Here is a 70,816-nt window from a genome sequence, read left to right as displayed (position 1 = left end):
CAATAACTTAAGCTATTAAATAAAATTTAAAATTATAATTTATATTGTTCTATAACACACTAAAAATAATTTAATTAAAAAATAACAACAATATAAATAAAACATGCTGTGATAAAATCTTATGCAACCCAAGAAAATCTTGAGGGTATGGATTGACACGGTATTAATCGTTTTCTTTCTTTCTTTTTCTCATTTGGTTTATGCTTGGGGAAAAAAAAAGTATCGATAGATATCTCTAGAACCAGCAGCAGTATATATATATTTCGTCTGATTTAAATAAAAATAATCAATGAGAGATTTTTAATTACTCGGAGATTTTTTTTTATTTAATTTATCTCTTTTTCCATGTTAATGCAACTTTCTGAATGTAATACGTTGACGAGAAAAACGTTGGACATCCATACAGTAGCGGACACTAGGGACCAGGGGTGGCCATGACTTTTTTAAAGTTTCATAGATACCCCTGTCTTGGTCCCTCCAGACTTTAAAAATTTTCACATGTACCCTTGTTTTTTTGACTCCCAGGCTCTGTTGACCACCCCCAGAAGTTCTTATTATGGTCCATCATTGCATCCATACGCATGGCTCAGATCACCGGAGAAGGAGCACAAGTGGCGAGAACTATTGAAAAAAGAATACTGTTCGAGTCAAATGATAGAAATTGTTAGAGAGACCAACCTGATCACAGATTAGGCAAAAATTAACATAACACGACGATTAATCCATTTATTATAGTATAACGTCCATTCGTTTTGTATTATACTCATGGAATACCACAATTAGATTAGCCTAGTCTAATTGTCTAGATGAATTTGCCAGCTAAATCTACCCACCAATTTCTCGTCCAGAGAAGAATGCTAACTCAAAAATTCATCCCGTTAGGTTTCATATGGAGGCATTTAGCATCAGGCAGAGACATCTGGCCGCGTCTATCCTGTACTAATTTCTATGCGCGTGTTTTGTGCATATATTAGTATTTTTATTTTTATTTTTAGAATTATCTATAAATGAATAAATTTGAATATTTATCAAATTAATTTTTGTTTTATCAAATAATAATTAATTTATTTAATTTTTGAAACACATAATATATATAATTTATAATTGTTTTTATTAGAAATCAAGGATAAAATTAAATTATATGTCACATGATTATAAATTAATAAGTGAATTACTTTTTAATTCATGGAAAGAATTGAAGCAGGCACTATTATCATGTTCTAAACAACAACTAAGAAAGGCTTTGATATTATCAATTTTTGTTTGAAATAGTAAAAACAACATAAGACAATACCAAAAAAATAATCTATAAAAAAATTAATAAAGAGTTCAAGTTATTCTTATGGGTTTTGAAGTAAAATAATTATTTTAAATTTTAATGTTTATTTTTTTTATTGATTTTTAAAAGTATTTTAGAGTTTTGATAATCAAAATAAAATATAATGACAATACTATATAGTTTAACTATCAAGTAGCTTATTTATATTATTTAGAGTTTTACATGTGCATAAATTAAAAATAAAAGCAATTTGTATTTTAAGCTGCATTTTAAAAAATAGTCAATTTATAAGAATTAATAATTTTCTTTTCAAAAATTTTACGAATTTTAGTTTTTTTTAATCAGATAATGGGTTGAATTTACTTACTTTATATATAAGAAATTTTTTTTTCTTAACCTGGCTCCATGATTAGCCGAGGTTTAATCTGATCGGCCGAGTTAAAAAGTAAACGGTTGAATTTGTCAAAATAATAAAACAAAAAAAGCAAATTGTCAAGAAAAAAACATTTCTCAGTCTAGTTCATTGATTAGTATGTTGGAATTATTATGATGTGATTTAGTCAACTTAAATAATTTAAATATAAGTTGAATGAATAGTAAAAAAATAATAAGTGATGAAATTTTAAAAAAAAATTGAAAGAGAGAAATTAAAAAAAATCACCAAAGCTACGTAATGTTTTTCAATTTTCTTAATATACAAGCAATCTACTTGATGGTTCTACTGAACACCGTCAACATTTTTTTGGTTTTTTATTGTTGTTTTCTTTTCAATACGCGTGGTTTGAGGCAGTCCTCGTCGCGTAATAATTTTAAGAAAAATAGATTAAATTAGCTCCGTGCTGGCGCTTTCTTACGGGACTTTTTTTTTTCTTTTCAAAACATAATATTCATGTGCGGTAAAAACCTTTTTAATTTTTTTATATATAATCTGAGTCATAAATATAATTAAAAGACAATAAAAAACAGACAATAACATTAAATGAACTATTTTTTTAAGTAGTCATGATATCTCAAGAAAAAAATATGTTTTTTCAAAATAAAACAAATAATATAACTTAATTTCTAGCTTATTATATACAGAAACAGTAAAAATAGGGTAAACAAATAACTTGAAAAAATTAGCCTTGGTTAACATAAGTTAGTATGACAAATAAGTAGCTTTTAAAATTAGGGATAGAACAACTCAGGTTATCCCGTCAAATATACGGTTTAGATCATAAAATCAAAATAACCTGATATAAAAAAATATTAACTTGCGTTAAGTATTTAAACTTATAACTTGAATCATCAAACTTAAAACATTTTATTTGAAGAAAACTTAAAGTTTAGTTCACAGTCAACTAAACATTGAAAAATAAAATTGAAAAAAAAAGAGTTTCAATGATAAAAAAAAGATTTAGAATAAAAAATAGTAATTAAAAGAATGAATATCAAAATTATAATAAAAAATAAATCTTATATTTTTATTGAAAAGCAAAATTAAAAAGAATAATAAATTTAGCAAAAAAAAAACTCAAAAAAAATCAAAAAATAAAGAATCAAATTGGTAAAAATAATATACTATTGATTTAAATAAAAAAATTAAATTGAAAACAAACAAAACAAAATAATCAAGATAATTAGAATCAAATTGTAAAAAATAATATATCACGATGGATATTTGGCTAACCCACATGTATCCTTTTTGAATTTTGAAACTGCATTCTGTTCCATGGAAAAGCTTCAAGCTTACTTTTCCATTATATTACTTTGATGATCTTGATGTACCAATCGCATCATTGTTTTAATTGATTTACACGATCTCCGTGTCCCCCCAGAACCTGTTGTTTTACACGCAAGTTGCAGATGGAAGAGTGATGCTTTCAAAAGCAAAGTAAAATATGTTGTTGAAAATAAAGTGCAGAAAAATATACTTTAACACCTCGCAGTAACGTGAAATTACTATATATATTTTGACACGTCACAATCTAATTGAGGGGGGCTGGTGGAGAATTTTATCATCCAAAGGCCCATTTTTCTCAAAGCCATGTACAGATTAACGAAAGGTTTTTCCACAATATTTTAAACATGCTATTTTGATATAAAAAAATATTTGTTTTTGTGCTATAAAAATATTTTTAAAAAAATATTTTATTTTTATTTTTTAAAAAAATTATTTTATTTTGATGTTTTTAAATTGTTTTGATACGTTGATGTTAAAAATAAATTTTAAAAAATAAAAAATATATTATTTTAATATATTTCTAAACAAAAAATAATTTAAAAAATAATTAACATCACGATACTAACTACCAAACAAAATCTAATTTTTTCTATAAAAAAAAACCTAATTATAATTAATAATATACAAGTACTATTAAAAGTATGCAATTTTATTCAGAAATAAACGAATTTTGTTTCCCTTCATAACAAGGGATGATTAAAAATAAGTATATTTTTTTTCAACCACCACTATAATTTCTTCTCGAATCAAAACTCTTTTTTTACACGTGGTTTCTGAAAATAAAAAAATCCACTGCCTGTACAGACTACAGAGAGACAGGAACAGAGACACGTGGGATGGGTACTGAGAGTATCAACACGTCACCTGCGAAACGGTATCTTTGACGTGGCACGTAACAATTGGCTGAAGATCGGGCAGACAACACGTGGGTACAGTTCTAAGCTAAGCAATAGTTTATGTGACACGTTTTAGATCTGTCCCCGTGCCTCGTCACAGCCCGTTGCTTTTACGAAATGACGGCACGGTACATAAGGCGAGAAATTGAAAAAAGCCAGAACGTTTCTTCTTTTTTTCTTAATAAAAAAAGGTAAAATTCTTTTTCAAATAAATTTACGAAGGGAAGTGTTTTCGAATAAAGGTAATTGCACTCCTTTTCTTTTTCACCTTTCCCTTTCTCACTTGTTTTCCCCTTTTATTTTCCCACAGGGATAAAATGATTCTTTACTAATTTAGGGTAAGCTTGTTTTTGTGTTTAGAAATATTTTTGTTTTTTTTTTGTTTTAAATTAATTTTTTATGATTTTTTATTATTTTAATGTGTCAATATCAAAATAAATTTAAAGATAAAAAATTATTTTAATATATTTCCAAATAAAAAATACCATGTCATAATCTTAAATATTATCTTGATGTAAATTATGCTAGTATGATTTTTACCTTTTATATTTCAAATATCCGATAAGATCATGTGAAAGAATAAGTAATTAGCATCTTAACTATTTTTTTACCGGTAAAAAAATACCCAACATTACATTTTTTGAACGAGTTTTTCGTGCATCTTTTTTCATTAGAGCTTTATTGTGGTTCCTATATGATTTTGTTTTCTTTTAATATTAATTATCCTTCCACTTCCACCCCATGTTGTGTGATTAAAGTCTAGATGTTGTAGCACTACCAAACCTATCCCCTTCAACAAAACCAAGACTTAAAAGTTTAAACTTTAAACACCAAAGATAATCATATAGAAAACAAAGAAAAAGGAAAAGGAAGAGAATACTCCACTCCGTTCTGAAAAGAAGGAAAAGGCAACCTAATTCAAGACTATATATCTTGATTTAGAAAAGAAATGGCGAAAAATAAAAAAGGAAAACGAGGAGGAGAGTGAAGGAAAATTAGTTTGAACCAATAAAAATAGAGTAAGAAGAGAGATGTAACAAGGAAATTAAAGTCTGAAAGGCGGGTGGGTGACAGTCCAATGATTGCTAGAGAGCATGATTTGGAAGCGTGTGTTTCTCCCTCTATTGCCAGGTATCACCCCCAATATTTTGCTATCACAATCGATGTTTAAGGCGAGATGCATTTAGTGAAATGCTAGTGTACAGGTATATGCTGTGCTGTGCATCAAATTATACATTTTTTTAATATAATAAAAATATTTAAGTTATAAAAAACTATTTCATATTTTTAAAAAAATCAGCTTAACTGATCAAATTTAAAATCTCTTCATCTAATTTTTTATTTAATCTGAATGCAAAATTAAATAATGTGAAAATTATATTAACATTACACATTTACAAGTTCAAAAATAAACTGCCCTGCCAATAAAAAATAATTTAAGGATTAAATTGTGGGGAAAAAATTATATTAACATCACACATTTAACTTAGAAAGTTCAAAAATAACCTGCCCTGCCAGTAAAAAATAATTTAAGTATTAAATTGTGGGGAAAAAATAATACAAAGGCATAAAGAGAGGACTGGATTAAAAAAGAAAAAGAAAAGGAGAGCTTTATCAAGATTATCAGTTGTCTAAGTACTGAAGTAAATTTTGCCAGTCTGGCTTAACAAAAATAGAAGCATGATTGCCCACCATAGTTTCTTATAATTAATGGATTAAAGTTTAAAAGATTCAACGAATCCAATTTCCTTAGCTGTGACGTAATGGAAAGAGTTGCTTTGCACTGTATTATTCAAAGAACTGCAGGAATTGAATCCGAAACTACTACCTCAGCAAAGCTCAAGTTTGTATCCGTAACCACTCCACTAAATCCGTATTTTGAATGATTTTCCTAGTTACTCTTTTTTTTTCCTTCTAAAGTATGAGTTAGTTCCGTATTAAAATGGGTATAAAATCTGATTACAAACAAGTAATGATTAAAAAAAATAGTTTAGTCATGAAGAAAAACAATACAGAAATCATGTTACAGCCAAATTAAAAAGTATATGAATGGGTTTCTCTTTTCAAGTTTCAGGTTTGAACCATGTGGTTACTAATATAATGATTACTGGAGGCTTACATGGTCGTTAACTTCAGAACTTGTGGGATTAATCGAGATGCGCGTAAGCTGACCCGGATATCCATGTTAATAATAATAAAAAAAAAGGCATTGAACTTAATGCTAGGTTTTTCAAGACAAGGGGATTAACTAATTAATTTATTTTTAAATACAAGGATGAAATAAAAATTTTCCCATACTCAAATTAAGTATATGTATTAATTGTCTTTGTCATGATCTGGATGGGTTTTTAATTTGTTATCTTTTTTATTATTATTATAGTGAGTGTTTGATTTTGTTTTGATGACCTGTTTTTTTAATGTTCTAATTTTAGACTGTATTTTATTTAAAAAATATTATTTTAATATATTTCTAATTAAGAAAAAACTTTTAAGCAGTTCTCTTTGTGTTATAATGAGTATCAAACAATTAAACCTCTCTTCAAATGCTCTCTTATCATCTCTTCAACTTTCTTCCGTTTTTTTTATAATGCCCGTTAGATAATTAAATATAATTTCTTAGACAACTCTTTGATTTTCAATTTTTTTCTTCTATTTACACGCGACTTAAAAAATAAAATCATGTTTATGAAAGCATGATGTAAACAAAATTTCGTTGTGTATAAATATTAAAAAACCAATAAGATATCCAGAAAAATACCTGTGCCTCTTTAACATCAAGGCATATTTAACCTCGCGCACAGATACAAAAATGGCTTATTGAAATCGAGGACTCTGTGAAGGAAGACATTAACATCTAGACACATTTAATGGTGAAAAAATTCCTTCTTTTAACTCTATCCTTTTCTCAGAAAATGAGTGTATCCTCCCCCTGGCTTAATTTTTCAATCTATCAGGCTTCGCAAGTCTAAAATATTACAAGAGTTTGTATATTGATAACTACAGTATATCACTAATGAGACTAAAAGGAATATCATTAGCTTTGCTAGAGAAAATACAAGTAAGGTAGTGTTTTAATTAATTGTAAAAGAATATTAGGATTAATTTTAATTGTTTTTATATGTTTTAATTTTCATTTATATGTGATGGATCAAAAACAAATGGACCAAAAACCCTCCCAAAATAGATTCAAAAAATTCCCCAAAAACAATCCCACCAAAAACACCCTTTAAGCTCGTGATCGATTTTGTAAGTTCAAAGTATAATAGGGAGCCCAAAAAAAATGAGCTCACGCATGGTTGCCCGAGCTCGTCACCTAAGGAGCCTGGGCTTCGGCTAATGCCCAATCCCAGCTTCCTAGAAGTCATGGGCTCGGCCAAGAAGCGCCCATGCAAGGTGAACACCCACCATGGGTGTGACATGCCCAGCATCCTTGTGGGCTCGGGAAGTCATGCCCGAGCTCGGCGTATTTAGGTCTAGGCAGCATGTCCGGATCCACTTTTCACCTTTAATGGGCTCGAGCACATTGCTCAGCCCTGATACTCGCTAGAGAGTTTTCCTAGGACACCATACATGTCCCTCGATATTTTATACTAGTCCAATATGTATTATTTTGAGTAGAATATAACTCAAAATACCGCAAGGGTAAAATTACACTTCAGACCCTCTTCTTTTTAAAAGAATAAGACTCATGATTTATAAATACTTTATGAGACCTTCGGAATAAAGGTTCACAGTCTTCGTTTTCTATTGTGTGTGTATATATATATATTCAAAGTATTTCTCTCTATAATATTATTGTATTTTATCTCTTTAAAAAAATATTTATTTAAGCATTAAATAATCCTCACCTCTATCAAATGAGATTTTTTTACAAGTACTAGCTACAAGCTACATTGACCTACCAAACACTAAGTATAAGCTATCAACTGCCTTAGTTAGGGAGAATGGATGATATTGTTGTGATCAATTGATTAATTGATCATCCAACCCGAAAACGTTATTCTTAGGCCACTTGGATTTTTTTGGACTTTATCAACATGTAAATTTAAAATTAATCATCTTTTATTCATCAAAATGGAATATATATAACTAAAAAGGGAAATTACTTGACAAATATGTATGATTAAAGGAATAATTTAGCCACAGAAAAAGTGGCGTTTAACTACCATTCAAACAAAATTTCTCATTTTGACATGTCATCCAATTTTTTCCATTTCATTGTTTTAGAACCCTTAAAATACATAAAAATGTCATCTTATTTGTCACTAAATATGTTTAAAATATATTGATTATTATTAATATTGTTGCTATTACTAATTTAATGTAAGTCAACTCCAATTATTCTGAATACTTGTTTGAGTGCCTGAATTTTTATTTTTTAAAAAATATAATGAAACTGAATAGAAGTGTGACTAGTGGATGGCTCGGGGCTTCGTCAAAGGTCAGATCAATTTTTTTTAAATATATAAAAAAAGATATCAAGAGTATGAAGAATTTTTTGATAGTGTTATTAAATCTGACTAAACGAGTCAGTTTTGAAACCTTCCAACTTAACTTTTTGTCTAACTCAAGTTTCCAATTAAACTCTATGGGAAATAACCCGACTTAAATTGATGGATTTCATAGTCCAGATGCAACCTTAATGATTGGTAAAAACAATGTTTGACTTTTAAAAAAATTAAAGATGTTATTTTTTTAATATTGATATAATAACAAATTGGATCGATCTTGGTTCCTCCGTGACCTTGGTTATGAACTCTATTAGATTTAATAACTTTTTTTAAAACTATATAATAAAAATAGATGCTAACAAATTAAGCACTAGACTAAAAATATTAAAGGACAACATTGAAAAAAAAGTGAAAACAATTAAAGGACCAAAAACAAAAATAAAAAACATATTCTGTTGGTGGGTAGACTCGTAAGACTTGTGAATGGGGTAACTTTGTCTAGCACACAAAACCTGAACCGGGTTATGGACTTCACCAAGATTATAATTTTTATTTTTTTAAAATTACTTTTTATTTAACTACATAATAAAAAAAATGATCGCTAAATCAAACAACAACCCAGTATTCAAATATTTTTTTTAGGTCAGGATAGTCTCATAAAAAGCAAAACAAAATCTATTATGAAAATATCTAAGGATGAAATTGAAAACAAAAATTGATTAAAAAAAGTTAAACTTACAAGGCTCGCGAACCAGGTCAATCAACCAAACTTATGAACACATCCATAAACTTTATAAAGTTTAATAACTTGAATTTTCTCTTAAAGTAGTTTTCTTTTTTAACTATATGATAAAAAAATAGACAATAAAAAAAGTCAAGTAAAAAAAAAAAACACTCACCGGGCCTCTAAATTGAATCACCCTCATTTACTCTAAAAAAAACCCGCAAACCATATAACCCTGCAAAAAGACAAAATAAAAAAAAATTATGAAGCCAAATTCTAAACCATTACAATATTAAATGATAAAATCAACATTTTTTTTTAAAAATCATAATAAAAATTCAATTATGAAAGGAAAAAAAGAAGAAGATAAACATTGTAATTCATAATGTAATGGGTATGAGTGAACAATGGTTTCTCTACACCTTTTAGTTTCTGTTATTTTATAAAGTTTTAATAACATAATTTTTCTCTAAAACTATTTTTTCTCAACTTTCAGAGAAAAAAAGATAAACTAGAAAAAGATTCAAGTTCAATTATAAAAGAAAAGGAAAAAAAAGACACCGTATCAAACCCGTAAACCGGGACAGGTCACAAACTACACTAATCCTACAAAAAGGTAAAATAAAAAAAATTACAAAGCTAAATCTTCAACCATTTTAATATTAAAAGATAAAATTAATAAAATTAATTTTTTTTTAAAAAATCATAATAAAAAATCAATAATAGTCAAAAAACACTATGAATAACTTAGTGGAATGAATATGGGAAACAATGGTTCACTTTCCCAAACCCTTTAGTTTTTGTAAATTAATATATAGTTATTTGTTAGGCGAATTTGACAAACAAATGCATATCTATTTTTAACTAAAAACAAAAAGGTAGCGGAGCGACGCAAAAACTAGTTTACAGGAAAATAAAAGCTTGAGATGAATTCCATTTCACTCTTTACTAATTTCTCGTGAGAATTTTGTTATCTCAGTTGCACAAGTCACAGATATGAGATAAGACGGCAATTAAAAAAAATATCAGCTCATTAACCCGCAAAGAGAAAATCATCACGTGACAAATACACGTGTCAGACTCTCAGTCGAAGAAAGCGTTACCACCGACAAGTGGGCCCCTAGCAATGGCAATGGGTGACTTAAAAGAGTTTCGCACGTGGTAGGATACCGGACAAACCAGTAACCATACTGGATAAACCGGTAACTCTCACTCCTTGTTTTCTGATAACTCTTAAGAAATTAACGGTCCAGATCTTATAAAACCTTAAAAAATTCTCTCCCCCTTTACTATAAGCTTTTGTGTGGTTTTCTCTCTCTCCTTCCTCTCCCCATAACGTTTGGTTTTTTGTAGAGGCAAGGAATTGATTGATTAATCTTGTATGGTCTTTGGGTTTGTTTTTCGAGGTGGGTTTGAGCTGAATTCTCTTTGTAGTAGCTTGTTCCTTTGAAAATGGAAAGAGATTTTTTGGGTTTGAGTTCAAAGAAACCGTCGGCTGTGGTGAAGGAGGACATTAGCTCTGATGGGTGTAAAGATATAGGTATCTTCTTCTTCTTGTCATAAAAAAGTTATTTTTTTTTGTTTCTTTTGTGATTCTTGCATTAATATTAACTTGTGTATGTTGTTTTTGTTTGATGTATTTTGAGTTAGTTTTGAAATGAAATTGTGGCTTTGCTTTTCTTTTTCATTTGGAAAATTCCCCTTTTCTTGTACCTTGCTAATTATGAGTGCATGGCTGGTGCAGCTGTGACTGTGATGTTTGAATTGAATAAAAGGAAAGAAAGAGTAGTTGGTTCATACTATTAACAAATTATGGAGTTTTTTTGCTTAAAAACTCGATAAGAATTCTTGTTTGATATCATTAAGAAATCTCTTGCTTCTTTGCTAAATTTATTTTTTCGATACTGTAGTATTTACCCGTTTAACCAATATATATGCATATATGTAAGTGTGTAGTCATTTATTTGTTGTTGATGGGATTATATCTGTGAGATAAAGATTCAATCTGGTATCAGTGACTGTTTATATTGATCTTTAATAATTGGTATATGCTTAGCTGTTTATTGCAACAAGAAAATTTGGAGTATACACAAAGCTTAAGCTTGATTTTTCCAATTTAACTCTAAATAGTGTCCATCTGGAGTCTGATTCAGACAGTTTGAATTTTCTTTCCTAATTTATTGATTTCTAATTTGATAACTGACCAAAGTTGAGTCTTAGAGAAAAGGTTCCTGGATTTGTTTTGAATTAAAAGGTTGCGTGGGTTTCTAATCTTTTTGTTGATATTCATAGGATTTACTAAGGGTTCAGGGATGCAATGGCCCTTCTCCAACAAGGTCTCTACCCTTCATAACTTGATGTCTTTCAAGGTTGCTCAAGAAGATAAGACCAAAACTATTGAATCTGATGCCTTGGTGTCCTCTGGATTCATGTCTGTCTTAAGTGCAGACGCATGTGATCCTGGTCAAAAACGTTCTGCTGCTGAAATCCAGGTATGGTATAGTTTTCCTTTGTGTTTCGTATTATTTTTACGTGGTTAGGCAGTTAATGAAGTTCCCTGGCACAAAGAACTTATCAGATGAGTCTGAATTAGGAATACTGAAGGAACAAACTTTATCCCTTTCATTTACTATTTAAAATGAGCTGGATGATTATTTCCCTGGGTGCTCGGAGTAAAGAGACTGGTTTATCACCAAGTGTGAACTACTGTCATTATTTCTCCATGGATTTTCACCATTTAGAAATTATTCAATCTCAATACACAAGGTAAGACTCATTTTTCACCAACTGCTTTTCCTGCGCAACATGATGTGCACTCTGTGCACCATCCTCATGATATGAAGATGTTTCCGGTTGCCAATCATGCAATTTCAATCTCTACGGGCAACCCTTTCTTCAACAATCATTATCCAGCCACTGGTCAGAATATGCTTGGGACTACCATGAAGCCACAGTTGCTTGGAGGATTTCCTGTCACAGCTCCACATTCAATTCTTCCCATGGTTGGTCCTGTTGCTGGGGTAGCAGACTCAAGGTAAGTATCACTTTATGCTTGAAATGAACACATACAAACTTTTCTAACAACAAACATTAATTGAATATGTTTATTGGAACAGTGTCAAAGCATATGGGTCTCCTGCTCAATTGACCATCTTTTATGCTGGCTCAGTCAACGTCTATGATGATATATCCCCTGAGAAGGTTTTCTCTTTCTGCCTCTCTCTTCTCCACATAAATGTGTGCAGTAGTTAATTTATTGTCTAATTGGAGATGGCAATCCTAAATCTGGTTTCTTTACGGAATCCTATCCAGGCTCAGGCAATCATGTTCTTGGCTGGAAATGGGTCTTCCATTTCATCCAAATCGGCACAGCCAAAAGTCCAAGTCCAGGCATTTAGCTCAAAGCCAGCAGCAGCTGATGTTAGTCCCGTGAACCAACCTATCATGTCTACTCCACCATGCTCTAGTCTCTCAAGCCCATCACATACAGGTGCCCAGTCAGGGAGTGGGTCAACTAGTACCGAGGAAATCATGGCAACCAAAACCACTGGACCTGTGACCATTCCTGTTATTAAACCAGATCATCCAAAGACAGGATATGTAGTGGGATCTGTTGCTACAACCACCATGATACCATCTGGTATGATCTCTCTTCTCTCTTGAAAGTGGTGTTCTAATATATATTGCCTCCATGAAGATGTTCCGACAAAAAGATTTCTAAATTATGTTGCCCATTCACTGAGAGTTTATTGCATGGTCTCCAAATTAGGTTTTTTTTTTTTTAATCTTTATCTGCAATGTATAATCAATGCCCAATCTCTGTCACTGCAGTCCCTCAGGCTCGAAAAGCATCCCTGGCTCGGTTTTTAGAGAAACGCAAGGAAAGGTGAGTTCTAACTCAAATAAGAATGAAAGATACTTGTTTTAACTTTCACTTTGACCTTAATGCTCAAATCTATTTGAGAATTATTAACAAATACACTTTAGATGGTAAGCCAAAGCAAGGACCTGCGGGGATGTAAGACGCATGTAATTTAGCTAGGCTAGGTATTTTTGTCTTTGTGATAATTATACCTTCAGGCCGTTTCGAAAAACTGAAAATGGTTTTAAAGATGTTGTTTGGGCCTGGAGTTGGAGATGCATTTGTTTGGAGTTTGCTTCAGAATTTTCAAAGCCTGCTTTTCGTTTGCTTTGGGTTTGGGGGGCGTATTTATCAACAATAAAGAAACAATTTTTCAAAAAAAAAAAAGGAGGGGAAAGTAGAAACTATGCTACAACCTTTACTATATTGGAAAAATATACCTTTACTATATTGGAAAAATTGAATTTCAATGAAGTGATATTATTGATGCAATGATTAGCTCAACTAAATCATCCGGCTCCTGAATTGAGGCAGTTTTTTGTGCATGCAGAGCGACGAATGCAGAGCCATACAACCTCAGCAAGAAATCTCCAGATTTTGCCAACCCCGGACCCTACTAATTAATTCCTTCGCAACCTCCGCAGCTGGAACTAGTTCTCTCTTGGCAAGAAGGAGAGTAACAACATACAATGAAGCCAAAGCAGAAGGGAATTGTTGAGATTTTGTGCAGCAAGTTAAAGGTGTCAGTACGTGTTTTTGTTTCATAGAATAACTGTAATCATGACTCTGTTTGATTGCCAAAATCAACTCTCTCTCGTATATAGTAAGTGTAGGGTTTTCCGCCCATTTCTTGTCATTTCGCTTTCTTTTAATGCTCTCGGATTCTTTGCTTCTAAGATTAGGTGATATTAAGCACATTTATAGCATAATTAAAATTCTATTAGCATAATTTTTATACAACTTTCCAGTTTGTAATAATTGCATAGCCTTTCTTTATAGCTAAGCAACCTCCTTTCATATTTGAAACAACATAAGACCATATCTCTCTCTCTCTGTCTTAATTCACACACACAGAGTAGCTATGTGACCTTAGCTTTGTCACAGGTCGGATAAAAAGAACAGAAAAAAACAATGTTAAGCTGACAGTAGCCTTTTTTTTATTTTCAAAACAATGATAAATGATAAAAATAAAAAAAATAAGCAAAAAAAAAAAGATCTCAGCTTCCGTTAACCAATTAAGCTCATGACTCGATTAATTTCATTAAAAACAACTAAATTAAAAAAAATTTAAAGTCTAATTCTTAATGAACCATACATTGAAAGATAAAATTAAAAAAAAAAAACTTAATATCTAAAAGGATAAAAAAATAATACTTGCAAGCCAAAATAAAAAAAACTTGAACCTGCTCAAATCAACTTGTGCCAAACATGCAGATGAAGTTATGAGATCGAAAAGGAAAATGAAGAAAATCATGAAATTTAATTTTTTTAAAAATCAATGTTAAAATATAAAAAAGAGAAAAATAAGTCCAAAAAAAATTAAGCTAACACTTGATTGAAAGCATAAAATATATATAAAAAAATAGTATATTTAACGAGTTAGGAGTGAGGAATAAAAGGAAGGAAAGAAAACGTCACCGATAATAAATTAATATATAGATACTACAAGCTACTCTAAATAGAAGAGGAGATGGCAAGAAATAATATAAGAGAGAGTATTATTTTATTGATCATAAAAAATACTCTAAAACAAATCTATAATGCCTAAGAGATAGTATAAAAAAATACCCCTCATTTAATGACAGACAAAACTTCACGTGAAAGAAAAAAAATCACTACACTACAATGGTGAATAAAAAAATATAAATGGGGCTGCAGTATATTTGTTATTATTATGAATTAGGAAGAATTCATTTCAACTTCCAAGGTTTCGTGGTTGCCCGGACCATTTTTTCTGGTCCTGTGCAAGGTACGTGGTGGGCCATATGGATTAGATTTGTCTACTGAGTATTCTTTCTTAAGTAAACTTAGGCTCGGCTTGACAAGAGTGTTGGCTTTCACGGCCTTTCGAAATTGCTTTCGGCTAGTTTTGGGGAAAAGGGCTTTCGGTAGGTTTTTTCATTTTTTTTTTTTGAAGTTATTCAGAATTCAAAAGTTAAGTTAGAAGCTATATAAGTCATAATGAGATAGAGTTACAACGACCATGGTACAAGGTTAAGAGTCTTTTTATTTATTTTGATTATAAAAAAATGAAATAATTTTTATTGAAGTTACGGTAACTTCAAGCAAAGTAAGAAAAACCCTCTAAATTCATCTCTTATAATTTAAAAATAGAAAATTTATAATTTATTAAGCCTACTGGTGGCTTTTACAGTTAAAAGTTAAATATATCAGTGTATATGGGTTGATTTTGCACGGTTCTAATTTTTTATTTTTTATTTTAAAAAATATTATTTATATAAATTATCTTAGTGATATGAATACAAGATATCTATATCATGGTTGATAATACAAAATATTAATTGTAACATTTCAAATATTATATTTAATGATATTTTTTTTATTAATATGGATGTTAAGGTCAACTTACACATACTTTTTAATAGTATTTTTTTAGATATTAACAATAAGGATGTCATTGTATCAACTTTTCTTCGCATAATCTAAATATGATATATATAGAAATATATAGCTAATGAAACAAACATGAGGTTTTAAAAAGAAAACGTGATTTGTCAAAAAGGAAAAAAGTTAAATTTCTTAGATAGAAAAAAAGAAAAGAATTCAAATTGCATACTAAGAAATATACAGGCTACTGATAATGGCAAGGGCCGGTTCTAGATTCTTTCTTAAGAAAAAAAAAAAAAAAAAGAGAGGAAAAAGAAGAGAGAAGTAAAAGCAATGTGGCAGACATGTGGAATAACTAGTTGTGGCGTCCACAAAATTCACTTGCTCAAACAAAGGGATGATACCAAATTATGAGATGGCTGTCCTTTCTGAAACTTGAATGGTTCTCATTAATTTTGTGTTTTGATTTTAATTTTCTTTTTGGCATATTATTTTGTTGTGGGTTATATATATATATATATTTATAACACTTAAAGAAAATCAAATTGTTACTATATTTGAACAGCTCCCGTATATTTTAAAAAGAAAGTACTTTATTTTTGAATAACATAAGATCCACATGCTTTTAACAAGAAACAGAGCAGTTCATTATGATGTAAATGATCAAAAACACAAGAGTCAATTACCAAGCATTTTACATCTTAGTTTTGCCGTGCTTTTACTGGTGCTGTATAAAATTTTATTAGTAGTGATTGGCCATGGTGCTTTTATAAAATCTTATTCTTTCTTATGAAAGCAATAAACTCCACAATAAATTATTTTACGCTTGATACACGAGACCCTGAGTATCGATAGTGTAATTTCTTAGTTTTACTAGACAGAGAAGGGGGTTAACTGAAAATGTATCAAAACCTCAGGGGGGGTTAATTGATAGACAACAAAGTTTTGGAGTCACATTGAGACAGCCTCAAACCTTACCAAACTCAGATACATGTTGACGCTCCTTTCCCGTGCAATGATTAAAATTTCACAGCTTTACCACTTTCGTAAGCTAAACAATTTGTTGGGCTGAGGTAGTTTTTAAAATTTCATAGCTTTACAAAATTCAGATATTCACAAGTTAACAACTCTGTCAATAGTTTACAATAATGTACAGTATCTCCTCTATGGCCAATAAGGGATCATGCTTCTTTTATTGGCATGGATACAGGTGGAGGCTTTCCCGGACCAAAAGGAAATCGGCGCAGGGCAGTGCCCTTCAAACTGGGATGTCTTCTCCATCGCTATCGGGTTTGGAAGCTGTCAAGCACCTTCATTCACTCCTTTTATCTCTCTTATTCCAAAGCAGCAAAGTGCATCAAAATCTGCTGTATGAAGACCCCAGAGGATATAGAGCTAGTTCAATTAAGAGGGTATAGCCATCTCATGATCGGCTCATGAAGAATGCTTAAACCCAAAGGTCATGGGGGATCCTGGACCAGCTTTGGATGAGTGCCAGCATATATGGAAGAATTCGTGTCAGGTTTCAAGTGGGAAAGAAGATGCTGTAAATCTAGACGTAGACTTTCTGCTGCCTTCCCACAAAGGGCAAGAACCTCTGATTTAGGCTTGCTGTTAGGCTGGACAGGACCTCCCTGCCCTTCATAATGGACAACATGATGGCTGACACACACAAGAGTTTTGTTAAAGTAAATTCTTTAAACATACAGAATTTCAAAGCATATAAAAGAAAGTTCCAAGAAACTTGTACTAACAGAAAGTCAATGAGATCTGCAATTTCTGATGCTTCAACAGCAGTTGATGTCTGTGAACTCCTCCCAAAAACGTCAACCATTGTATTTAAAAGCAACGAGAGGGTCTGAAAAAAAGATGGTCGAGAAAAATCAAATATAAAAGGGATTTATGAACCCAAACCAGTAGGAGAATATTCGAAAGGCAATGTCCACATCGAAAGTCATTTTCCTAACAATTCTCTTCATCTCACCTGTCCTTCCTCAATTCATCCTCTGTTGTCTATTGGCATCTTCTACTTGCTACCATCTGATTCAAATTTACATCACCACCTACTTTCTACCTAAGAACTTAAGATCAGATTTGCTAAATTAAGAGGAAAAACAGCACTGGTCAAGGCTTATCAGCCCAATACCTTGGCAACCATCATGGATTCCCTCTCCCTCTCTCCTCTTTTTTTCTTGTTCATCTTTTTTTTTTTCATTTCCTGTTTAATTTATCCTGTCACTTCATGGAGCAAGTCGAATCAACAAATTCAAGACGCATCTCGTATCATTCTACATCACACTATCAACTTGCCAACTCTACATAAGGCGATGGGGTGGCTATTTTTTCAAACTAAAAAATGAACCTCAAACCCAAGGCTCGATCAATTGGTTATTCATAAATCAAGAAGTGTAGATATCTTGGTTTGGGGTTTAATGTTCTAAGTTATGGGTGATTTTTTTAAGCAGGGGCAGAACTATAAGTTCTGCATATTCCTACAAGGATATTTGAAATTTTGATTTACTAGAAGGTCCTAGCCTTGCGTAGGAATTTCGTGTCTCCATCTTTAATAGTATATATTCCTATTCTATAGCTCACCCAGTCAAGTAAGGATTAGTTATGCATCTATTTTGCTGTTCCTTTTTTCAGATAAAGAAATCATATTAATAGACCGAAAAGAATTACAGAATCACGCTGTTTACCTTAGAGGTGAATTATGAAATAAAATTGAGTTCAAAGATTTTTTGAAGCTTAGGAGCCTAGAGTTTTTCTTCCAACTCTTGTTGTTCTATTTTTCCCTAATTACTCTTCCTTGCCTTGAAGGTCTGCTGCTACTGTATCGGAGTTACTGTTAACAGTTCTGTTCCATCCTATTTTGTCTCAGCAAATCCTACACAAACCTAATCCAACAAGCACTAACCCTAGCTCACATGAATCTTTTGTGGACATTAATCCTAAGTTGTCCTCCATCACAAGGTATGATGACTTTAGTGATAAAGATATGTCACCAGAAAAACTTAAGCTCCAGCATTTTCAGCTTATTTACCTAGTTACAAATTTTGTAGATTTAACAACTCAAGAAATTCATGGTACAAGCATGGTGGGATAGTTCATCACAGAGTAAACAAGGCACAACGAGTTGGCCATGGACATGTCAGTATCACAATCTCACCTAGTGAACATTTAAGAGGAGATAGAAACTAATGAGTAGCTTTTATACCTTATTGAAGAGCGTGTGAGCATTAGCAAGTCTTGGGAGCAATGGACTCATTATACGGAATGCTATCCTCAACATTGCAACTGATGTTAGCGGCCTGAGATGTTTAATGATAGCCTGTGTTCTTTCTAGCCATTCCCGTGGGAGGTTGCTAAAGAAAGAATGTAGCAGGGCGATTATGTTACCTGGCAATACGATATTTATAACAATGAATCAGAGCACAAGGCACAAGTACCTGATATTTTCTAGATAAAATAGGCGACGATTACAGATTTAGACAGTTTCAACTATTTAAGTTCATTTGCAGATATAACATTTGTATTGATCTAAAAACTCTTCATAAACCCCTAACAACAGCATTTTAGTTTTAGTTTTTTGGCTTCTCTATGCTGGTCATAAGACTAAACTACATCAAACTAACAGATTCCGCAGAATGGATTTACTTCCTGAGAAACTTTTAAGCTGTTCCTCCTTTTTTTTTTGAATGAAAACCTTAATCATCAGTCATCGCCGGGTGACCAATATAATGGAAGGCACCCTTAAAATGCCTGACTCTTGTATAAAAACCTCAGTTGTCAAATGTTTATTTGACTATGACAATTTATCTTGTTTATTGATCTGATCCATTAAAAACCAGCAACAGAAACACCAATATTGGGTAGATCATCAAGTGGAAGACCTTTCTAATAAGTATCCTACACTGCCTAATTGTATCCATTTCGCCAAGTGCCCCCTATCGTGTTGGACTTTTGTTGTAGCATGCTTAGGATATCTTATCCACAAGAACAAAATATTCCATAAGATTTGAACTCTAATATTCATTCATCTGCCACCATTCACTGGGGACGAAAGGGCAAGATGTACAAGAACGATTTTTTAATTCAAAATGATACGAATGGCATATATCTGGGATACTGGCATTTAATGATAATACTTGATTAGGAAATGGCTGCAAGAAATATGAAAACCTTTGTTAACAAAACTAAAATTTAAAGATAGAAGAACTCCATTATTGATCATTCTCAATACAAAGATTGACTGCATTGTTGATTTACCGGATGCGAAAACAAATTGGTTCTCAACACACTTTTATAGTGTTATGCCACCCATTTTCTATGGTTTCTTTGTGTGTCATTAATGCCCAGAAGTTTGTCCAACTAAAGATGCCTCCTGTTCTCGAAGAGAGGGACCAAGGTACTTCTTCGTTCATTTGGCATCTTGCAAGAGTTCACGATACACTGAACAATTAGGTTAGCCAAGTCCCCCAACCTCCCCAAGGCATTTCCAAACCGTTAAAGGGATACCACATGCTCTTCAAGGAGATGAGAAGTTCTTTATTTTCATGTTCTTCAAAGCTTTTTTGACATTAGCAGATTTAATTCTTCGAGGATAGTTGAAGTTCTTGTTTTCCAATGGAATCCTATGATCACCAAATTCATTTTCATGACCTGGTCAAATAGCCTCACCATCTCTCTTTGACCGTATTGTCTCCTGTCAAAACATGTTAATTTTTATCTCTAATGCACCTTATTTGGTTAAAATCTCTACCCCTCTTTTCTTTTAGCCATGCTAACTTGCACATCTCTTTCTCACCTCCCGTGTGCCCAGAATTTGGTGCGAGTTGCTTAAGGATTTACCGTAAGCCTTCGCTAAGTTCTTTCTTAGCTTCTCTCTTCGCCATCTTATATTTTCGAGAGCCTCGCCATCTTCAGAATGCGGTAGCTTTCTTTACCATTCTCTTGACTTGCCCATACCACCACCAAGTGATGGAGAATGAAAGGAAGGTTTTGTCATATTTGTTATAGCAAAATTAGAGATCATGTTTGGCTTTAGTGTTTCTTAATTTATAATCTACAGTTATTTTCAGGCTATTGTAATATTTAGAAGTATTTGGGGATTTCAATATGTTTGTTACTTTTTTATATTTTAGGGTTTTGGTGCCTCTATAAGGATATCTATCTATTATTATATCAAGTAGTAGTTGAATTGATATCAAATTTTGAGAAAATCATGGCCTCCCTGTTCTTCTTCTCTTCTGTATCCCCGCTCCTCCTATCCTCACTTCCTTTGCACCTTTCTTCTCCTCTCCTCCTTATTTCCTCTATTTCTACATTCCTCTCCGTGTCCTGCATCACAAGGACTTGTGGGTGTGTTCCACATGACCTTGGATTCATTTAGACCTCTACTACTGCTGTCCAAACACACCCTGTCATCTCCCACCATTTCTTCAAGGTTATACTCGAGATGCAATGACTGCATTGTCACCAACATGGTATGTAAATGTATATCGCTGTGTACTATTGACAAACATGACTTGGGCTACAGAATTAACAAGATGGCTTGCTTTAAAATCATCAGCAAAAGTCGGTAAAGGTCATTAAACCTTTCTAACCGTTCAGGTTTTGCATGATTAAAGATAGTTGGTGCTCATTGCTCAAGTTCAGAGAATTTAGGAATGGCCAGAGTTCAACAACATTTGAATTAAAAAATTAGCATAATTATGAAAATTTGGGCACCTGAGCATTTTGAGAATAACAAAAAAAAAAAAAAAGGAACAGAACTAGACGACAAATTAAATAGCATACCAATGGCTGTTGAGGTGGTGTCCTGAGCAGCCCATGTTGGATCCAACAAAGCATAGCCAACAGCAGAGTCCAGTTCCCCAAGTGACCTTTTGCCATCAGTAAGCCACCAGCTCTCTTTTATTATACGCGATGCCTCCATATAAAGTTGCACATGAAAGTCAGGAGGGAGCTGCGCTAGTAAGAGACCACAGGCTTGGATCAACAAGCAAGAAAGTTGTTGGCAAGTATAGCCACTTCGTAACACAAAATTTGAAGTATTGATTCCTGAAACCGAAGGGCTTGATCTGCTTCCACCTAGTGAATCAGTACTTCCTCCAGAAGGCGATGTTGGCAAAACTGATCCCACAAGAGTTTACCTTGCAACTCTGGAATGTTTTTGACATGGTAACTACATTCTGAGATGTCGAAAAGGTCTGGTTTTCTCCACTGCGTTGGTTGCTCTTCCTCCTCCTTGGTATTAATTTCCATGGAGTTCCCAATATATTGCGTACCTACAAAATCGACAAAAAAAAGTCCTTCCACCTTGGAGAGCGTTGCTTATTCTTCTTTCTTGCAATACAACTCTTTTGTGCGCCTGCATGTGTGTGTGTGTGTGTATAGGACAAAGTGTAGAGAATTTTCATATGGAAAATTTTGAATCCTAATTTAATTGGGATTTTATTGTTGGAAATAAGGAATCCCCACATAATTAGTAAAATTAACAATTAGTATTCCTAAGGAGGAAAGGAAACAACTTCGTGCAGTTTTTCGTGTATATAAGCTTTAGCTATACATCAAACCACATATATCAGTCTTCATTCAAAATCTGAGCTCCAGGTTCTGGAACAAGAAAAAGGGATTGATTGATATTGACGGCGACTTTTCACGAAGGTGATCAAGAGAGGTGATGGTCTGATCTTCGAGGAGATATGTTGGAATTAATTCTTTATCGTCTGTGCACCAGAAATGATCCTACAACAATGGAGTCACTATGATCCTAAAACAATAAATTTCAATATAACAAGCATAAAGAAATAAATATATATATTATTTATCAAAAAATTGTGTGTTTTTGTTTTAGAATGTTCGTGGATTAATTAATAAGTAACGATACAATGGTCAAAATCATGATATTAATTAATTGTTGTAGTTATTAACCATGACATTAGCAACAAGTAAAAATATATTATTTCGTTAAATATTTTTATTGTATATCAATTCATTTATTTTTTAAAATTTATATACTAATTGATCAATTTACAGGGAACCAGGGCCAGCACTAGCAGGGGAATTATACCTGAGCCGGGAATCGGGACTCAGGACCCGAATTCTTTTTACGAAAATTTATAATAGATCAGTGATCAAATCAGATGGTTAATTATGTACTTGTGTGGATGAATCATAAATCCTGAAATGATAGAGAATCCTGTTTGATTCCGTCTAGGTTCAATCACTGATGTCCAAAAATGAAAGCACTCTGCTACGATGCCTGTGTTCGAACACATACATGGCAAAACACGGAATCTGTTTTTGTAATCAAATCCAGTGTTCGAGGTCGGCAGAGGCATTCTAGACTGGCCCAAAATGAGATGTTTCGGCATTATTCCTAAAGGCCTGTCTTTTCTAACACTCCCCTCGTGGGGACTTCCCCTCCCAGAACAAAAATGATATAAAAAACGTAGCATGCCAACATAAATCCAATATAATAATTATATTGTATTATTATAAGTTATAATTAAGTAAAAAACTGGAATAGTACTGTTAAGTTGATATTGTGCACCCTTTCTTATTTATAATTTTTATTTTTTTTAATTTAATCATCAAATTATTTTTAAGCAATTGCATCATTTTTTAACCAAATTTAACGACAATTGAATCAAATTTATTGATTAAGAACGAAATTTGAAAACAAATGACCATATTAGAAAAGACACCACATATAGGTGATGGCTTCAAAGTTCACACAATAAGTTTATTTCAGTTCTCATACTTTAAAAATTATACGTACTCGGCACCTTAATATTTTTTCAATTCAAATTGTACACAAAGGTTTAATTTTGTTATTTTTTAGTTCTTGATTTGATAAAGAGATAGCCGGATTTTAGTGGTCTAAAGAGAAAAATATCGTTAACACCGATTTCGGCCACCAAAATAGTTGATATTTGTGTCAAATGGTTCTATTTGATGAGAAGAGTTCATAGTAGGTGTTTTTTACCCTTAAAGTTCATAAAAAAAAATAGATACGAGATCGAGAAGATTTTTTGTTTCTGATTGATTTATTTTTTAGGAGGGATTTTTGGATTTTTTAGGTCATGTATAGGTTTATCATGGTTCCCATGGTGTTCTCTAGGTGTTTTTGATCAAGATGGGTTGAAAAATATATTTTTGGATAAAAAAACCTTAAGAAATGATTTTTTCTACCACCGCAGTGGCCAAAATTTAGGCAAAAGTAGATTACATGTTGTTTAATTTTTTATAGACAAAAATTAGAGCAGATGACATGTCATTCACCCTTGATGCAACAAAAAAAGACCCAAGTGTGCATGCCCAAAAAACTAGGTTAGGCGGCGAAATATATATGCATAAATTTTTTTATTTTCTACAAAAATGCATTAAAAAAGCCTGTGTATGTAAATTTCTTTATTGAAAAAAAAATATGTGCCCCACGACAAAACACAAGTCACATAACTAATAAGTAAAACTAACATGTGCGGGGAAAACACCATGGATGGTCCACCGTGTTTTTCCCGTCCTAGCTAGAACAAACCAAATACCTGACTATTGGGAGTATTTATGTGATGAGATGTGTATTTGTCTTTTTACTAATGTTATGTATATTGAAATGACTTAATTGCCATTTGAATAAAAATAAAACAAAGGCTGTCCTAAAGAGTGTTTTTATCTTTTTTTTTTGCATGGTAAATTAACTATTTTTGTCTCTTTTTTTTTTACAATAAATTAACTAGATCACCCCTAAAAAATTATGTCTTATTCACTAATGGCCATGGATGTTTTGGTATTTTCAGAATAGTTTTTTAATGATTGATTGGTGAAGGGGCTTTATTGAATTTTTTTTATGTTCAATAAAATATTATTAAAAAAAATCATTTGTGTGTGTTAGACACGTATAGCAAGTGAATGAAATCACATGCTGTCTGGACAGTGCATGCGGTGGTATCTAAACGCCACCTTTAAAGGTGGTGTTGGAAGCACATCAATGATCTCTACGTGGTGGTGTGACTTGTATGTGTGGTGGAGCTCTGATTAAATCCTGATTGGCTGTTTTTTTCTCCCATCTCTTTTCTATTTCTTTTATTTGATAAAGTGTAGGTGTGCCCTGTTATTTATTTTGTATATCTAGTTTGGTTCTTATTTTTCTGATTATTATATGTTTTATTTTGTTTTTTTAACTGATTTATTTTCTTCAATTTCATTATTTTCTTGTTTTGTTTGATTTGATTTTAATGTCAAACTTATTCCCAATTCTTTTGATAAATTTTTTTTCTTTTATGGGGTTAGTTCTACCATCATGGACAAGGTTACGGGTTTTAAAGGTTAATTTGTATTAACTTTTATTTTCAGGTCTTTTTTATAAAACTAATTTATTTTTAATTTTATCCTTCAAATTTATTTATTTTTAACTGGTTTTCATGTTTTTTTTTTTCACTTTTCTTTACGCGGGGGTTATTCCAATCCTAGGTTGACTTGATTTTTTTTCTTTGCTTTTCTTTTTTTTTTCTTGTTTCATCGCTAGGTTTTTTTTTAACTAAGAATCTTGCTTTATTAATTTTTGGGTTTGTTTTACATGCGGTCGATCATCGGTTTTGAATGTTAACCTTTTTTTTTCATTGTGAATCTTGCTTCATTATTTTTTTTAATTTTATTATTTAACATATATTTTTTTAGGAATTGATCTTTATGCTTTTTTTTCCATTTTACTCTCTACGAGTTTATCCTAACCATGTGTTTATGGTCACAATGTGAACGAGTTAACCAATAATTTTTTTCATTATTTTTTTTTCCAGTTTTACCTTTAAAATAATGAGTTATTTGATAGTTGCGTTTTATAATTTCATTTAATTTGTTTTTGTTGATAACTTTTTTTTATCTTTTATTAGTGTGAGTTATTTTGTATTAAATATCAATTTATTTAATTAAATATATATATAATTATTTATATTTGTGATTGAAATTTTTTTATATAAAAAAATATATTGAAAAAACTTATATATTTATTTCTTTTATTGAAAAAAACCCGACCACGGCATAACTCTAGAAATAAAGAAAAGGGTGCACTTTCTACTTGGAATATGACCGTTGATTGAATCCAGCTCAGCTTCCACGTCAGCACCGGAACTCTCCTCGTAGACCGTGAAGTGAAGCCCCTCTCCTTTGCCATTAAAAGCCTGCAGTCACACCTCTCCCCATTCAATTTGAAGCAAAGTTGCTATCCTCACAGTTTAACACGTACCTTCGCTCAATCTCAGCCCTCCAGTATCCGACACTTAAGTAATCAATACCAGTACGAATAAACATGTTGTTTGTAGACTAGTGCTTTTAGTTTTTCCAGTGGTAAAAGAAGTTTAATCTCTTAATTGATTTTTTAATTCGAATTTTAAAATAATATTCAAGGAAATTTATCTTTTATCAAATACATCAAGTTGATGGAAAGAATGCATATATATATTAAAAAAACCGTACTTGTAGAACACCACTACAGCTACTACATTTGAAGTTATAATAATTAAGCTATTCTAGAAAATAGAAATGGTTATGAAAAGAAAAGAAACCACTCGAGGAGGTCAAATCCAAAGGCATTGTAGGAAATGCCGGAATAAACAAACCCTGCCCACACGCTCTGTCTCTTTATTGCACAACTGAATTAAACTAAACTAAACGAAGCCCGTCTTCGTTTTGTTCAAAAACATTTCCCACGATAGAGAGAGACCTCAAAAGGAGCAAACTTTTCTCTCTCTACCTCCTCTCTGCGGGCTCTTTTTTGTTTTCTTCTAGTGTCTTTCGGATTGGTCCTCTAATACATTTCCTTTCTGGGTTTTTGTGGTTTTTTCAAGTTATAGAAGATTTAATTTGTGACGGAAGATTCAATGGCTCTGCTGCTCCTGTTTTTCTTATTGACGGTGCCTGTTGTTTCTGCTGATGAAGGCAAGCTTCTTTCTTTGTGCTTTCATGGTTTTATTGCTTTTTCTTGTATTGATTCTCTAATCTGCTTGGTTTATTTTGGTTTCATACTCTTTATCTTTATTATTCGCTGCAGCTCAGTCCTCTTAGCTAGCTTATTTTAATTCGTTTTTATTCTTGAAACAATGATTTGTAGGCATTAGTTGCCATTCTATTCTACCTGTTTGCCTTTTTCTTTCTCTCTCTGTTTACCTCGATTCCCCTTTCTTTTCAAGTTCTTTCTTGTAGTTCTCCAGTTAAGTTTGCGTGTGCCTTTGCTGGGTATCTTTTTTTTTTTGCAGTTTTTCAGTTATCTCTACTTAATAGTTTAAGTTTTTTCGTTTGAAATAGTATTCTTCTTCTTCTTCTTCTTCTTACTATGTGACACTAGCTTGGTTTTCAGTGATTAGTCTGAACAGGAAGATAGGATTATTTGTACTATAATTTAAGTTTTCAATAAAATAGGTGTTATTTGGTTGAATTTGCAGGGTTAGTGTACTAATTAGTCAATAGTTTCCTTCTACTTCATTGCAGGTCTGTTTCTTGAAACCTGTATAAGAAAAGGATGGCATGTATGTTGAAAGATATTCTTTCCATTTAATTTTAATCTGTTGCTATCAAAGTAGAAGCCTCTGCATAAAAATCTTTCCCTTAGTTGAAAACCTCTGGTCTCATCTCAACCCTCTCTTTTAATGGGGGAATCTCTACCATGTTGCTCCCCAGCTCGTGGCAGTCCCTTAACTAGCATATTCTGTGATACATTTCTACTAAATACGCTGTAGGACCAAAAAACCCTTAGCATGAGTATGCAAAAGCATCTTGTATTGGATGAATTGGAATCCTAGAAATCTCTTTCCAAGGATATTGTTGTTGTTTTGCTACTAGTACCACAACCTGTTGCATACATGTATTCCACTACAGCATTGTACACCCCCCAGTGGGCAGTGGATGTATATAGTATGCAAAAGCAATCACCTCCCTAGCTGTTTTATTCTTTCCCAGAGCTCTTTTTTTTATTATAGAAGTCATCCTCATTGTAGATCTGATTGTCAGGATATTATAGAAGTCATCCTCATTTCCCTTCAATGCCTAGAGATTTGATATTTGGAAATAGAAGTCATCCTCATTCCCCTTCAATGTCTAGAGATTTGATATTTGGAAAAATTTTGAAGTTGATGATGGTCTACTAAGTGCAAGGCTTAATCATGATCAAAGTTAGGAGAGCAGTGTTACATAAATTGTGTGACGTGTCATTTATTTACTAGACACCATTTGCTATTTTATATTATTTATAGTTTTAAAGCAGAACCTGCATCTCTCCATGCAGCGAGCTCAAAATGTCCTTGTAAAGATGGTAATGGGCATTCATGAGTCGGGTTTCTACCATATCCATATCTTATCCATTAGCCATTGGATAAAAAATTTAGATATTCATACTATCCATTGAATTTCAGGAATTTATTTGAGTATTCACTATTGAAATGATATTTATTATTCAACATAAAATAAAAGAGTAATATATATTTGAGATATGTACACATATATATTAAATGGTGATATTATAAATCTTATACATGTGTTTGTGTGTTATGTTAATGTTGGGCTATATATATGTTGAGCTGTGTTTGGATCACATTTGTGAATATTCTTATTCATACTTTATTCGTTACCTATCGGGTAAGGCAACTATAAAAAATTCCATCCATTTGGGGTCATTTCCACTAGGTTCGTGTTAAATTGTCATCCCTACTTGTACATGGTGAATGCACATCAAATGTCCAATGACTCACTACATAGTGTAACCCACCTCAAATAACATTTTTTTAATAAAAGAACTCAAATAATATGTTACTCGATAAACAAATATTTTGTTGATTATAATTCATTAACCTATATCTAAGTTCTAGAATAATATATAGTATCTTAAATATTGTACCTAAGCTTAGAAGTAGTAGTAGAAGAGTCTGTTTTCAGGTTAACAATGGCATGATGCATTCTAGACAGAATCAACAATCTCTCTCTACAATGGAAAGGATAAAGCTGTAATTCCATAAATGGTTTCCTGGTACGCAAAGTTCACTTTTGCCCTTATGGATTTATCAATGTTCCACTTCTATTCCTATGGTTTAAATTTTTTCAGCCGTACCCTTATAGTTCCTGAAAAGTGAAAAGTTGCAATGTTACCATTAACCATTAAATAGCCTACTTCTGAATTTGATTTTGAGATTTTTAGCAGCTTTTTTCTAGATGCTTAATATGCATGGGGAGTTATAAAGGGAAAAATAATAACAGATAATACAAAGTATGAAAAAAAGTGAACGTTTCCTTGGTTATTTAATATTGGGAAACTTTAAAGTCTGGAGGTAGAAGTAGAAATATTAATGAATCCAAAAGGGTAAATATATAGCTTACCCTTCATAATGCTTTTAAGTCTTAGGGAGCTCTGAAAAGAAGACAAATAATGATGTTTGTATTTACAATGCCTTTTCATGTAGATAATCAATGGATACTATGTATAGTTGTACAAAGTAGATAAATACAATCTGCAATTTAACAGTCATGTACATGATTCAGCATGAGAGGTACGTGTGGGCCCCCATTATTTGGTGGTGCCATCTTAAGTTTTGCTCAATAAGAAAAGTGTTGGTTTTTATCGTGGTGATTCCAAACTGGATTGGGATTAGTGGGACTAATTTGATCCCATTTTTAGGAATCGGTATGGTTAAATTACTAGATGCTGTCACTGTAGAAAGGAGTTAATTTTGCATTTATATTTCTTTTTAGTTTACTTATAGATTTTGCCTCCATTATTAAGCAACCATGTCTACTGTTAATACTTGTATTCTGAATGTGTTGTGTATGGGTCATAAATAAGGCATACAATGCGTTGATGATCATGGATATCTACCTAACTGGTGTCAAATGAGCTACAGTTTCCACACTTTGTATCTGAGCATATAGAAGCTATTTTCCATGCTATTTTCCATGCCTGACTATTATCTCTTGAATGTCAAAATGCGTTCTTCCCTTGTTTGTTTCAGATTTTCTCTGGCCAAGGATTGATAGTCTTTCTGAACATAGTTTTGCAATGTCCGTGTTCATATTTCACAATATAGTTACAGAAACTTTTAGTGGTTTGATGAAGATGGAATCTTTTCTATCAACAAAGACAATTTGCTTGTCTAAATTCTACTGTTGAATTGCTTTTTTTTTCTCTCTCGTTTACCAGATGCCTTCATTGGTGTGAATATTGGCACAGCACTCTCTGACATGCCAAGTCCAACTCAGGTGGTAGCCCTTCTTAAGGCTCAGAACATTCGACATGTCAGGCTCTATGATGCAGACCGAGCCATGCTCCATGCACTTGCCAACACAGGCATCCGTGTAACTGTTTCAGTTCCCAATGAGCAGCTCCTTGGCATTGGTCAATCGAATGCCACTGCAGCCAACTGGGTTGCTCGCAATGTAATAGCCCATGTCCCTGCCACCAACATCACAGCCATTGCAGTTGGATCTGAAATCCTTACTACGCTCCCAAATGCTGCCCCTGTCCTGGTCTCTGCCCTGAAGTTTATCCATTCTGCCCTTGTTGCCTCCAATCTTGATGGCCAAATTAAAGTCTCTACCCCTCAGTCTTCTTCCATCATCCTTGACTCTTTCCCTCCTTCCCAAGCCTTCTTCAATCGCTCTTGGGATCCAGTCATGGTTCCCTTGCTTAAATTTTTGCAGTCCACAGGGTCATACTTTATGCTAAATGTATATCCATACTATGACTACATGCAATCAAATGGTGTGATCCCGTTGGACTATGCTCTTTTCCGCCCCCTCCCTCCTAACAAGGAAGCTGTGGATGCTAATACACTCCTTCATTACACTAACGTCTTTGATGCCATTGTTGATGCAGCATATTTTTCAATGTCCTATCTGAACTTCACCAAAATCCCTATTTTTGTGACTGAGTCTGGCTGGCCATCCAAAGGTGACTCATCTGAGCCAGATGCAACACTTGACAATGCTAACACTTACAACAGCAACTTGATTAGGCATGTGCTTAATAACACAGGCACTCCCAAACATCCTGGGATTGTGGTTAGTACATATATTTATGAGCTCTATAATGAGGATTCGAGACCCGGGCCAGTCTCCGAAAAGAACTGGGGGCTCTTTGATGCCAATGGCATGCCAGTTTATACCTTACACTTGACTGGTGCTGGTACTTTACTTGCAAATGACACCACAAACCAAACCTTTTGTGTTGCAAAGGAAGGTGCTGACCCAAAGATGCTACAGGCAGCTCTTGATTGGGCTTGTGGACCTGGGAAAGTTGATTGCTCATTCTTGTTACAAGGGCAGCCATGCTATGAGCCAGATAATGTTGTTGCTCATTCAACATATGCTTTCAATGCTTATTTCCAGAAAATGGCCAAGTCTCCTGGTACTTGTGATTTTAAAGGGGTAGCCACCATCACCACCAGTGACCCAAGTAAGCAATTATAGTTCCAGCAAAATAGGATTTGAGAAGAAAACAACCAACTATATTACAGTGGGGATATGAATTACTTGGTGAGCATTAATTGGCTAATGGTATATTAACTTTGCAGTAAGTGTTATCTAGCATAAAAGCTACTCCACTGCAAAAATAAGTGGCCATGCCTGTTAATGATTTAGGGTGTTTAATTCTCGAAACTGCCAGATTGGGTTTTACTAGAGATGCTTGCACAAGTGACAAGAGTTTTTGTTGCTTGTCTATTCCCTTGTGGTTTTCCTATCGCATATGGAGTTTCTTATTTTCTTTTTCTTCTGCAGGTCATGGTTCCTGTATATTTCCTGGAAGGTATAAACTAAAGCTTGTACAATTGATTTAAAGGCCTGATTTTTGTTTCTTGCTGCTATTTTCCACTCGTCTGTCTAATTCTCTTTGCACTGCATTTCATAACTCTTGTTTTGGATACGCCAGATTGCCAAGAGTAGTTTGCTGATATTTCTTTACTCTGCTTTTTGATGTTAATGTAGTGCTGGAAGAAATGGTACCTTCCCAAATACAACTTCTCTGGCACCGTCTTCAAATTCATCGACATCTGGTTGCCATTCCGTATATTTCTATGGTGCTGGTTCCTTCACAACCTCTGTGATTATAGTTGTTTTACTAATGAGCATGGTTTGCTTGTAAAACTTTGTGCATTTGTATCAGTTGTAACCCTTGGATAGCATTGGAATCATTCAAAACATTTGTTTTTTGATGCCATCAGACAACTTGCGGCACACCCAATTTTGGTTTTCCTGGAGAGGAGTTAAAGGGGGTGGCCAGGTTGATTGGTCAAATAGCCACGGAGTAGTTTTTTAACATGAGTTGGTGAATTTGGATTTTTTTATAGACCAGCGAAAAGAACTCTGGATGATTATTGTAAAGTTGTAACTATCTTTTTAGGGCAGAATATGTATTCTTTGAACTGGATTTGTGATGTGTTCAATTTCTGATTGGTAGCGTGATGATTTTCAGGTGAAACGTTGTTCCCAGTAGTACAATGTCAAATGGTTTTGCTGCACATATTCTTGTAGGCCTTTTGGTCAAAATTGCGACTCATGCACGACATTCCGAGGATCGCTCATCAAGTTTGTCTTTATGAAAATAGATTATTTATTTCAATTTTTTGTCCCCGTCAATTATTTTTTCTTCCCTCTTAAGAATCCTTCCATTTGTTTGTTTTTTTGTTTCCCCCTCCTTTTTTTTTCAATATATCTATAATTTTTGTTTCTTTTTTGAGGAATATGCGAGTCAAAATTCACTGTCAATTTTAGTTTAGGGTAAATGGTGAGTTACATGAAAAAATGTTGTTAAAAAATAATAGCTGGGAGACCAGAATCGAGGATTTAAAGTTGAGGGACCTTGTATAAAAGCTCTGAAGTTCGCAAGTTAAACGCACTTTTGAGCCCTGCTCTGACGTGATATTCATACATACTGTATGGATTCATGTATAAGAAATATATGTGAAGAAAGCTGCCATAAGTTTGAAGATTTCTCTGTCTCAACATAATACTGAATATCACTACTCTAGTTCCCCATAAGTTTCGAGTTTCTCGTTACAAAGGTCACATAGAAACCCAGTACTGTCTGGAAGACTGCACCGATAATTCTCATGTTGCTTACAGTATGCCTGGTTGCAAAAACAACATTTTGGAAGAAGAAGCCAGCAATCTGTACACAAAATACCAAAACAAAGAGTCTCTTCCAGTTCTTCATCATCCACACATTGTCCGCACTCTTCACACCTACTAATGCAAAAGTAGCATCCTCTACAATGGGTGAATGAGTGCTCTCTCCCACTCTTGCTGGTCGCCCTCGGGCAGTCGAAAACTGTTCTTACTTCATTGCACTTTGGACAGATGTCCACATCAATCATGCGGTTACTTTCTTCGTTTCTTGATGTTAAGGAACTGCTATGGTGATGATACAGGATAGGCTGTGGCTTTTGATGCGGTGGGTTCATTTGAAGATGAGAAGAAATTGTTTCCAGGTGTTCTTTCTTTAGGTTGTGGATACCGTTTATCTGTAAACTCTCTAAGCTGTTGTGATGTTGGGATAGTGTCTTCACAATTCTTATGATTCCCTCAGGGGTTAAGCCAGAGCATCCGGGTACGTGGAGCTGAGCCAAAAGACAAAAAAATAATAATAAGGATTTACCTGAATGCTTTCTGTTCCACATAAAAAAGTGCTTCCTTCCTTTTTATTCAAAATTATGGATATTCTTGAACCAGCTTTAGTGTCAGTTGAGACTAAGTTATTTCTCAGATCATTTTATAGACGCACCACCTCCCAAGTCAACCTAGTACATTCATAAGAGCAAGCGGTCTAACCCTTGGGTTAGTGCTTTACTGCTTTGGTGATTTACATATACTTGTTGCACGAGTACTGGTGTTAGGCCTTTGAACATTCTTGATATACTTTGTTTCTGTTACTGAAGACTGCTAGTCATTCGCAATATCTTCTTATTTTTCAACGAGTTCCCGCAACTGCAGTAAATTTATCAATTGAAGCAATTTCAATTGAAAAAAAAAAAGAACGCGCAGAAATATTTCATGGGATTTCAACTTGATTCAAAGCAAGTCACTCAATCTACTTATTCCATCGACCAAAAATATACAATTCAATTGAATTACTTAAGTTTTTTTTTACCTCAGGAAGCCACTCACTCATCTGATCCTTGAACTGTTTCAAGTCAACATCGTCCACTTATTATTTTGATTAGATTAGGTATCTTTTGCTTTAAATGAAAATGCAATCCCCTCCAAACATATCTTATCCATGCCCACCTTAACCTAGATAATTAGTTGTTTGAAAAACGGTGGCAAGTATCGAAACTCTCTCTCTCTGTGGCTAAAATAGCAAAGCTATAGAGAACGGAAGTGGAAAAAAATCAATTTAATCATCATCAAAAATAAAAAAATAAAAATAAAGGGAATATAAGAAACAAACGAAGGTCCATCCTGGTAATCATACCTTACTGATTAAATGATTTTTTTCAATGACAGTTTGAAGGCCATCATCTGTGATCTTGAAACAGTTTATGAGAGCCAAAGTTCTGAGTCTGCCATGTGCCTTCGAAGTGATTTGCACCAGAATCTCATCAGACAATCTCGAGTTCAAAGGCCTTTCAATGATGATATTCCGCCACGGTAATACATCTTTGCTCACTGCATCTCTGAGTGGCATGCAAACTTCACTCATGACAAGAAGGTCAAATACATCGAGGTAAGCCAGGACAAAAAATAGAGCCTCATGAGGTGGCCCTGGTTCCACCTCTCGGTTTGTATATCTATTTTTGGAACCAAGATGAGAAAAAAAAGCATACAGAATTTGCAGAGGCTGCATAAAGTATTCTTTACTTTCATGCATTTTGTTCTCTACATAATGTAAAATCCCCATGTCCCCAATCAAGCTCAAATATTGTAATTTGAGTTCAAAAGATAATTTATAAAGGGGAAGAGTTCAAGGAAAGAGGTGTAAAAGGATGACACAGCCAGACAAGAAAAATAAAGAAAGAGTTTTGGAACTGAGTAACATCACACATACGTCTAGCAATGTGAACCGCACATTTGTAATTGCAACTTCCAGTCATTTGACACTGTCAAAACCTATTCATTTCTTGCTTGCTAAGCAAATGAACGCAAGAATCCAAATTATCGTAGGTCCACCTATGCATGCATAACAAAGACAACATTTGCACGGATCCGTTGCATTTCCATACGAGCCAATAGCTATAATTTGGTAGTTTCCGTAATCAAAATAAAGGATCGGCTAGTTGACTTCCCATGAACTTCGTATCTTAAAGGCGTTCATCTGCACTTGTGATTTTTTGCAAGTGAAATTGTTAGTGAGAGGATCCACTGTCCAAAAATATCATTGTTTTGTGTTGCCAGATAATATGTAGAAGTTAAATGCATTATCTCATAATAAATATCTAAAGCATGAGAAATGAGAATCCTTCACAAATATATTGGACCGAAGATACGATGCTACCTGCCTGGTTTAATTAATTTGTAATGGAGAGAACATAATGCAGCAAAAAAAATAGTAAATGAGGACCAATCTCTTGTGCTCTTATGATGAGGAGTGTTATACAGCTGGAAAAAAAACAGAAACTATAATCTTAGGCGGTAATTTTACACAAACTGGCAAATCAAATGTACGATATCAATAACAACATAGAAAAGCTTGAAACTCAAAATTTGTAAACTGTCAGCGGTTTAAAGGTTCGACAGCAGTCCTAAAGAGAAGGATGTAAACCTTGTCGATCGAAAAATACAAGAAACCTCCTGTGGAATGAGTAACATATGAACCAAAGCTAGTTCCAACAATGCAGTGCCAAGCTGGACCATATGCAGCATCAAATTCCTGGCAAACCAGTAAAAACTGTGATCTGTTAGATCGTTATTGTTAAACGGCACTTCCTAGAACAATTTCCATAAATTCAAGCTTAAATGATCATCATTATCTCTTAGGTAACAAAAGGATAGAGAACAGCGGACATTCACCTATCTATGTTTTCTTGTATTTAAACATCAAAGTTATGATACAAGAAAACCACCTTATAAATAGCTGTTTCTTTCTCTCCCCATTTTCCAGCTTCCAGTTTTCTTTTCATTTATCATACAAAAGTTTGCTTCTTAAAACAAATCTAAGAGGTAATTTCCATGTTTGATGTAGATAATGATTGCATACAAGTAGGTGTTCTGATAGAGGTAAAAGGAAATTAAAGAGACTGAGAAAGAGGTAAATCTAGCAAAATTCACTGCTTGATGCTTTGGTGCAATGCTTCCTTTAAGTCTCAGAAATCTGGAAACAAATGAGCAGGTATAAGTAACTATATCCCCGAGAAATGCAAGTGACAAAGTTCTAGTTTGAACAATAGAACATCTGGCTTGCAAGAGCTACCTAGGCTAACATCAACCTCCGCAATTGATAGTACACTAAGGAAAGCTCTAACAAGCTTAGGCCTGACGAGTCAATATGCCTTATATTTCAACATTTACACCTTCTATTTTGCTACCATGACAGTGCATTCATCTCTTTTCTCTTGTTTCTTCTTGTAATAACCATAGCTCCGCTACCAGTGAAGCAATTTAACAAATCTAGGTTGCACCTACTCCGAGCAGTGGAGTTTGCAGAAGTTCCAAGATCATTGTTATTTTCTTGCTTAAAGGCTTAACACGCAATCACAGAGGAAAGAACACGCAATTTCCACAATTCAAGTGCCATCCACAATGTAGAGAACCTTGACAGAGAAATAACGAGTATTTTTTCTATATTACTTTTCCCTTTTCAAAAACTGACCTAAAACTGCTTCTAGACAGCTCATAAGGGAGTTGTAACTCCTTTCTTAAGTGATATTGGACTTGGACCTGCCCTCATGGGCAGCCCCTATTACATATCCAAGAATTCTGCTGAACGCTGGAGATGTGAGAATGCTTTGCTCTCTTAATATGTACAAATTCTAAGAACTCATTAGCAGTTTAATAGGATTTAGATACCCTATATATAGAACGTCTAAACAGCAAGCAATCCAGTTGCTCGTTTTCTCAGGTTTCCTGGGATCATAAAGGTGCCAGGTTATCACCAGGTTGGATCCCTTTTACTATTTTAAACACGACCTATATGAAAACCATCCAGATATTTCTATTTTTTCTCGTACATTTAATGAAATAATTCTACAATAAAATTTGCATATAGTTATAATTTGACTAAAATTATTTATCATGTATCGGTAATCCAAAGTCTCAACTCTAACCTCAATTAAGAGAGAAAAGTCAAATTTGTCCTCCAACAGAACTAAATTACGGCGGGTAAGTTGATGGGAAACCCATATTCAGATTCACGTAATTCCCTTCCCTCTGAACACATGCAATTAGTGATTCAGAGAAGCTATTCAGACTGGCAATCAACCAAAAGAAAATCTAAAACAAGAAAATAATTGAACCAGCAATGTATTATTTATTTGGTTATTCTAATTAGTTACGAGACAGGTGTTACCTTTTAGGCTCGATTAGACTGAGTAAATAACTAAATATTATAAAGATTAACTCAATGCATATGGTTGCACAACTTCAATTTCTTTGGAATCTAAGGAATTCATACTTTCAGTAGAATCAAGCAAAGAGTTGGTAAGAAATAATGGGTTCAGACCAACTTCGCAATCAAGAATAAAAATAAAGCCAGTGAATTTTATATTAAGAATTAACAACACAAATGATCAATAGGGCCACCTGTACTTGCAGTTTCTATACACACACTACTGACAAGATTCAAACCATTATCCTCAGTTTAGCTGTTTCATAATGGTAGCAGAAGCAGAAAAAATCTAACACGGCTGCAAGATTGGACCACGTGCCAAACACTTTCCTCTTCACGTAAAGGATTCCAACTTTAATAATCAGAGTAAACCATACCCTAATTAAAGATTAGAACCCAGCAGCATAAAAAGGACCCAGCCATTTTTCACTTAAAGCAATGGCACATTCAACAGGACCACCTATACTCAAAATTTACTCAGTGGCCATTAATCTACACTAAACACGCCCATAAAAAAAACCCAACAAGCCGATTTAGCTTCATACTTGAGCACATTTGAAGTTCAGGTTAAAGCCTGAACAGTCAACAGGATTGCCTCTATGCAAAATTTACTCGATACCCATTACTATAAACCCTCTAATAACGAAAGAATAAATAATTTATAATCACCAGAACCTGTAAAGGTTGTAGAGTAAACAAAGATCGAAACCCAGAAAAGTAAGGAACTTGTTTAATTTCTAACCTTTTTCAGGGCAAGAGCGAGGCGTTTGCTATCAAGCTTTCCAGGCATGGAGTCAAGCTGGTCACGAGCACACCTAAAAGCTCGGTCTTGCAAAAGAACGGGCATATCAGCAGCTCTGACACGAACATTGAGCTTGCTGTGTTCCTCTTGATGCTCTTTGGCTTTCTTTTTCTCTATCAAACTACTCAAGAACTTGCTCCTTCGCTCTAGTTCCAGCTCTGCTCCGTCCATTTCACTTTGCTTGATTTTTTATTTCTTGCTTATTCTCTCATCACTTAAACAAAAAATTGATCATAAAACTGCCTAAATGAATCAGCAGTTACTGTAAATGCATACAAAGTGTTTGAGGAAAAGACTGGTAGGGTGGGGGGGAGAAAGTAGCAAAAGAGGAAATGGTAGAAGAATCCCAAACACTCACTAAAAGGGAGGAGGGAGAGGTCAGGTCAGGTCGTTGTTGGGTTAGGCGTAGTGGGGACAAAGCTAGTTTTGTAATCGCCGCAGGATATATTTTTTACTCTTGATTAACAGAAAGTTTTTAGCCCACCTACGCACAAATATGTGTTCAGTTGTATGGAGTAGCTGAAGATTAGACCTGATTGTTATATTACACTAAAGACATAGAGATGCACTTGTGAAAAATATGTATACTCAACTTTGAGGTTCATAGGATTTAATTATCTTTGAAGAGGTGGCATATTTATCTTATATTAGCTGTATTTGTTAAGATATTTTAAATTTTGATCTAGATATAAACAAATGAAATAAAATCTTTCCAATTATACATGTACGAGCATGTTTTATTTTTATATAATTTAAAAAAAAAATTAGAAGAAGAATGATAACTCAATATTTTTTAGCTTAACTAAATATTAAGTCAAAACATATACTGGTCTTGCAAGTTGTTAGATCCAGCGATCTTGGGTGCAGCCTAGCATCGAGCTCAAATATATACAGGTCTGACGAGCTGTCGATGCTTGGCTAAACTCAGCATCTTCGAGTTTAGTCAAGCGCTGAGTCCAAGCACATGTGACTTTAAAAATCTTACTGGGCTATGTGTTGGATCATGAAATTCAAATGAGTCAAATATATTTTTTTTTTTGAAAAATAAGCGATAGTAAAACTATAATGAAAAAATTACATGTTAGCCCTTTATCTTTATAAAATAAACAAAACTCGTGGGCTCTAAATACAGGAGAAATCCTTCAAACTCCAGGTTTTTTATTTTTATTATTTACTGTATTTTTATTTTTAGAGTTTTTCTCTAAAAGATCATATATTTTTTTAAAAAAAAATAATTATTAGAAAGTCTTTAAAGTGAGATTTTTTACATATATCATTCACAGGATATCTTTACTTATCAACCACCAACCATTTTAGTTATAAAAAACGTATCAAATTATCAAAAAATAATAAATTAACCAAATATCAAAGATACAGGTCTTACGCAGTCTACATAGACTTTTTGTGATAAATTCGTTTGTGTATTTTATTGTGTACACCCACGCTTTTCTTTAAAAGAAGGGAGATTTGAATGATGAAGACATTTCTCCCCAAATCACTAGTTTCTTTTGAGTGAAAATAGAGTTGCTTTTAGGATTTAGAAAGCCAGGCAAGATTTGACAAGTTCTATTATAGCTATCAACACTCAGCTCAGTTGCTTTATGAGAGCATATTAATAATTCAGGATACTGTGATATCATAATCGATGTCAGGTTTAAGAAAGTGCTGGTAGACCTCGTCCAGTGCAAGTTACCACCTTGAGTCCGAGTACAAATAATCGAGTAAACACCGATAGCCCACACCATACTCTTGCACATCTAGAAACAATGCGGTGCCTTCTTTTCTCTTTCCGAGAAGTCTTAATCAAACTTCAAAGCGGGGCTTAGGGAACTTCCTCTTGCTCTTGCAATATCAGGGCTTTCTACACTAAAATTGATCAGCTTTTTGCTCGTAAACTGGTAGGGTTCTTAACTATGTCTTTGACTAGACTGTTTTTGTATGGACCGGGTGTTCCAAACTATAACCAAATTCATTGCTACTTGTGGCATCTTTGGAGATAGCTGGTCCATTCTTAATTTTATGTATTAGTATTTTATTTATTTGTTTATTTACTAATTATATGTGAGATTTGTTCTGTGGAAAAAATGACTATTCTTTTCAAGTTCTTGTATATTTATCAAAAATAAATAAAACTACTCCAAAATCCTGTGCACGTTGTGGCAAAAAATGAATTTGTAGAGTCAATGCAGGCATTCTAGAATTTGCCTTTTGGTAATCAACATGAGGGCACTGGGAAATTAGGCGATATCAGAAGGTTTTCCTTTTATCACGAGGTGAGGAAGGAGTTGACTCTTGACTAATTTGAACCAGCCTCGGTCATCATTAGTCTTGTATGTAGGTAGGTCCAGTCCCACAGAAACTTTCCCTTCCCTTGACGCTCAGTACCACCAGCTTCGGCCACAAAACAATGCCCCTCGATCAAAGAAGAGAGATGGGACCTCCGAAGAGAAAGTCCTTAAACAGTACATACATTACAAACGGCAATTGCGCTGTAATAAGATGAGAGTCCTGCAATGAAAGGTGTGGGTCCTCGTAGGCTCCAAAAGTTTCTCTAACTTGACGGGTCTGGTCTGCCCTGGCCTTTCCCTCCCCGCCCTAGCTTCCTGCAAAATTGCATATGGGAAGCCGGATCAGCAGGCCTCGCGACCAGTTAAGGCTCAAGAAGATCACTTCTTGAGAATCCATGCCTATAAATGGGCAGCCCAAAACATCATTGTGATGCCTATAAATGGGCAGCCCAAAACTCAAACTCGGAATTACATATATAGACTTGGAGATTATTTATTGCGTGCCAAAACCATCCCCTCGTGCTTGGAGCATTATAAATGATATTAGAGTTGGACCATACCTTCAAATATTTTCAAAATAATGTCCGTACACTCTTCGACAGGGTTGGAGCCACTGATAAAATCCTATATTACTTAGAATTCGATTCTAGATTGTGGTGCAGGGAGGATTGTGGAGAATTTAAATCAGATAAAAGAAATGCACAGTAAGATAGTCTTATTTTAATACTGTATCTATAAATACAAACATTGTTCACTTGCATATCAAGCTAATTTCTATGGACTCGGGACATGACAAGATGGCCACGGTGCAAACCGAAAACAGTTCTGAATCAAGTTTTTGTAATTTATACGTCGCGACTTTAATATCAAATTTAAGATATTCCCTTTTTTTTCAATACAAATAAATCATAACTATAATTTTTAAATAATCCCTTTTAAAATTTAAATGAAAAGGTATTAAAATATTTTTTTCATTCATTAAAAAACCTAAAAATATTAGGTCGAGTTGGCATGATAAACTTACAACTCAATTATTAATTAATCATGTGTCGAGAGATGAAATTGTTAAAAAAAATCAATTATACAAAATAATTCAAAACAAGAAATAACAATTAAATGAAAAGTATCAAAGTTGAAATAAAAAATACATTTCATTTTTCATTTAAGGGTGAAATTAAAAACAAAATTTAAAATAGTCTAATGAATGATGATCAAAATTTAAATACAAAATAATTTTTTTTTCATTGAAGGGTTAAATTAAAAAAAAATCAAATTAATAAAAGGACTCAAAAAAATTTAAAATAATCAAAAGAATAAGGATTAAAATTGAAATAAAAAAGTAAAAACAAGTTTTTGATTAAATAATGAAGTTGAAAGGAAAAATCAATTTAACAAAAAGTATAAAAAAATAGAATTAAATTAAAAAAAATAACATATTACAAATTAAAATTAAAGGTTACGATTGAAAATAAATTATAATTTTATAAAAGCATAAAAAAAATATAGGAATGAAATGAAAATCCTTACAAATCACTGAAATTTTACATCATCAGCGTGAATTTTAATAAAAGAAAAGAAAAATAAAGAAGGAAAAAAATGTGTCATTAACAACAAACTACACCATAAATGACAACACGCGTCGCCACACTTCCAAAACATGACTAAACAGGGTTTTAGGCTACTAGAAGGTATTGCACTCACCACTTAAAAGAACACAAGCACCTTAAACACACCAACGCATATTAGAGGTTTTTTCTACTTAAATAACATTTAATATTTACTAAAAGATTAAATTGGTGTCGATCTACGCGGTAATAACAACAAAACCACAATGAAGAGACTAAAAACTAAAAAACCTCTCAACACAAGCTTTAAAATTTTTGCTTCTAAGAGGTAAAGTTGTTGTATTTTAAACAAATTAAAAGACAAAAGAACTCTTATATGCCAGCTTTAAAAATTATATCTGAGGGCAATATAGTTATTTTATTATGCTTAAAAAATAATAATAAAAAGATATATCCACTCCCGATCAAACTTCTAATGAACAGAAGTTTTGTGTGGCTTTGTTATTATTAATTTTTTTTTTAAAAAAAGGTTTGGATTTGAAATCTTTTGAAACAGGGAGGATACTGATGCACCTGTAGCTTAACATTTTTTCTAACTGGCTGCATTGATTCTGCTGTTCATACGGGTTCATTTATCAATCTAAAACTGCTGTTCATACGGGTTTATTTCAAACTTGTTTTTAGGCCCATGGAGTAAACTCTCTAACTTGTCTCACGGGCTTCAGGCCCATGGAGGAATTTTCGGTACCCTTGTTCCGTCGGTATGTTTTCCACTTAGATTTGAGCATTTTATAATTGTGGGATCTACAATGATGGATCGATCCATTTCAATACGCCCTCATAAATAATAAAATCTGTAAGGAAATGCACGTGTAACTGGAGCATTAAAGTCTAAAGGTTTTTCCGGCCCTACTTATCGAAAAGAAGAAGATATTTCCGGAGATGAAAGACGTGTGCAAAATTGCCAAACTCCTTATCCTCTGAGATCCAAGTGTTTGAGCGTATTTGTAATTTAGTTATGGTTATTTTTTAAAATAATTTTTATTTAACAATATATTAAAATATTAACACATTAAAATAATTTAAAAACATTAAAAAAAATATTAACTTAAAGAAAAATAAAAAATAATTTTTTTTAATTTTTTTTCAACCTGTCTGACAAAGAAACGAAGCTTTTTACATGGAAAGAAACTCATGTTTTGAAATCAGAATTTCTTGGGGGCCGAGGCCCGAGGGCTTTGATTGTTGTTGTGGTTGTTTTAACACATTTCGGGGAAAGTTTTGCTTTTGCTTTTGCTTTTGCTTTTGTCTTTTCTTTTTTCTTAAAAAAAAGAAAGATAGGACCTGTCTATCTTATAAAGATATAAAAATACCCGGTACACGTAGTATGAAAGAAAAACCTACACGGTTTCATGAACCGGACAAGACCGGCGCAAAAAAATACAGCCACAAAACATTAAACTCACATGTGCATGGATTCAAGACTATTAATATGCCATATGGCATAGTTGTATTAATATTCTTGGACTTGGAAGACGACTTCATGTTCTTATAGTTATTATATTCATTAAATGTAAATCATTGAATTTATATTAAATGATTGCGATTTAATAAATGATAAAAATAAAAATATCATAGTTTTTTTATATTTTATTTCCTTTATCCAATCCAAATCATTAAATTCAAGATCAACAATGAGATTTAGATGAATATCATCATAGAGGATCCGATACCACTATTCTTATACCACCACAAGTCTACAACACAGACAAGGAAAAAAAAACAAAAAACAAAGCAGTCACAATGGAAACGACGTGAGCTAATAATAATAATAATAATAATAATTAATACATCACACTGTTTTACACAAAAGCTCCCTATCGGCTCATGCCTTCTTCGACAGTCGGTGGCACTGAAGCCATTTCGACGCTGCGATTCTTCTTCTCCACATTGCCATGCCATCCTAGACAATTTCAAGCAAGTAAACAGAACCACCATATAGTTAATTAAGAAACTCAGACAAGAAAAAAAAAAGAAACTGATCAGACAGGACCTAAAAAACACATGCGTGTAATAGTCTTGTGCAAACTTATATCCTTACCCATGGCCAAGTCGTATCCACGACTCTTGAGCTCGCGATATTCTTGACACAAAGAACAATACTCACAGCAGCAATGAACCAAACAGTCCCCGCAGGGAGTTTCCCTCAACAAGTATTGCTGCCTCATTTTTGCACGATAGAAGCACGAGTAGCAGCACGGACAGCAAGTGACACATGAAATCAGTGCGTAAAGTGCTCCATTTACACCACAGGCTGCATGCAACACATACATCAAGATAATCAGTAATTTTACCTCTTAATCAACATGCTAATTAGTATCTACAGACATGGAATTGATTGGGTACTGGCAATATTTCTCTAAAATCGATTAAGTAATTCACTGGTTCATTTCTTAACCTCAACTTCTTGATTAATAATGAAACAAACCATCTATCATAAAACTAATAGTAACACTACAAAAACCAATTAATTGATGTGAAATACTATAAAGTACTCACATGAAGATCCCTTATCGACAATTTCAGCAATTTGTCCAAAAGTGATGCAGGGGCACCAAAAAGTTACACAACCTGTAAAACCACCAAAAAAAGAATGAGAAAAAAGAAAATAAATAATTCAGTCAGTGAGACACCACCTACCAAGCCCACGCTCGGAAATGCAGGGCGTGTGAATAACGCGCCACCAAAGAGAGGCATTTTTTAATTAAAAGGTCGTGAACTTACAGTTTCGCCAATCATCGAAGCAGCCACATAACCCAGTTGACCAGGGACCCTTGCTCTTGGATCGGAGTTCAATAGAAGATCCATCAGTACTGTAGAACTGGCTTGTTGTACTCACTGGAATCCCAGTTGTTGATGTATCTTGACTGAAGACTGGTGGCTGCGAAGTGGAGAATTTGTCATAAGAAGATGAGTTTGATGAGTACATGATTAAGCTAGGAAATTAAGGACTGTGTTTAATACACCCAGATCGGAAAGAGAAGGGTTTATGCTTTGTAGCGGGTGGTTTTCCAGTCGATGCCAGTTGAATGGATGGCGGGCGGGTTCACTTAAGAAATAAGAATAGTAGTGAGAAGATATAAGGGGATAGGGGAGAGTTTACTTTGACAAGTCAACGCGGACTATTTTTAGAGTATGTTACGGTCTAGTGTATGTTTTTTTATATTTTTAGATTATTTTAATATATTAATATTAAAATAAAATATTTTTTCAATATTTTTTATAATATATATTTTTTAAAACACAACTTCAAATAGCCAGTTTCATTGAAAATAAGTTATATTCGATATTTTTATTCACATGCTTAGTTCCATGTCCGTTAATAATGAATCTCGGGTTCGTTTATTTTTTAAATTCAAAATACCTTTTATATCTCAATAAATATTATCTTTTTTGTAACTTCAAATTAAAACTAGTATTTATTTGTTTTTTAAATATTATCTTAAATAAACATTATTTTAATCGCAACCATGGAAAAAATAATATTTATTTATTTTAAAATTTAGAATTTAAAATAATTTGTTAAAAAAATCAATAAAATTCCCTCTATTATATTTTTTAAAAAGTGGTACCTAAATTTTCAAACTATATTATTATTTTAAATAAATTTTTAACCGTGTTATTGTTTTTTTTAAATACTGTGCTACTTTAAAAAACAGAATCTTAGTGTGTTAAATTATTGTTCTGATTAGTAATTATTGTTTTTCGTGGTAAAAAAAGACATTAATTGTCTACATGGCAATTATTCATTGGACATATCTGTTTTTCTGTTCCCCTTGCAATCATAAATTAATCATAGACAAGAAATTTTAATTTTAATATAAATTGAAAAATTATTTTAAAAGATACATATAAAAAAATTATCAATTATCAATTAAAAATTAAAATTATATATAAAAAAGTTCATGCTCAATTTAGAACCGGCAAGTTAGGCGCACATGCCTAGCTCATTTTTAAATAAAGTCATATGCCCCATTAATAAAGAAAAAACAATAAAGGGTCCTACGAGTAGGCTTAGGGTCTAGATTGTTGTCCACTGCAGTAATGAATTGATCAAAAACAATCTGGGAACGCGAAAAATGATTAGGCGGTTTGAGTTTATTAAACTGCGGTTACGGTTTGGTGTGGGACCTGTTGACTATAGGTAACTTTATGAACTGATAGGGCTCTTCGTCTTCGTCTTCGTCTTCGCAATGGATTAGTGTCACGTGTCATCATTTTCATGGTTGAATCCACAGTTTTGAAACCCGGTACGGCTTGGCGGGTTGACCCTCGATCCAGGGCTGGAACCAGACCGGGTTGATGAAAAAATAGGATAAGCCATGATCAGGTGTGACCCGGCTGACCTAACAGGTTGACCCGACAAAACCCGGTTACAGCCCGTTGATTTTTGTGTTTTTTTTTTTACTAAAACGATATTGTTTTAATTTTTTTTTTAAATAGGAATTGACTTGACCAACCCGGTTAAAATTCAAAATCCAAACCTTGAACCGAACCGGGTTTAAAAACTATGTTGCATCATCTAACCGCTAAATACTAGGGCAGTGACAATTTCTGTAATATAGTTAACATGTAAGGACATTTTAACTGCCCTCTCCTCCTCCCAAATCAAGGCTCTTTGCTCATTCTCTTCCCTCTACGTGCCCGTCCTCTCTCCTCTCTAAGATCTTCTTCCCTGGCTCCGGCTTCCATCAATAATATGTCAGACGACTCAGACCAGACCAACAAAATCTCCAAAAGATATTGTCACTTGAACTCATATTTACATTAATAATTATTAAACACAACTTAGTAAGGTAGGACAATCCGGGGCTCAAATTTTGATTTAGATTAAGTTTTATTTTGAATAATTTTCGACATGATGAATTAATTTATAACTCTGTTAACCTCGTTAAATCTAGTTAAATTAAAATAAAATATTTTTTTAAAGAAAACATGCTATTTAAAATAAAAATAATAGATAGCGGGCAAAATCTTACAACTATGCTTGCAAGGCATGCATGTACGATCAATGTTGTCAGTGTTAGGTTGGTTGCCATTAATGTGCAACAACCCACAATTGCAGCAGCCACCATTGTCAAAGAAGATGGCTGCAATGGTGGGTTGTTGGTGGCAGCCAACAACCATTGTCTAATGTCAAAGTTTGGTAAGTTTGGCAGCCACCATTGATGACAAAAGAGCAAGATGAGCTGCCATAGATGCCTATAAATAGAGGCATACATTAGAGAGCAAAATGAGAGTGTGAGAGTTGTAAGAAATGTAGAGAAGAAGAGAGAAAGTGAGGGGCTGCAATGGCAGCAACCTTGCTGCCATTGCAGCAGCTGCAAGTGCAGCAAGAGAGTTGATGAGTTGAGTAGAGTGGATGTAATCCTCCTCCTCTACATGTATTTATTGTATCCTTTCTCTATCTCTAATAAAATAGACCTCTCCCGTGGATGTAGGCGGATTTGCCGAACCACGTAAAATATTGTGTCAGTGTGCTTAAGCCTCCTATGAGCAAATATCAGAACATCACCGGTCGGAAATTCCCAACAATTGGTATCAGAGCACATGGTTTAAAGTGGTGTTTGATTTTTGCTCAAAAATGAAAGTTGTCAAAATTGTGTTTTGACCATACCACCGTGTAGAGGAGGCCGAGACGAAGCCACTGGTGAAAACGGCGTCAAAATCGGACGTCGGAAAATGGCCTCATGAGCCGGCGAAGAGACTGCCCAGTCAACGTGCCACGTCAGCGCCAGTCAACAGCCACGTCAGCGCCAGTCAACAGCCACGTCAGCGCCAGTCAACAGCCACGTCAGCGAAAGTCAGCAGACACTTCAGCGACGGTCAACAGACACATCATCGACCAGTCAGCAGACACGTCAGCAAAGTGGGACCCACCGGCCACATCATCAGCCACGAGCCGAGCCAAGCCAAGCCGAGCCGAATTGGAGCCGAGCCGAGCCGCGAGCCGAGGGACAGGATCCAGTGTAGCTGATCCTATCTGCAACCGGATCAGAGATTGAATCTGAGCCGTTGATCAGGCCAGAATTGTTTTGATCAAATCTTAGCCGTCTAAAATGCGATTTGGACGATTTCAGACTTGTTTCTAGCTAATTTGATCGTTCCGGATGCAATGGTACGGTCCGATCGTTGAGATTTTAGACCGAAAGTGGTGGTGGTGAATTATTATAGAGAGATTGCCCGATCAGGAGGCATCTGAAGGTCATCATGGTGGTCGTTGAAGAGAAGAAGAAGAATGTGCACATGTTTACCCAATTACATGTGTTAAACTGCTAAGTGGGGAGAATTTTAACTGCCTTGAGGGAAGGCAAAATTGGGACACTCTGGACACCCGGTTATGTGGACAATTTGAGGTGAAGAGTGAAAACTGACGAAGACCAATCTTGACGAATCTAAGCACTGGTAGTCTCACCAGATGTTGAGAAATCAGGTATAAAACCAAGATACCCAGATCACTTGTAAAGGAAAGCCGCAACAAAGCTAGCAAATGGTTGTATATACGGAGAGACAGTACGATGGATAGATATGGCCTAAGAAGTTCTGTCTAGGAGATTGGGTTTTAAGCGGGACCGTTGTGACCCCTCCAATCTTTCCTGGGAACTTGCTTAGTGGAAGGATTATCCATATGGTACTATTTTCGTATATATAGCAGTTTGTAATGAAACAGTTGAAGACTAGCAGGATGACGGCACAAAGGAACAGTTGGGTTCCATATGTTCAAGGATCTGATGAAGTGGTGATTTCTCCAAAGAAGTTAGATTCGGTGACTGTGATTTCTCGAGGGGAGAATTGATAAAGACCCTGATAATGGAAGAGAAATACAGCAAGGGGATAAAGATTGGCACCCTATTTTGACTTGGACAGGTGTTGTGACAGGATGAGCTGCTGTCAAACATAAGCAAGGAATAGGGGAAAATCTGGAGAACAGAAATTGCACGAGGGCACACGGAGATTGTGCAGGAGTACCCGCAGGATCCAACGAGGTACTGTAATGAGACAACAGGTGCAAGGAGAAGAAGAGTTCCCAGATGAAGCTCAGAGCAGAGACTGTTAAAGTTTGTACAACAGGAAGTCTCTTATGCTCTTGATGAAGACAACAGGCGAAGACCTTTCCAATGCATGCAAGGATGGAAAGAGAGCTGTTGCAGAGGCACCTAATTGAGGGGGTGCAAACGCCTATGATAAAAGGCGACCGCCTATGACGAAAGGCGAAGACACCAGAGAGAGTTGGTGTAGGTGGAGCTGTCAAGCAGAAAGGCATAGAAGCTCCAAACATAGAAATCGAGGTGGAGGATTGCGAGGAGTATACCGCAAGTTTCTCTTTCTATGTGATTAGTGGCAGCTATCTCTCCCATAGTGCACATGGTGGTAGAGAATTCTGGAGCCACTTTGAAGCATCTCAGCTGAAGGAGGATGCGACCACCTATGAAAGGTGAAGACACCTAGATGGAAGGTGTGTGAGGGTCGTGATAGAAGCCCCAGTTCAGACCGCCGCATGACGACGAGCGGAGACACCTAAGGAGAAGGTGTGTGGGCCACGATGTAAGCCCAGTTCAGAACGCCCTAGAGCCAATGTGATGGCTAGATATGAGTGGACAGGTGTATACCGCAAGTTTCTCTTTCTATGTGATTAGTGGCAGCTATCTCTCCCATAGTGCACATGGTGGTAGAGAATTCTGGAGCCACTTTGAAGCATCTCAGCTGAAGGAGGATGCGACCACCTATGAAAGGTGAAGACACCTAGATGGAAGGTGTGTGAGGGTCGTGATAGAAGCCCCAGTTCAGACCGCCGCATGACGACGAGCGGAGACACCTAAGGAGAAGGTGTGTGGGCCACGATGTAAGCCCAGTTCAGAACGCCCTAGAGCCAATGTGATGGCTAGATATGAGTGGACAGGTGTATAGCCAATGAAGTGGCTATGATGAGTATGGAGACAAATGCAGGATTGACTTTCATGGATATTGCCCCCATGCTAAAGATCAATGAGCTAGAAGACATTTGCCTTGGACAATAAGTGTGTGACTTGTGGAGCATTAAGACGCGGCTGCTATGAAGAAGCAGAAGGGCATGCGCAGGTTCCGAGAACGAGTTGACTCTTGTCAAGGTGGTGAGCTCGGTAATGGCATTATAATACTCAGAGTATGAAGACATATATGGATCAACCTTTAATGGGCTGCCCCCATAGGTGAAGGTGGAGAGCTACCTGGACTCTTACGACTAAGAGCGAGAGACTCACGGAGAAGTAAGGCGTGGTTCCTAGGGAGGAACAGAGGGCAGGCGCAACTCCTGGATGAGTAGACTCTTGGAAGAGTGGTGAGCTCGTGATCATATTGAGATACTCAGATAATGACTGTCGCACTTGGAAATTGAAATTTCCGTTTGAGGGGGTGTTGTAAGCCTTGATGTAAGGCTTGATGAATCATTCCGAACCGAGCATGGTTGATACGCTCGAAGGGGAATGTTGTGTTCCAGAGACAAGCGTTAACACTCTTCAGATGTGAAGTGACAGACTATCTGGTTGTAGTGATCCTTTTGTGTGAGAAAAGGTGTGCTTTGGTAACTCTGATGATTGAAAGGTTTGGCGAGTACCTGTAAACTCGGCCACAGACGCTCTCAGAATGGTAAGCTTGGAAGAGCTGCAAGATGCAAGCCTGTGCCGAAGAAGCAAGAGGACAGTTGCCCCACATGAATGGCAAAGGGGGTGATTGTTAGGTTGGTTGCCATTAATGTGCAACAACCCACAATTGCAGCAGCCACCATTGTCAAAGAAGATGGCTGCAATGGTGGGTTGTTGGTGGCAGCCAACAACCATTGTCTAATGTCAAAGTTTGGTAAGTTTGGCAGCCACCATTGATGACAAAAGAGCAAGATGAGCTGCCATAGATGCCTATAAATAGAGGCATACATTAGAGAGCAAAATGAGAGTGTGAGAGTTGTAAGAAATGTAGAGAAGAAGAGAGAAAGTGAGGGGCTGCAATGGCAGCAACCTTGCTGCCATTGCAGCAGCTGCAAGTGCAGCAAGAGAGTTGATGAGTTGAGTAGAGTGGATGTAATCCTCCTCCTCTACATGTATTTATTGTATCCTTTCTCTATCTCTAATAAAATAGACCTCTCCCGTGGATGTAGGCGGATTTGCCGAACCACGTAAAATATTGTGTCAGTGTGCTTAAGCCTCCTATGAGCAAATATCAGAACATCACCGGTCGGAAATTCCCAACAGTCAGTGATAATTTTCTAAGACATATCTATCTGTTATGTAATAATCTCCTTGTCATCTAGCTCGATCAACATTGAATTGGATTTCTCGTCCGCAGACTCCAATAATTTGGGATCCTAAGAAATATATCAACTAAGTAATCGGTCAATACACCTCTCTTGAGTCTCCTTTAAACAAGAAAATGGAGATTGAGATTGGGCAAAAGGGATTAAAGAACGGGAGAGAAGATCTTGGTGCTGGGATACCATGAGATTTGAGAATTTGAGAGAGGAGAAAACAGGGTGGATGAACAAGACTTTATTTTGGGAGAAGAAGGTAGTTAAAGTATCCTCTTACGCAGGGGCAGAGGTAAAAGATAAAATTAAGGGGGGTAGGATTTTAATTGTATTATTATTTTAACTAAAATTATATAAATTATCAAGAGAGAACTAGAAAAACAATTTTCTTGCAGGGATCCGGCCCCTGTTCTTACGTTAACTATATTACAAAATTATCACTGATCATTTATTGCTAGGTACAATTTTCAATATCAGAATAAATGAATACTGACAGCGTCGCTAATTTACAAGCAGCCCTCTCTAACTTTATACGGAGCGTATACATTGGTGCAAGATTGTGGACAATTCTTTCTTTGACGAGAACGGGCGGATGGCAACTTTTTTTATATATATATCTATTTTTATGTTTTAAAAGTATTTAAAAAAAAATAATTTTTTAAAAATAATTTTACATTATTTGATATTTTAATATTAAAAATAAATTTAAAAAAATAAAAAAATATTATTTCAATATATTTACAAATAACACAATATTTTGCAAGCAATCTTTCCTTCGTGTTTGCCAAAGTCTTTTCTAATGCGTTCTTTTGCACGTTAAGGCGGGCCTTCTTTTTCTTTTTTTTTCCTGGCTCTCAAGATCTGAAGAACCAATGATTTTCATTTAAGGCCATATCCGAGAGGGTGCGGAAACCTCCAATGTAATGATCAATCGCATTCCTAAGAAAAACTGAAAACAAAGTCATCGGCATCAAGGTCCGTAACAGAAGGGACTGCGAAAGCCGGGGAGGAGAGACAATCTTTCATGAGAGAGGGACGAGAAAGTGACAGATTGGAAAAAAAAATCGGCAGGCCTTGAGCTTTATGAATGAATTGCATGGTTTATTGTTACAAAACAATAATTTATATTTATTAGAATATATATATATATATATTTAAAAAAAAACTGCTCAGATATATGATAAATCTTTATAATTTTTCTTTAAAAACAAATAAATCTCTACTACTCATAAATGTTTTTGATATTTAATATATATAATAAAAAGATAAGAATGGAGAGCGGGTCAAGTTTACTTTAACGTGTCACTGCAGGCCTTGTTTATCATTTCTCAACAACAATCAATTCATTTCCTCGAAGCAGAGTGCAAAGTTCAAGTGGCCAGGCTATAGAAAGTTCAAGTGGCCACTTGGAAACCGTGTGGTTGTTGGGAATTGAGGTCCCAAGACAACGAACACCAATCGATATCAATATTAATGCAGTAAAATATAATAATAAAACAGATTTAAAATATAAAAAATTATAGAACGAAGACACGTGGCTTACTTGCGTGTGTCATGAATTCGAAGGGACATGGATGTGGTGGAGCTTTGAGGGAAAAAGAATGAAGTTATAAGATTATTAACCAGTGGCACGTGTTATTCACCACTTTTTTTAAATTATAAAATTATTAAATATAAAATTCAATGAAAAGAGAAGATAAAAAAAAACTTCCTTGAAAACACATTAAAATTCTGATAATTGTTGATGATTTTTTTTAGTGTAGTTGAATTTATTTTATCGAAATTTTTTTAACAGCATCGGTAATATCGTCACAGAATTTTAATATTTTCATATGATTTTTTTTTGTTTTTTTTTTATTGAATATTATACCCAATAATTTTATAATTTGAAAGATTTTTTAATTACACTTATGATTTGCCGGTCACAAATATCATATATGAATGTTTAAAATATATTATTTTTTAAAATAGTTTTTGTTCTATATTATTTTATCATATATTTTTATACTAAACTAGAGTCCCAACAAAAAAAACTCCTTCAACATTGGAGGCCAATTACAATGATACGGTAGAAAACCCATTTTTGAAAACCTACCAAAGACACAAATAGCATCTAGTAATGCTCCATGAATACATGTTTCTTATCGAACACCTTACGAGCTTCTTGAAGAAGCCCAGATCCTGAGCATTCTAGGCAACAGCTTTTGAGGAGGTCGTACTTACAGGTTGTTGAAAATTCTTGTCATTAAATGCACCCTAATTCTACTGTAATTGGAGAGGGCACCATCCAATTTAATACTTGAGCCCATGCGAAAAGTCTCTAGTCCATGCCACAAGAACAATGTTGCTTGAGCCCAAGTGTAGCTAGAGACAGTTCCCTCTCCGTTCTAAAGCGAAGGACGAATAAGAATCTGCGACTTATTTTCATGCCAAAGATGCTAAAAGGAGACATTAATGTCTTTCGAGTTAGCATCACAACTGCTAACAGGGACTAATTAATCTATGCAAGTATCGTGGCCTTTCTCTTCACCATTCCTATCAGCATCGTGACTGCCACAGCAGACCAGGTAACTCGATTGTAAGTTTGCTCACTTTTAAATCTTAATCCGAGCTAGAGATGAATATGTTCTGAAATTCTTCAGCTTTATCATGTCTAATTTAGCATGCCCAGAAAACATAATATTCCAAAAGTTTAAATCTTTCTCAAACACTTTACAGGAGCTACCATGATAACCACATAGTACATACTTATGAATATTAAATTATTGACTAAAGCTGATAAATTCAAATTTAACAGGAATTAAAAATCTTTAAAGGTTAAAAAATGCAGGGTTTTAAATAACGTGTCTAGGTCCAACTGTCCACGAGCTCAACCTTAAAGAAAAGTCCGATGTCATGGGCTCAACATAAAAAAAGAACTCGGCCCTCCTGGGCTAACCCAATAAACAAGCCCATTTTTCATAGGCTCAACCTATTAAAAAAAAAAGACTATTTCTTATGAGCTCTGCCCTAAGAAAAGAGTCCAATGCCATGGGTTATTTTCAATAGATAGAGCCCATCAGATTGGGCTCTTTTCCTAGGTTTTTTTATTTTATGGTTAGATTTTGATGATTTTCTTCTCTTATCTCTCAAATCTGAAGCTAATAAATAACAAAAATAAATTTTTATATCAAAATTAGATTGAAAACATATCGAGGTATCAAATATATATAGGTTGTAAAGTTTGAGAACTAAAATAAATGTTTTGTGTGAACTTTGAAACTATTATCTTATGACGGTTTTTCTACTTTGATCCCATGTATTTGAATTTTATTTGTACTATGTAAATTTGATTTAATTATCCTTGAGTTTGATCTTGATCCAAGAATGATGGAATTGCACAAAACAAATTAAGAGTCAAATTAAAAAAATAGATAGAATTTTAAACAAAATATCTATGGTAAAATATGAAAGTTAATATCCTGGTGTGTGAACAGTGAAATGACCACATCTTTTTAGATTTATAGTAACAATAATAATCATAATATCGAAGATGATTAAACAAAAACAACAAGAAGAAGAAAACACTTTTTTCTTGCATGAGTTTATCCCTTGATCATTTAAGCCGTGTACGAAGTGCATAAATAAGACCAGTAATAAAAATCCCACAATCTCAATTCCCAAACAAATAAGATAACACCAGTCGAATTGAAAACACAAAAACAAAAGCAAGCTCAGAGCTTCATTTATTACCGCTATAGTTTATGCCTTACACGCACATGCCATTGGATAAACCATATTAAAATCTGTATATGTTTTGAGGATAAAACAGAATAAAGAAACAAGGAAGAGTATGTAAGTAATCCAATAAGAAGATGCCACGTTCTCCACAAACTGACATCATTTTTACTCCTTGTAGCATGATAGTATCCAGTAGATCACCCACTCTATCGGGTCATGCCTTGTCCAAATACCGGAGCCGATGGAACCACGGTGCCACTTGGTCCCTGCAAACTCTCTTGCCAACCTGATAATTTCCAAATAAAAAAAATAGACAAAGTTAATTTATAATTTTGCTATCCCAGATTTGCAACTGACCAAGGAATATAAGGGTGAAATATATACCACTAGCCATATCGAATCCACGGTGCTCGAGCTCGCGGTACTCTTGGCACAGGGCGCAAGACTCACAGCAGCAGTGAACCAAACAGTCATTGCAAGGACTCTCCACTAACATGTATTGCGTCCTTAATTTGGACCGGTAGAGGCAAGAGTACAGGCAACTGCAACCAGTGAAGCACATAAGCAATCCATAAATTGCTCCACTCACAGCACAAGCTGCAAAAAACCAAAGAATTCTTTCATAAAAATCACAAATAATTATATAGAAAAAAAAAAGAAGTAACATCCAAAATCAACTAGACACGCGACAATTGATTGCTAGCAAATTATCAGCAATGAACAATAAAGCCTACGAACCACTATATTATTTACTTACGTGTTGTTCCTCTATCTGTAATCTCAGCAATCCGTCCAAAAGTGATACATGGACACCAACACGTGAGGCAACCTGCAATTAATAGGAACAGGTTAAATATAATAATATAGCTAAAGATTCATAGCCCATGTTCTATTTTTACACGTGGCCAAAACGAAACTAAAAGGCTATCTCGCCTGTTCATGAGAACTTGTACTTACAACCAGGGACATCGGAACAACAATCACAGAGGCCAGAGGACCAACGAGCCTGCTGGCCATGCTGCCGCTGTTGATGATGATATTGGGGATGCTGCGGATTCTCATTGATATACGGGCTTGCATATCCCACTGGAATGCCGGTCACGGGGGGTGGGTATGCAGGCTGTGGCTTTGTGTCTATTTCAAGGGCTGATGCACCTGGCTTTGATGGATCCATGGCGATGATTTATCTGGAGCTAGATATTATGAATCGATCAAAAACTATTCTGGGAATTGAAAAATGATTAAAGGTATTAAGTTTGAGAGATAATTAGGTCGTGGTTTGGTATGGTGTTAGATAGCTATAACTTTATTGGAAGCATTTATATAATTAACATGAGCAGATTTGGATGAGACTTTCTTTTCACCTTATTGCAGGGACCCAGACATGAATTGTTCTTCTCGAGTTGCGTTTTTGTGACATCACTTGCGTTGTTTTTTTCTTTGACGCGGAATGAACAGTGGCTGCGTCATGGCGGCATTCGCAGTCGTTCACTTGTTCAGAACATTTTCAAGACAGGATACTGATTAACGTGTTTGTCATGCTGATGCTGATGATTAATGCTTTTAAAAAAAATTATTTTTTTATTTTAAATTTATTTTTTATATATTTTAAGATATTTTTAATGTATTGATATTAAAAATAAATTTTTTAAAATAAATAAAAATATTATTTTGATACATTTCAAAATAAAAAAATATTTTAAAAATAAATAGTTACCACAATAACAAATATTATAGACCCGTTTGGGTGTGATAAAAGATGTTTTTTTAAGTGTATTTCATTTGAAGATATATTAAAATAATATTTATTTTATTTTTTAAAATTTATTTTTAATATCAACATTTTAAAACTATTTAAAAACACATAAAAAAATTCTAAAAATATAGTTGCACGCAATAGCAATAACTAAATGGACGGCGACTTCTCCTTGCAATCAAAATTGAATTGGATACGGCAAGTGTTATTTATTATCGTCGGAAATCATTCAATCGTGAAACTATATTTAAGGATTTTTCATAATTTATTGCTATTATGAACGTTTTGACCTAAAACCCTCCTAACTATATATGATCCCGGGGAAATCAAAGGAAAAAAAAAAACAAAAAACCCAGAGAAAGAGAAGCATGAAGGAGAATATACTGATGGAATTTCAGGATACATCTTTGTGACAACCTAAAAACCTCAGGCGTACCTCTCGAGTCTTGATAAAATAAAACTCGGGTATGCATCCACACAAACTCAATTAGTATAAAGTTACTCCTCAATTAGTATGAATTCGACGTGGTTATTGTTTCTAATTCGTTATAGATACTGAAATCCCTTGACGGTTGATTTAATTGAGGGTTTATATATATATATATATATATATATATATATATATATATATATATATATATATATATATAAATATGGTACGTTGGGTGATGTTATTAATACATGGACCGTAATTCGAGTGAAGATGTGTAGTATTATACATGTATAAGACCGAGTTTCGCGATTGTTCTCAAAGTGGGGAGAGGCCATGACTTGGTCAATATAAACGTCCAAATTAACACCATTTTCACGCGGAAATAGCTGGTAAAGGTAGGTCGAGAATGCGTGTAACGTAAAGTAACGTGACCAGGAGAGTAGAAAGAAAGCAAAGAGTTAGAGGGTCGAACGGAATAAAAAACTGACTGACGTTCAATTAAAATAAATTTAAATAGTCGAGAATCATTCAAAATATATACAAATTAAAAAAGCAAAACTTGGAATATGTTTTATAATAACATAATGTCACTCGTCGATTTATGTTAGAATCATTCAATGTCACGTTTTATAAGAAGAACATGCTTAAGGAAGGAAGGATATATATATATGAAAAAGATTAAACGTGTACTTTGTATATGTTGGGTATACGACCAAAGTCCCACATTGGCTAGAAATGGGGAGGATCATGGGTATATAAGGATGGACAAATATCTCCATTGGTATGAGGCCTTTTGGGTATAGCCCAAGAGCAAATCCATGAGGGCTTAGGCCCAAAGTGGACAATATCATACCAATGTGGAGATAAGTGGTGTCCATAGTCCTTACAAGTGGTATCAGAGCCAGACCCCGGAGTTAGCCATGATGGATGAATCCTCGGAATGCCGAACAGAAGGTGGTGGGCCCCCAATCACGATGTAATCCATGGATCAGCTCTATTGGATAGGCGGTGTGCTCCCTTCATGGACGTGTCCTGATCCCAACACGGTGAAGAGGAGTTGACCTAGAAAGAGCAAAACTCTCAAGTCAGGTAGTGCTCTCCGGATGCTTCATGGACGTGTCCTGACCCCAACACGGTGAAGTAGAGAATGAATAATCCTGGTTGGTTGAGAGTGGACGGATGGATGATCGGTTTGAGGGGAGGCTCGGTGGTCCTTTGTTCGAGGGGAGGATTGTTGGGTATACGACCAAAGTCCCACATTGGCTAGAAATGGGGAGGATCATGGGTATATAAGGATGGACAAATATCTCCATTGGTATGAGGCCTTTTGGGTATAGCCCAAGAGCAAATCCATGAGGGCTTAGGCCCAAAGTGGACAATATCATACCAATGTGGAGATAAGTGGTGTCCATAGTCCTTACAGTATATATATATATCAAAATTTTCAAAAAATATAAATTTAATATTTATTCAAATAAAAAAATTATCAGATAAAGTTTATGGATATAAATATTGAATAGTCTTAATTTATTGTTGTTGTTGTTATTATTAATTTGATGAGCCATTTTCACCCAGTAAGCAGATGATATAACAATAGCGAGGCCCATCATATATTCTTTGATGATGCGGTGAATCTTTAATGAGCTGTCGTTTTGGAAATTTGGTGGAATTAGAAAAGGTTAATCCGGGTTGTTCGGCTTAGGATCTAACCACCGGGTTGATCAATTATTACCGGAGGTGGTACGTGGTTCCTGTTGAACCCGCCCGGTTGAGTTTTGGGGGGGGGGGGGGGGGGGGACGAGTTACGAAGGAGGATGCACATCATTCTATAGCAGGATAGAACTTGGAAGTGCCGGTAGTGTTAAGAGAAACAAGTTATTATCAGATACCTAATATTACCGTGAAATTGAATCAGCTGCCCTGTACGATATACAAAGCCACAAATACTGCGAATCTTGTTTCGTCCCTGTTTGGTACTGAGGTTAGTATTGTGGTTGTCATTTAAAAAAAATTATTCTATAAAAAGTGTTTTTATTTAAATTTAATTTGAAAAAATATATGTTTGGTTAAAACTAAGATTAAAATTGAGGTTGAACAAAACATAGTTTAATGTGTTTGGTTACAAAAATGTTTTTCAAATTTGAGGTTGTAAAATAATTATAAAATATATTTAATTTAAATATTCTAGATTTAACTACTGTTATTACATCATGAAATAAATAATATTGATATCAAATTTTTTTTATTATTCCATTAAACTATATGCAATGTCATCACATATGAAATCTATCCAACAATGACTATATTTTCCATGGTTTCTTAAGCACGCAACAACAAAAACTAAATTTTTTGTTACGTCATCAAGCGATCTTCTTCTAATTTTTTGAATAAAACACAATTAAAATAAAAATAAAAACTGAAATCTTTTTAATTGGGTCAGGCCCGGCAAGAACATAATTGGAATTGCAATCAAATTCCACAAATGTTATGCCATCATGCAATATCTTTCTAATTTATGTAGTGTTATTAAATAATATTAATACTAATTTTTCGAGTAAAACTCAATTTTTTTAAAAAAAATTTACAATTTCATTACGTATAAAATTCATTCAACAAGAACTACAGTTTCCATGATTTTTTACGCGTGCAATAAAATTAGGTAAAATATTATCAGGAATAAAATTGAGATTACAGTCCGAGTAAATTTAATTTCAATTCACCTTAAATTAATTTTTTAAAAAAACAAAAAAAAATATTATTCACGTAAACAGTGCGAGTGAATTAATTCACTCACACTGGTTTTACAAAATATAATATATATAAAAAAACTAAACTTTTTATGTGAACAGTGAGTGAATTTTAATTCACTTACACTGTTCACTCACACTCATTTTTTGAAATAATAATAATAATAATAAAAACTGTTTATATAAATAATACAAATAAATTTTAATTCAGTTGCTATTTTAGTGAAATGTGCGACAATGAAACTTGTCCACTATTGTGAATCGTCCCTCACGAGACACAGTAAAACGCTACTTGTCGAAAACCTGCGGTAACATAGTGAGTCCTACTAGCTGGAAGCAGTTTTTTTTTTTTAACCAAATGTTTTTAGTGTGGCTGCGGGTAAACTTCACCGCAACCACATTACCAATCAAACAAATATTGGTCAGGTGCCCTTTTCGGCTAAAAGAAAATTAAACGATGAATGCTCAATTCTCTTCCCGTTTTGTAATTTTTCAATGGAGTTTATTTCATTTTCTAAACGCTGATTTTTACAAAGCATAGTAAATTACTAGTTAATCAGCATTCGTTCGTATCCGTCACATAAATAAAAATTTAAAACTTAAAAAAATAATATCAAAGCCATGGGAAATTCTTAGGTGATGTTATTAAACTTTATTAAATGGATAAATCTTGAAAACTCTTAAATTAGCTCGAGTTTTAAATTAAATTGTGTAAGAATTTTACTGACATGAATTGATTAATTTCACGAGTTTAAAATAACCTGAATGACTAGTAAAAATATAGTTTTTTTTTAAATAATTTTAAGATGACAACTCTATTTTTAAATATTGAGAAGATTATATATTAAGTTAACCTTGGTTATCCAATGACTTGGATCATAGACTGTACGAGGTTGAAAAATTTTGTTTTTAAAATTTATTTAATTTAATTATATATTTATTTAAAAAAATAAATGTTTGTAAAATTAAGTATCAATCCAATATTGAAATATTTATTTTCTATTGGAATAACTTTATAAAAAATATATCAAAATAAATCATAAAATTTATTTTTTAATAAATATAATATTAAAAATAAAATAAAAAATAATTATAAAAAAATATCAGGCTAGAAAAAAAGAACACAACAAGTCCGATGGGCAAGCCCATCTTGTTTCCTTCCACCTTTGTTTTTTTTTTTTTTTTTTATCTTTGATTCGATTTTCGTGTCTTGCTTACGCTATTCCTCCTTCCAAGCTTCGATATTTTTCTATTCTTCAATGTGAGTCCATCCACTCTCGATCTCTAGAGACATGAAGAATCCAAATAATATATCACAAAACACTCACCGATTTGATGTCCAGATAATTACTTGATATAGTGGCGAGTATAGAAAAATATATCAAAACAAATTATTAGTAATAAAAAAAATTATAATCAACATAAAAGACAAAAATCAAATAATTTTTTTTTAATGAATGAAACACATAAAAGATGAATAGCAAACTTGAAAAGAAATGTCTTTTGTTGAAACATAAGGTGCTCTTTTAATTTTTAATTTTTTAATTTCATGCCCTCTTATTATAGAATTTATTAAAACAATTTTTTTTTTAAATCACTGATTTATTTTTTAATATCACAACAACCATATAAAAAATAAATTATCAACTCAAAACCCAACTACAAATCAAAAACTAAATTAAAAATTAAAAAAAAAACAATTTGTAAACATTACTTGATAAACACTAGGAATAGTTAAAATACTTGACCGTTGACATGCAATAAGTGAATTGATTTAGAGTCAATTTATTTTTGTATTTTAAAAATATTTTTATAAAATTATTTACATTAATTTTGTTAATGTTTTCAGATATTTTTAATATACTAATATTAAAATTAATTTTTTTTTAAAAAAATATTATTTTAAAAACACTTTTAAAAAACAATTATTATCACAATACCAAATGAACTTTTAATAATGACGTGTGAAGTTGTGGTTGGCCAGAACACTTGCTAAAAAATTTACATCTCGACCTCTAGTCCTATTTCCCTTTCATCCTTATAATTCGACTCGCACCACCAATCCCAAAATTTGTAAATGTTCTAAAACTACCAGTCATAATTAAATCACTAGTGGACTCTATCTACATGGTTTCCTTCTTATGTGTCGCTTGCTATTCCTGGTCTCATGAACTCTCTTTATAATTTGTCGATAATCTTACGATATTCTATCATTTACATGCACAAAAACTAAGGGTGAAATGAGAGGCTAGGATAAAATGAGCCCTTGTTTCTTCTTTCCTCATTAGCCAGGGACAATTATAATTGTTGACAATAATAGTGAGGGTGACCATTTTGCACACCACTAAAATCATCCTCCTTAATTTACATTGTGGAAATCAAGGGTGGGCTGAAAAGTATGCAAGTAGGCCTACTAAGGGAGCATTGATGTAAGTCGTGGGCTCTGACTCTTGAAAGAATGGCCTGGAATCTGGAAAAGCATCCGTGACGTTAGGCCCACCAACAACCGCACCAACATGCACGTTGGGGTTTGCATTTGGACTCAAGAAATAGCGAGACCCCTCTTTGCACCTAATGCGAGCAGGGTGCGCTCGCACTGATGGCAACGAGCTGCCCCTGTGGTGGATCCTCTGTGGATAACGGGCACCATATCCGACCATGTATGACATCCTCAGTGGATTATCTCCAAGAATGTAGTCCACCTGCCACGACACACATGCATTATCTGTAAAAGGTCTTCCCTTACTATCTTGCATTTTCTCTGATGACTAAAGCCAGTTTCATGGATGGACAGACCGTCCCAAGAATTATCCCAATACAAACTGATCTAATGAGGATGCGAACTGGACACTGGGGCCTTTTCTTTATCTCTGGTTAACGGAGAACGAGGGAAAAGAAAAGTTACCTGACGTTTGGCCAATTGCTTGAGGAGGGCAGGGGAAGCTGTCTTCTCACCACATGGCACGGCCTTATTGGCATGGCTTAGATAATTAGAATACGCCAGAAACAGGAAAGACAACGACGTTACATGCTGCATGTTACTCCCTCCAGCCTTGAAGATCAGCCCACCTATTTCCATTCAGACAGAATAATTTAATAAGCCGCAAATACCTTGCTGAAAAGTCACATTAATTCTCTGGCTATTGGACATATATGACAGACTTGTTCATGTGACAATGTTCTTTTTTTCACAGAAAAGGAGCTAGGATTAAAGCTTAAATCTTGTGTGTTGATTGGGCAATAGAAATTGTGATTATATAATATTGCATACATTTATAAAAATGTGAAGAGAATACCTGGAGAATATTGAACTTGAGAATGTGAGATCCCAGGTAATATAGAACAGATAAAGCCGTCTGCATTGTGCTTGAAAGACTCGAAATATTCTGCTCTTCCCATTAAAACCTCCTGTTATAAATAAATTGAACAGAAAACTATAATATTGTATCTAAATATTAAGTTGTCTGATATTTTAGGCTCCATGAATATCGCAGCTTTATTTATCATGTTACAAGAAAATTCATTCCTGCACACAGATATATAAATCTTTTCTTTCTCCCCATGTTTCCTCCAGACTTTCCAGTCACCTAACATTCAAAGTTCAGCTAACAGAATTACTAAAAAACCTCCTTGACCGAAATAATGGAAATCTCTTATCAAAGAATTGTCACTTTCATTTTCAGGAAAAGTGGACGTCGAAGAGATAAAATGGCTCAGAGTATGGGACGGACAGAGACCCAGCCTTTTGGCACATGCTTCCGCCAGGATTCTAGTGATTTTGGGACCCACGAACAGCTCAAATCTTAAAAACCGGACACGTAAACTTTCAGGGCACTTCACGTTGGCACCTTTCGACTTTGATTTAGTGATTTTTTATTAAAAATATATTTAAATAGTATTTTTTTTATCTTTTAAAATTTATTTTTTTTATATAAAAAAATATCCAAAAACATGAAATCAATTTTTTTCAAATTATGATCTAACTGCAATTCCAAACAGGTTGAAGAGAGGGACAGCAGCACTCTGATGAATTCTCATCGACATTATTTTATATTCACTTCCCATGAAATGGTGCAAGTCGACATGAAAACCAGAACCAAATATAATCAATCATGTGCAATCATCAAAATTATAAAGCTTTTTATCATTGTTATCAAGATTATTTTATATTCACCTCCCATCTTTTCATATGCTCACAAGGATCTAAAAATTGCTAGCAGGGTCACAATTATAACGACGACCCCACAATAACATGGCTCGAGTTTTGCAGAGTTCATTTCCCTTTGATCTAGGCTTTATCCAAGCCTAACGTCTCTAGCATAAGACCTTAAACTGATCTGAAACTTAAGGGTCCAACAATGTGCCGAATCCACACTACCCTACCCCGCTCTAAACATGTTCATTACTTATCGTCGCGTGCTACACGTAGATTTTCTACTTTGTAATTCGGTTCTGGATAATAAGTAAACATTCCCCACATACCAAACAAAAACACAAGACAAGAAGAACAATGAATCAAATAAACATATTAGTAGTAGTTGCTAGTTAATGTTAGGAGCTAAGAAAGTTGAAAAAAATTTACCTTGGAAATGAGGACGTTAATGCCAGCATGCTTGTTATCCCAACCAAACTCATTGATGGTATCTCCAGCATGCAATATTACCTCGTTTTTCACTATGTACTCTCTGTATCTGCGCCTGCGTGAAGCCTTGTGCAACCACACTGCTCCCCAGAGCAACTCGTCCTGCAATATTATATTTGAAATTCACAATGAACATCATCCTTGGTCCTTTATTTATTCTCAATGCTTATCTAATGCGGTACGGCGGTTGCTTACCTGGTAACCATTCACATCACAGTAGAAAGGGCACACTGCAGAGTGCAGGCTACCACTGTACGCACCCCGGTGGCTGTCAGCAAAGTCGAAGACCTACAAAGAAACCGTTTCACACGAATACACACGACACAACGGTCAATTTCTCAATTCTCATGATATATATTCCAAAATACGCAAACGTCTAAAATGACAACCTGCTGCCACAAGCCTTCACCAACCCGTAATTGGATCATTTCAAAACAAGTTCAGGATCAATGTTTAAAATGGCAATTGTTTAATGTTACTAAACCACCCGAGTGCCTCATTCTCAGATAATAAAATTAAAAGAATAGCCTTTTATTTATTTTTTTACCAGCACAGGAGAATATAAATCCCAGTGCCTAAGCAGTTGGGCATATAAACATACAAAAAAATTATTGATCGTACAAGTCTAAGCTCACCCCCTTAAACTATTGTCCTTTTATTTGTATCATTTTTTGGTTTGGTTCCACATTATCATACCACTGATCGTTGAAGCGTATAGCAGGTACAAATGCAATCAATACACAACCCAGTTCGAGATAAATTCTTTTTCTTAGCCACATTAATTTGTCTTAATTATTTAATCTCCACCTCGCTTAATTTTCCAAAGGAAACCAATTGTTGAATAGCTATGTCACGAAAGATGCACACCACCACTACTTCTAAAACACTGTGTGATATAGACTATATCTTATAGAAGCTAACAATTATGGCATGTAAACAATAGTAGAGAAAACCTTTATGTGAAAACCACAGGTTTCAAAAACAGAAAAGCAAAACAGCACCAAGTGAGAAATCTGGAATCGATCACAAGTTGAGCAGAAAGTGAAATATCAAGAAGACAGTCTACAAGCACTAGAAAGCGAAAAGACGCCAGGCGTGAAAATGACGTACCCTAACGGCCCGATTGAGAAGCAACCTAGAGTAAGCAGGGTCACGTGAACGAAACACAATGGACGCAGCGGCCAATGCAGCGGCAGTTTCACCTGCAACGTCAGACCCTGGGTGAGACCCATCGATTTTATACACCGTTCTCAGTGTATCCATGTCCTCTGGCCTCTCCCAGCAGTTATGATCGGAATACGCGTCACCTAACTGAACATAAACGACGTTAGGCACCGCCGTTACTTTTAGTAAGTAATCAGTCGCCCATTTGACGGCCTTAACGGCGTTTTTCAACTCCGGTCCCATGTTCCTTCCGAAATCGATAATGCTCCATGACAACAACGTCGTAGTAAATGCCATTGGGAATCCAAACTTTATGTTATCCCCGGCGTCGTAGTATCCTCCCGTCAAATCCCTCTAAAGAAAGGTATAAAAAATGAAGTGAATTAACCCACTGATCAAAACAATGCAACAATGCAAGTTAATTGACGAGGAAGTTGTTATGGAATGAGAGTAATTACGCCAACAGAGGACCCGTCGTGCAAGGCGGAGTCGCGGCGCCACTTTACGCGTTGATCTGGAGGGAGCTTGCCGGAGCGCTGGCCTTCGAAGAAGAGAATGCTCTTGCGGAGAGCGTCGTGGTAGTCATGGCCGCCGCCTATGACTTGACGGGAAGTGAGGAGAAGTAACAAGAGAAATGCAGCGACGCGAAAATTTCCCAGAAAAGTGATTAGGGGTTTTCGCGCCATTTTCTCGAGGGTGGAGCAAAGATGAAAGGTGAAGAAGTGTTATGGGTTTTATAGTCGAAACAAAAGAAGGGTGTTGTCAATGGATTCAGGATAATGAACTGGTGAGTTGGCACCACGTGGATGTATATTACTGTATGGAATTAGAACTCCGATGCAAAGCATGCTTGGCCGGGTCAATTCGGGTTGTCGGGCAAATGGTTGCCCGAAAAAAGCCTCTAGTAGGTGCTCTTAAGAGGTTCTTTGGGGTCACTGCGAAGCAAGGATTGATAAAATGAGTGTCCATCGGACCATTAACGGTCGACACGTGTATAAGTGAAGGGCGGTAACCTTTCTCTATTTGCTAAAATCATTTATTAACGTTTAATTTATAACTCGTCCGGGAAAATAATTTAAAATAAAAAATAAAATCAATCAACAAAAACAAACATAAAAAACATTAAATAAATGTAAATTCGAGTAAGATCAACACCAACAATTTAAATATAAAAGATTAAAATAAAAAAATAAAATCAATCAACAAAAACAAGTATAAAAAATTAAACAGATGCAAACTTGGATAAAATTACCAAATTTTATGAGTCATACTATATAAACGAGATAACTTAATAAAAGATAAAACTATAAAAATGATGAAGTTTAATGTAAAAAAATTAATTTTAAATAATAAAATCAGAAAAAAATACTAAAATGTAAAAAATACCTGAATTAATTGACTAAATATATTATAAAATTGGGATAATCGGATTGAAATGAAAAAAAATATAAAGACTGTTTTTAAAAATAAATAATGTCTGATAATGTACCTAAAAAAAAATAAGTAGAAAAGAAAGCCACTGAAAGGAGACGTCACCTCACATGAAAGGATGGACCGGCTGCTTTTTATTTATAAAAATTATGTTATATTTATGAAAATACTAAATTGCCCTATAACCAAATCCATTATAATAAAAAAAAGAAAAACAGGGCGAAGAAATGAAGGCGTTACTTGATGCCAGTTAATATTTTTTTTTGCTTCTAAATATAACCATGTCATTTGATATTGCTTTGGAAATCAGGAAAATTCAGGTAGATTTTTTAAACTCAAGTTAATTTCTTCATTTTGTACTATGTGAAAATTTTACATCCGCTCAATTCCTTATAAAATTCATATTAAAATAAAAAATAAAAAAAATAATAAAGCATTACCTTTTAAAAGGGAGCTTTGTTAAATTTTTCAAGAAAAGAAAAAATATAATTATATTATTTTAGTAAATAGTTAGATATTTTTTGTTTTCGTGTTTGAAATTATATGGATGATTATTTTGAAAAATATTTTTTTTATTTAATTTTTTTTTAAAATAATATATATTTTTTATTTTTTAAAATTTATTTTTAATATTACCATTACCAAACAATTTAAAAACTTTTAAAATATGTTTTGAATTCATAAATAAAAAAACTAGTGTAAGGAGTATTTGTAAGCATAATCATAGTTATTTTTTAAAGTATTTTTTACTTATAAATATATGAAAATAATAATTGTTTTTATTTTTAAAAAATTATTTTTAATATTTGTATATTAAAATGATATAAAAAATATTAATTTAAAATTAAAAAAATAAAATATTTTAAATATTTTAAAAAGTAAGGGTGAAGGATGTGCAGGTAGATAATGACGATGAAAGGGAATGATTCCAAGGCGTCAGATAGGTTGACTGTTGGAGTTTCGGGACTGGGAAACATGTGGGTTTTCCGTTGGAAAGTTAATCTGTCAATCCATATAAAAAAAAATAATCCGTGAACTGTGAGAAAAAAGTGAGATAAGTGAACGGCGCCGTTAGAATCCCTGAGCTTTCGTGGAAAAATAAAAAATAAAGGTCCCAGGTCATCTCTCAAACCATGATGAAATTGGAGAAAACACATAGTTAATCACTGGTTGCCCGCGCTCAACTACGAGCTAGACCAGTTATTTTTAATTGTAAAAAAAAAAACATTTAAAGATGTGGATAATTTTTTTTAGTAATGCTTTTAAATTCGGATAAACAGGAAAAATTTAAAATTCAATTTATTTATTACCTAACACGAGTTTTCAATTACACAATATAAAAACTAACTCGATATAAATTAATAAAAACATGGATAGACTTAAAAAAATAAAAAAAATTGCTTTAAGTATTGAAACAGTTGATATTAAAAAAATAGGAATTAAATTTAATAAATTAAAAAAATTAAAAGAAGATTCAATTAAAAACAAAATAAACTTTTGAGAAATGAATTAAAATAAAAAAAATAAAAGAACAAATAAAAAAAATAATTTGAAGGGCTAATGTGAAAATAAATGGATCAAAAATTCAATGACTAAACACACTGCACAAGAAAAAAAGAAGTCAAGATGACTCGAATGACGCGACGGTATAATATTTTTGATCACTATAATCTGCTGCAAGTATCAATAACGTTTTGCTTTTTATTTTTGAAGAATACTACACTTCTACTAGGACCAAAAGATTATTATAAAAAAAATATTGAAATGAAGAATTAGCCTCACAAGCCATTTTCTTTTTAAAATCGAATCAAATGGTAATAGAGTTATTATATTATAGCAAAAAAAAATATAAAATACTCAATAAGACCCTAAACCATAGTTAAATAATTATTTATTTTCAAGGATAATAAATTATTTCACTGTATAAAAAATAACAAAAAAACTAAAATACCCCTTAATAATTCTAAAATAAGAAACAAACAAAGTGAAAAGACTATTTTATATTAAAAAAAAAACAATCTATCATGAGTTTTTTTAAACAGGGAACCACCAATTCATTATTACAATAAAGTCATGTATTTTTCCCACATGTTAGGTAGGTAGTTATTGTTTGGCCGGAAGGATAAAATAATCCAGTTATTGAGGAAAAGAACCTTCGTATCCTGTACCCCCTCGACTTGCCCGTTTCTGGTGCCCGCATCCATTCAATTCAACTCGAGCAAGCAGTTATGGCCACTCTCATCAGTTCCACGACTAATAAAATGATCCGAACCCTTGAATCCAACTCGAAACAAAACTTGACTCGAGCCCATGCCACGCGTGTTCGATGACTAGGCAGTGAACAGATAGTCAGTCATCTTCCCATCGTAGAAATCGTGGCTTCGTCCAGCTGGCATGACTCCACTGACACCGCAAGACTAGTGATTATACGCCTGTTTATTTTTGTGTTTTAAAAGTATTTTTGATAAAATTTAAATTTTTTTTATTAACTTCAAATTAATATATTTTTAGTATTTTTAAATTATTTTGATGTGCTAATATCAAAAATAATTTTTAAAAAATAAAAAAAAATCATTAGCATTTACTTCTTCGCATGCAAAGTACAGCAAACAAGCTTTTCTGGGGCGTGTAGCTTATTACTCTTGTCATGCCGTGTAATTTTTTTAAAAAATTAATATTGGTGTTTGGTTAATTTATTTATATATTTTTTAATTAATTTCATGAGTTTTAAAATTAGCGATCATATAAGTGTTTAGTAACCCTAAGATTTGTGAGATTTTAACTGATAATCTATATGAAAAAAAATCTAAAATCTGACCGGTTAAACTATACTTTTCATGATTATGTAATTATTAATACTTATCTTATTAGCTCACTTAAAAATAAATAAATAATAAAAGTAAAAATCACATTGTGAAAAAAATAAAAATATCTTACATGTGCTAAAAAAATATTTATTTTAGTTTTTAACTTTTTTTTCATATTTATCTCTTTCTCGATAGTTACCCGTGTAGCACTCTAAAAATTTCTCCAACCAGCCTCGCATTTCATTCACATAGCAAATCTTACTGCGATAATAATTTATGATAAAATCTGATACAGTAAATTTTAATCGAAATTAATTTGAATTTGAGTTCGGACTGTATCATTCCCATGCAGATCTCTCTCTCGTGGAGCAGGCGTTAGTATTTACTCAAGGAACACCATAAAAGTTCTCTTTTATTTATGGGCTCAATCCAAACGGTATCTACACATCTGTATTTATTTTACTCGAGGAAATACCAATTAAATGGTGGATGGCATTCAATAGGGATTTTAAATTCAAAATTAAATTAAATCTTACAATTTTCTCTCATGATTTTCTCTACATTTTATGAATAAAACGAGAGAATACAGTCGCAAATGTATATAGGAAAGCGTATAACTGGAAGAATTTGATAGAATATAGCACCACATGGAAGAAGAAGGTATAGCTTGTAGCATCGACCAATCAAATGTTTAAAATCTAAGAGGACGAGTTTCCTATTTAGTCATTAAAGTTTAAATCTTAAACTTGTAATAAGAAAATAATTTCCTGAGAATGAGATAACATGACCCTAAGGAGCTGCAGTGCAAGGCTCCAAGTGGGCCGCTTTATGACTGTATAGACCATGGCCGTAATTAACAACGGCAGCAGAAAAGGCCCATCTTACACGGGCCATTACCCATGGGTAATTGCCCTGTGATGTCTCCGAGTTTACAGGGCGAGCCGAGTATTCAACTCCAGAAACTGAACCAAGGTCTCAAAATATAGTCATTAACTGTCATAGTCATTATGTGAAGACAAACGACAACCTAAAAATATTGTATGTGGCAGTATTAAAACGCGACAAATCACAAGTGCTAAGAGAGTTGTAATAAAATCA

At 34.0% G+C, this 70,816-nt stretch overlaps 7 protein-coding genes across 16 annotated transcripts; 2 read left to right on the top strand and 5 right to left on the bottom strand.

Annotated features, from left to right (window-relative positions):
- The first annotated feature begins 10,345 nt into the window (after positions 1-10,345).
- LOC133697568 (protein TIFY 6B-like) lies at positions 10,346-13,791 on the top strand. The gene is made up of 7 exons (XM_062120208.1): positions 10,346-10,613; positions 11,366-11,565; positions 11,917-12,107; positions 12,190-12,274; positions 12,386-12,713; positions 12,905-12,959; positions 13,486-13,791. The coding sequence occupies exons 1-7, from the start codon at positions 10,526-10,528 to the stop codon at positions 13,553-13,555; spliced, it is 1,017 nt and encodes a 338-aa protein (XP_061976192.1). The 5' UTR covers positions 10,346-10,525; the 3' UTR covers positions 13,556-13,791.
- Positions 13,792-16,419: 2,628 nt separating this feature from the next.
- LOC133695988 (mediator of RNA polymerase II transcription subunit 23-like) lies at positions 16,420-17,389 on the bottom strand. Its single transcript, XM_062117983.1, has 2 exons — positions 17,258-17,389; positions 16,420-17,165 (listed from the first exon to the last, which is right to left on the bottom strand). Exons 1-2 carry the CDS (start codon positions 17,335-17,337, stop codon positions 16,964-16,966), a joined length of 282 nt encoding a protein of 93 aa, XP_061973967.1. The 5' UTR covers positions 17,338-17,389; the 3' UTR covers positions 16,420-16,963.
- Positions 17,390-26,065: 8,676 nt separating this feature from the next.
- On the top strand, positions 26,066-32,106 carry LOC133697214 (glucan endo-1,3-beta-glucosidase 3-like). Of its 5 annotated transcripts, none has more exons than XM_062119642.1 (5): positions 26,066-26,444; positions 29,689-30,942; positions 31,266-31,293; positions 31,473-31,564; positions 31,960-32,106. In XM_062119642.1, the coding sequence occupies exons 1-5, from the start codon at positions 26,387-26,389 to the stop codon at positions 32,016-32,018; spliced, it is 1,491 nt and encodes a 496-aa protein (XP_061975626.1). In that variant the 5' UTR covers positions 26,066-26,386; the 3' UTR covers positions 32,019-32,106. The 5 variants fall into 5 exon arrangements, 4 of the variants coding, with proteins under 4 accessions (XP_061975626.1, XP_061975624.1, XP_061975625.1 ...); XM_062119640.1 differs by having other exon boundaries at positions 31,709-32,106; XR_009842841.1 differs by lacking the exon at positions 31,960-32,106 and having other exon boundaries at positions 29,689-31,022; positions 31,473-31,582.
- A 327-nt stretch (positions 32,107-32,433) lies between these two features.
- On the bottom strand, positions 32,434-38,361 carry LOC133697216 (uncharacterized). 6 transcript variants are annotated; one of them, XM_062119644.1, is made up of 4 exons: positions 37,769-37,901; positions 35,245-35,370; positions 33,958-34,797; positions 32,434-33,103 (listed from the first exon to the last, which is right to left on the bottom strand). In XM_062119644.1, exons 3-4 carry the CDS (start codon positions 34,381-34,383, stop codon positions 32,507-32,509), a joined length of 1,023 nt encoding a protein of 340 aa, XP_061975628.1. In that variant the 5' UTR covers positions 34,384-34,797; positions 35,245-35,370; positions 37,769-37,901; the 3' UTR covers positions 32,434-32,506. The 6 variants fall into 6 exon arrangements, with proteins under 6 accessions (XP_061975628.1, XP_061975629.1, XP_061975630.1 ...); XM_062119645.1 differs by lacking the exon at positions 32,434-33,103 and adding an exon at positions 34,982-35,081 and having other exon boundaries at positions 34,292-34,797; positions 37,769-38,361; XM_062119646.1 differs by lacking the exon at positions 32,434-33,103 and adding an exon at positions 34,982-35,081 and having other exon boundaries at positions 34,292-34,797; positions 35,245-35,352; positions 37,769-38,348.
- Positions 38,362-43,296: 4,935 nt separating this feature from the next.
- Positions 43,297-44,808, bottom strand: LOC133696340 (protein PLANT CADMIUM RESISTANCE 2-like). Its single transcript, XM_062118512.1, has 4 exons — positions 44,466-44,808; positions 44,241-44,312; positions 43,783-43,995; positions 43,297-43,644 (listed from the first exon to the last, which is right to left on the bottom strand). Exons 1-4 carry the CDS (start codon positions 44,668-44,670, stop codon positions 43,559-43,561), a joined length of 576 nt encoding a protein of 191 aa, XP_061974496.1. The 5' UTR covers positions 44,671-44,808; the 3' UTR covers positions 43,297-43,558.
- Positions 44,809-54,705: 9,897 nt separating this feature from the next.
- On the bottom strand, positions 54,706-56,066 carry LOC133697894 (protein PLANT CADMIUM RESISTANCE 2-like). Its single transcript, XM_062120719.1, has 4 exons — positions 55,696-56,066; positions 55,496-55,567; positions 55,123-55,335; positions 54,706-55,024 (listed from the first exon to the last, which is right to left on the bottom strand). The coding sequence occupies exons 1-4, from the start codon at positions 55,910-55,912 to the stop codon at positions 54,945-54,947; spliced, it is 582 nt and encodes a 193-aa protein (XP_061976703.1). The 5' UTR covers positions 55,913-56,066; the 3' UTR covers positions 54,706-54,944.
- A 5,838-nt stretch (positions 56,067-61,904) lies between these two features.
- On the bottom strand, positions 61,905-66,330 carry LOC133696576 (endoglucanase 8-like). Its single transcript, XM_062118795.1, has 7 exons — positions 65,939-66,330; positions 65,427-65,834; positions 64,512-64,604; positions 64,257-64,418; positions 62,971-63,082; positions 62,580-62,743; positions 61,905-62,376 (listed from the first exon to the last, which is right to left on the bottom strand). The coding sequence occupies exons 1-7, from the start codon at positions 66,164-66,166 to the stop codon at positions 62,053-62,055; spliced, it is 1,491 nt and encodes a 496-aa protein (XP_061974779.1). The 5' UTR covers positions 66,167-66,330; the 3' UTR covers positions 61,905-62,052.
- Positions 66,331-70,816: the final 4,486 nt, after the last annotated feature.

This window comes from Populus nigra, chromosome 6, assembly GCF_951802175.1.
Source record: "Populus nigra chromosome 6, ddPopNigr1.1, whole genome shotgun sequence".
Lineage (NCBI taxonomy): Eukaryota > Viridiplantae > Streptophyta > Magnoliopsida > Malpighiales > Salicaceae > Populus > Populus nigra.
This window is presented reverse-complemented; position numbering and strand designations above follow the sequence as displayed.

Coding starts and splice junctions, on each gene's coding strand:
- LOC133697568 (XM_062120208.1), top strand. CDS start 10,526: ATGGAAAGAGATTTTTTGGGTTTGAGTTCAAAGAAACCGTCGGCTGTG. Junction 12,714..12,904: donor AACCACCATGATACCATCTG/GTATGATCTCTC, acceptor CTGTCACTGCAG/TCCCTCAGGCTCGAAAAGCA. Junction 12,960..13,485: donor TTAGAGAAACGCAAGGAAAG/GTGAGTTCTAAC, acceptor TTGTGCATGCAG/AGCGACGAATGCAGAGCCAT.
- LOC133695988 (XM_062117983.1), bottom strand. CDS start 17,337: ATGGTTGACGTTTTTGGGAGGAGTTCACAGACATCAACTGCTGTTGAA. Junction 17,166..17,257: donor GCAGATCTCATTGACTTTCT/GTTAGTACAAGT, acceptor TGTGTGTGTCAG/CCATCATGTTGTCCATTATG.
- LOC133697214 (XM_062119640.1), top strand. CDS start 26,387: ATGGCTCTGCTGCTCCTGTTTTTCTTATTGACGGTGCCTGTTGTTTCT. Junction 31,294..31,472: donor TCCTGTATATTTCCTGGAAG/GTATAAACTAAA, acceptor ATGTTAATGTAG/TGCTGGAAGAAATGGTACCT. Junction 31,565..31,708: donor CCATTCCGTATATTTCTATG/GTGCTGGTTCCT, acceptor TGATGCCATCAG/ACAACTTGCGGCACACCCAA.
- LOC133697216 (XM_062119644.1), bottom strand. CDS start 34,383: ATGGGGATTTTACATTATGTAGAGAACAAAATGCATGAAAGTAAAGAA. Junction 33,104..33,957: donor AAAATCATTTAATCAGTAAG/GTATGATTACCA, acceptor CTTTTGGCTCAG/CTCCACGTACCCGGATGCTC.
- LOC133696340 (XM_062118512.1), bottom strand. CDS start 44,670: ATGTACTCATCAAACTCATCTTCTTATGACAAATTCTCCACTTCGCAG. Junction 44,313..44,465: donor CTTCGATGATTGGCGAAACT/GTAAGTTCACGA, acceptor GTGGTTTTACAG/GTTGTGTAACTTTTTGGTGC. Junction 43,996..44,240: donor TGTCGATAAGGGATCTTCAT/GTGAGTACTTTA, acceptor TGTTGCATGCAG/CCTGTGGTGTAAATGGAGCA.
- LOC133697894 (XM_062120719.1), bottom strand. CDS start 55,912: ATGGATCCATCAAAGCCAGGTGCATCAGCCCTTGAAATAGACACAAAG. Junction 55,568..55,695: donor TTGTTCCGATGTCCCTGGTT/GTAAGTACAAGT, acceptor TATTAATTGCAG/GTTGCCTCACGTGTTGGTGT. Junction 55,025..55,122: donor TGGATTCGATATGGCTAGTG/GTATATATTTCA, acceptor GGAAATTATCAG/GTTGGCAAGAGAGTTTGCAG.
- LOC133696576 (XM_062118795.1), bottom strand. CDS start 66,166: ATGGCGCGAAAACCCCTAATCACTTTTCTGGGAAATTTTCGCGTCGCT. Junction 64,419..64,511: donor GTGATGTGAATGGTTACCAG/GTAAGCAACCGC, acceptor ATAATATTGCAG/GACGAGTTGCTCTGGGGAGC. Junction 62,744..62,970: donor TCAAGTTCAATATTCTCCAG/GTATTCTCTTCA, acceptor GAATGGAAATAG/GTGGGCTGATCTTCAAGGCT.